At 37.0% G+C, this 72,089-nt stretch overlaps 1 protein-coding gene across 1 annotated transcript; it reads right to left on the minus strand.

Annotated features, from left to right (window-relative positions):
- Positions 1-11,126: 11,126 nt before the first annotated feature.
- On the minus strand, positions 11,127-33,216 carry LOC125360697 (AP-4 complex subunit sigma-1-like). The gene is made up of 4 exons (XM_048358743.1): positions 32,299-33,216; positions 29,159-29,161; positions 16,553-16,559; positions 11,127-11,139 (listed from the first exon to the last, which is right to left on the minus strand). The coding sequence occupies exon 1, from the start codon at positions 33,136-33,138 to the stop codon at positions 32,704-32,706; it is 435 nt and encodes a 144-aa protein (XP_048214700.1). The 5' UTR covers positions 33,139-33,216; the 3' UTR covers positions 11,127-11,139; positions 16,553-16,559; positions 29,159-29,161; positions 32,299-32,703.
- Between the last annotated feature and the right edge of the window lie 38,873 nt (positions 33,217-72,089).

A 72,089-nucleotide genomic window follows, 5' to 3' on the forward strand; every position in this document is an offset into this window, starting at 1 on the left:
GAATTGAGTGGGCCAAAAGGATGATTACCTCTTTGGTCATATAACTGAAGCAATTATTTGGAGGTAGTAGAAACAGTAGAAGATGGGGCCTGGTTAGAAGATGTGGGTGATGGAGTATGTGGTCTTGAGGGGCATATCTTGTCCCCAGACTCTTTTTCAGTGTCTCTGCTTTCTGTCTGCCATCAGGTGATCAGTTTTGCCACAATACACCTTTGCCCTTCTACCAGCCCCACAGCAATGGGGCCAAGAAAACCACAGACTGAAATAAAGTAAATCCTTCCTCCTTGTAAATTGTTTTCTCTAGTGCTAGGTACTTCATCCTGAAATGAGATACAGAGTAACACAGTCCTGTTACATGGATTCTTCTTCACTCTTCAAATATCCAAGGAAGCAACTCCTCCTAGCAGGACTTCTCAATTGCAGGTTTTATTTTCTCTCCAACCAGGTAAATTCATGAAATACTGTGGGAATTTGGCTTTTTATGATCATCCTGTGTGTCAACCCTTGGGCACATCCAGCTAGCTACTCACTTTGGTTGTAGGGAATCATTTCCAGATCTGACAGTTCTCAGCCTGTGAGTGTGAATGACAGAATGAACAAAATTGTCCAGAGTCAAAGGTGAAGCCATTTTGTTTCCACTTTAGGATGGAGACCATGAAGTAATTGATTTCCTTATTTACTAGGGAGTGTAGAAATTCACACTTTTCTCTACATTGCCACAGCCTTTCCCCCATTCACAGGATGACTTAGGAGAAAAAATAAAACTACAATTACCTGATTATGTTTTTATCTTGCCATATGGCGCTGAAGAAGTGTGGAGAAAGAGATTAACTTGGCTTTGGAATGTATTCCCACAAATCAAGGCTAGGGCGTTGAACTAAGCAGAGTCCTAAAATGTTTTCCTTCCTCTGTGATCATTTAAAAATATCAATTGAGAACAAAACAAATGTCAGTTGTGAAATGAATGCCCAATGTGGAGGCCAGGGATTTTACTGTTTGATTCCAATTAGAGGTAATGAAAATCATGAGGATTCTTGCTGGAGTTCTCCTTAGGCAGGTTTTATTTTTGCGATTAAAGTACGACTCACGTCTCTGTAGGGTTTTAGTTAATTGGCAAACATGGTGTGACATATGTCAAATTTCATCAAATTCTTAGTACGCTTTATGAAAAATGGCTTTGAACATTGTGCTGTTTAACCACCATATTCTAAGCTTCCCATTCTAAGTAGGTTCGTGTAGCTTCACTGTCAGTGGTCAGTGGTGGTACAAATGGATTTGTGAGTAGACTCAGGCTGTCAAATGACTTTCTTTGTTTCTTCTTTTCATTTTATGGACAAACTTATCCAAGTACAAGTCTTGTCTGAATGAAAGGTATCAATGTATTTGAATGCATCTGGAAGTAGAATTCAAATCTTATTTTTACTCATTACTAACATTTCTGCCTTCATATTATTCCTGGACATTTATTCAAGATGATATTTAATAAACCTCATTTACCTTGGGAGAAGAAGAGATCCATGGATATAATAGCACCTCCATTGATGTAAAGCTCTGGAATCCAGGGGTTGGGGGTTGCAGGTGTGTAGAGCCCCATTGTGTTTTTTTTTCATTGTGATATTTTTTATTTTACATTATGACTTATGCCTCTGGTATATATGCTAAGTTGAAAATGTTTTCTTGTAGGCAAAGACACCACGATTATAAATGTTTAACTTCTCCACAAACACAATATTATTGCATGTCAGACATCTTGCTTCCTGTTGAATAAAATGAATAGAACACTTTCTTCTGTGTATGGCTTGGTCGTTCTTCAGCACTGCTCGGTACTTGGAGAATGCTTGTGTCTTCTTTAACATTCTGTGGCTGTAACAGAATACTACAGACTTCTAGAGGATATCTAGAACTTTGGACTCAAAATTTAGAGCCCTATTCTTTGAGTCTGAAAGGGAGTGTGAGTTTAACATATCCCTGGTGAGATAAGTGGGGCAAGATTGTGGAAGAGAAATGCAACAGAAGTACCCAAAGAAAATCACTACAAGAAGGAAGAAGTTGTATGTAAATCTTTTGCAGGGTAAGAGTCATCACCACTGGAGAGTAGGAATGAAATGTGTGGGGGTAACTTTGGCCCTTTGCCTCCTTACCATTTAGGTCTCATTATCTTGCTCAGATTTTCCCACTGATTTAAGCGAGAGTCACTTCTCTTGTTAAAAGCTAAATTCGATTTCTTCTCATCTGCACCCTCTACTACTTTCTCCTTTAAGGTACTTTTAGTTGCTCCTGCTCAGTGGATGCATGGCTTTTGTATCCTATATTCAAATACTACATACTATCTTGAATTAGAAGTCCTATCTAGTAATTATCTTATTTTTTTCTTTCCATTACCTGATTGCTTCCAAGAGTTTAGGCCATGAGTTTGACATACAGTTAAGACAGACAGTTGTCCATTTAATCAAGACAGAGAAATCTCTTATCTCCTACAATTTTCTCCTGCTGCCCTTGGTGATTAACCTTTTCTCCCACTGCAGCATGCTGATAATGAGTATATTTGCTATTCTTATAAACTTGCTCATTCCAGAATATCATAGAAAGAGAAACACAGACTTAGCTTTTGAATCTGATTTCTTTTACTGAGCATATTATGTTTGTGTTGTCCACATGGATCCATGTGTTAAGAATGTTTTCATTCTGTTTCTGAGTAGCAATCCATTGAATGGACATACCAGAGTTTATCTATTTATCTTGAAGGTAATTTGAGACCTATCTAATTCTGTGTGTGTGTGATTATGAATGTTGACCTTGTGAACATACATGTATAAGGTTTTGATGTATTTGTACGTTTTTATTTCTCTTGTATACAGTATTGCTAAGTAGTATTAGAAGCATATATTTAACTTTATAAGAAATTTGGAAAATATTTCCCAAGTGATTGCGTAACTTTTATTTCTACCATCACTGAGAGTTCCCTATTCTTCACAGCACATTTAAATTCAGCCATTTAATTTGTTAGTCTAATAGATTTACATTGATACCTCACGATCATTTTGATTGGTATTCCTTTAATGGTATTGGTTATCTTTTCTTCGTAGACTTATATGCTAATCTTTTATCATTTTTTAGAACATGTCAGTTTGAACTTTGTGAAAAAAAACCACCTTGGTTTTATTTTCTTATTGTTGGGTTTTCCAAGTTCTTTATGAGACTGGAGCTATAGACAGCTATAATAATTGTTTTTGTATATGCAGCCCCCCTCCCAAAGATTTTTGTAATGTATACTTACTACCCTAAGTATTTTGTTGAATATATGAATTGTAAATATTTTCTTCTAGTTCATAGCTTTTCTAAAGCATCTCCTAGGGTAATCTTTCTGAAACTTTAATTTCAGTAATTCTGTTTTATTAATATTTTTTCTTGAATACATTAGGCTTTGGGTGTCACATACAAAAAAATTTTGCCCAACTCAGATAAAAAAACTTTTCTCCCAATTTACCTACAAGTTGTATGGTTTAGTATTTCATCCATAGTTTAATCTATGGTTGATTGGGATTAATTTTTTGTAGTGTGAAATTGACATTCCTATTTACATATGGAGATCCAATTATTGCCCAGGCACGTTTTGTAGAAATGGAGATTATTCCTGGTTTTGAATCACCTTTGTCCTTTGACAAAAGCCAGTTTAGTAAAGCTGACCATCTATCTGTATCTGTTTCCAACTCATTTTTCCTTGCTGTTTGTTGATACCATCTCTTGGCTGATGAAGCTTTCCGGAATTGTTTTTTTTTTCTGAATATAAACTTTATTTTTTCTCTCTTCAAACATGTACTAATAGCTGGATTCCAGTGGCTCATGTCTTTAACCCTAGCTACTCAGGAGGCTGAGTTCTGGGATTAGAGATCAAAGCCAACCCTGGCAGGAAAGAACATGAAATTTCTATCTTCAATTAACCACCCAAAAGCTGGAAGTAGGGTTGTGATTGAAGTGGTAGAGTGCTAGCCATGAGCAGATAAATTCAGGGCAGCACCCAGGTTCTGAGTTCAAGCCTCAGGACCATCACACACAAACACACACAATTACTAGTATAAATTAATTGTATAAAGGGCTTTATTATTTATAAAATACATATAATGTAGTTCAATCAAATTCACCCCATCTATATTATTCTCTTTGAGCTTCTCCCCTTGCTTTCCTTTAGATTTAAGTGCATTTCATTATGATATTTTCATACATGTATATAATGTAACTTCAATTACATTCATCTTCATCTCTCTCTCCTTTACTTCTTCCCTCCCCTGATGGCCCATCCTCAAACAGACCCCACTGATTTTTTACAATAGCATTACTTGCTCATTTCTTTTTAGGTCTAGATTTACATCTGAGAAAAAACAGGTTTATCATGTATCACTTATCATGTATGATTATTGAAATTAAGTAGTTTTTCAACTTTATTTTCTTTTTTTGAGATTGTTCTGATTATTCAAGATCTATTTATTTATTAATCATCTATCTATCTGCTTTGCAAAGTAACTCCAAGGAAGATTTGAACATCATTACTAAGTACAGGTAGAAGATAAGAGCCTCATTGATTCTGCATTAAACTATATGCAGGCTTCCTAACTCTATGATAGCCTCTAAGAATGTAGAATGTAGTAGTTTATTATTACTTACAATTTATTGGTGAAAAGACTCACATATAGACTATTTAAATAATCAGTTTAAGGTCACTCAACTCCTAAGTGGCAGAGTTAACACTAGAATCATGATTTTCCTTCATTATGTTTCAGCATTCCAAGACGCTGGAAGGTAATGGGAGATAAAAGGAGTTTTTGGGTCCCCCCCACTTCCGTGTGCATCTGGTAAATCAGGGAGGCATCTTTGCTAGTGAGAATATTTTTATACCCTGGATAGTTGAGAATTTCTGGGAAATTTGGCCATATAAAAGATGTTACCTATTCATCTTGGGATTTCATGCCTGTGGCATTTGTAAACAGCATTGAGAAAGCCATTCAGTCTGTAGGGCTACCTGCATTGAATCTGGCCCAATCGGGGAGACAGGTAAGGCTTAAGCACTGTGGAATTCAGCTTAGGGGACATGAATATTGGCTATATGAGTGTCACACATGTCAGTGACAGACCCTTTCTTGAGCCACAGTTCAGCTATAAATTACTCCTCATCTTGAACATGGTATGTTGGTTACATAAAATGGGCAATCCAACTCAGTACTCAAAAGCTGCAACTGAGACAATGATTTGGTAAACAGAATCATTTTCAGTCACTTTCAGAGAACATAGAGAGCCCAGGAAAGTTTATTTTATTCTGATGGTAAAATATGTATCTCTTCCTAAGAGAAAAAAAAATCCTTTCTCCATCTCATTGAAACATTCTGGGGAACAAATCATATAATTTTCTTTGTATATATTTGACAGCCTTTGTAGTATATAAGATGGTTTCTTGTTAAAAATATTTGATCACTTACTGTGTGTCAAAACAGGGAGGTTATCTACCCATAAAATACAAACTCATTAATTTTTTATTATTGACATAGGAGCTTTCTTTTGGCAGATGATTATATGTTCACATTTTTTTTCTGTAAGAGCACTATCAGTCTGTAAAGGACATTTCTCTGTACTTTATAGTTCCATTAACGACTATGAATTTTCTCAGCAAGCTGTAGCCAGTTGTTTCAATTTGGTAGACAGCCAGTCTACCTGAGGGATGGCCTTCTCCGTGAGGCCATTCTGTCTGATCGGATATCAAATGACTTGTTGATTATTCTGACTTCAAAGGCCACTGGCTCTGAGACCTTCAAGGTGGTCTGTAATGCCCCCAGTGTTGAGGCCACCTGTCAGTGTGCCTTCCAAATTAAAGAGAATCTGTTGGGAACTGAGGGGTAAACTTCCCTTTCTTCAGATGAGCTGATTAACTTTGAGCAATCTGATTTTTTCAATGACAGTATGAGAAAAACATTATGAAGGAAATTCATTTCCCTTTATTGTTGGGATAGATAATCTCTTTTTTTGCTGGTAAAAAAAATACAAATAACTATTTGCAAGGTTACAGAATTAGAAAATAAAGTCAAAGGATTACAGTCTTCTATTTTTAATCCATTTCTGGGAATATTTTGTTGTTATATTCATATTACAGAAAGTAATCTTGAGTCTTAGAAATATATTTTGAGGAGAAAATAGCTATAAGCACTTAAACACTTATCAGTGCTTTTTGCTTCTGGTATTTTTCCCCTTTACTTACCAGCTGATAATATTTCCTAAATAAAAAAGAACAGGTCATTTATTTGTCAGCTAATACTAAAATCCTAAATACAAACCATAGGTGAGAATTATTTGTTAAATTTGAGTATTTGCTCTGATTTGGGTTAAAACAGAAAACTTAAGGTAACCATTATATTTTTAATAAAATGAAAAGATTAAATACAACTACTAGTCAAAATAACAGGAAGGTAATAAGCACAATGAACACAATGTGAACAAAAAATATCCTGTGTTCAAGCAATTCACATAAACTTTCATTTGAATGATCTCTCTGTCTTCTCAATTGCTAATAGAAAGTTATATGTACAAGTTGCTTTCGATACACATGTGACTTAAGATAAGTCTTATGGACAAAATTCATTGTGATTTGTACTCTTAATCTTCAAGCATCTGGAAGTAAAAGAGAAAATAATTCTAACTAGGCTCCCTGAAACTCAGCCACAATGAGGGATGGGGTTCAACAACACTCTTCACTATACATCTGTAGATAAAGCCTCAGTGACAGAAACAATTGTGTCATTTTTTTTTTACATCCTAGCTCAAAGCTGAAACTGAATTGAAATATATTCTTTGAAATATCCAATGTTGATTTTCATCATATACTTTGATGGTTCAGCAACTGAATTTCTGTCTTGCTTTAATTCCTGCCAGAATAAGTGATTATAAAATATGGTCTCATCTTCCAACAAGTAATGACCCTATAATGGCAGTAGCTGTTGCTTTATTACTTTATACCTCTTATTACAGCTATTTGAGTTACTTTTTTGTTGGTGGTACTGGGATTGGAATTCAGTATAAGGTGCTTGCCAGCCAAGAGTACTAGCAGGTTAACTGCAACTCCAGCCCTTTCTGCTTAAGTTATAGGGTCTCAGGTTGGCTTTGTTTTGTTTTGTTTTTAAACCCAGATTATCCTCGAACACCTGTAGCTAGGTAACTAACAGGAGTGCATCACCACGGGCAGGCGTTGAGTGAAATGGATATGCTGACCCCAAACTTCATTCATATTTTCCCAGCTTTTCCAACTAATCTCCTTCTCAGACTCAGGATTCAATCTAGAATCTCATATTGCATTTAGTTGTCATGTGCTCTCCTTGAGCTCTTTTTGCTCAAGGCTCATGCTCTACAACTTTGAGCTAGTACCACCTCTGGTTTTCTGGTGATTAATTGGAGATAAGAGTCTCACAGACTTTCCTACTTGGGCTGGCTTTAAACCATGATCCTCAGATCTCAGCCTCCTGAGTAGCTAGGCCATCAGTGCCTACCTTTTCTCTCATTTTCTTGTGTTTTCACTTTGGTTCATTTTTATCGTCATTTAGAGATTTTTTTTTGGTAGAAGAATATAAAAGTATTTTCTATGTCTTATATCTTCAGCCTTTATCTTGGTTCTCAGCACACAGAACTTGTCCCTGTGCTAGGTATCTGACACCATGAACTTCGTAAAGTTTTGTAGTGAAATGCTCTACAGTGGGGCTGTATACACCTGCTCTCATTACGCAGTCAAACAGAAAAGCTAACAGCCAATCCGAAATGACTTTTGGAAAGGAACTGAATCAGCATTAAAGTTAAATTCCAGGTAGCTTGACATCAGCTTACTACAGAGCTTAAAAGGAGTTTATTTATTTATTTATTTTTTATTTTGCCAGTCCTGGGCCTCGGACTCAGGGCCTGAGCACTGTCCCTGGCTTCTTTTTGCTCAAGGCTAGCACTCTGCCACTTGAGCCACAGCGCCACTTCTGGCCGTTTTCTATATATGTGGTGCTGGGGAACTGAACCCAGGGCTTCATGTATGCGAGGCAAGCACTCTTGCCACTAGGCCATATTCCCAGCCCAAAAGGAGTTTATTTTTGAAATGTTTACTATTTTAAGAATTTCAGAAGCTGAATATGGTGGCACATTGCTATAATCACAGTACTTAGAAGGCAGAGACAGGAGGATTGTGAAGTCAAAACTCACCTGATTAGAGAGAGAGAGAGAGAGAGAGAGAATTTCACAGTAATAATTTTAGAATGCCTTTTGTGTAAATTAATTGAATTTTAACCTGTAATATCTTATAGCTGTTATTTCTGCTACTCTAATACCAGTTTCCTTAATTAAAACATTCTATTTTGAATAAAAATCACTAAATTATTTAATAAGTAAACATGACAGCATAATTGAATATCTAAATTGTTAAATTGACTGATTTAGAATTATACACTGATAATCTGTAGAAAAGTATTTCATTACTTCAGAGTCGTGTATTATAAAGAGAAAATAACTTACCAAATAATTTGTACAGTTAATCTTTTAGAGAAAAATTAGGAAATCTAGATGTGATGGGAAAAGATTAATCTGTATGTACCAAAATATTAACCTTTAGATAATGAGATTTGAAATAGCATTTATTTCTTACTTTTTGTGCTTTTCTGTATTAAGTGCATCTTAACAATAATCTCATATTTATTTTGTTTTGGAGAAAAAGTTTTATTTAAAAATCCCAACTGAGCTGGACACCAGTGGCTCATACTTGTAACCTTAGCTACCCATGAGGCTGAGATCTGAGGATTCCAGCTTGAAGCTCATCAGGGTATGAGAGTCTATGAGACCTGTACCTCCAATTAACCACTAAAATCCTGAAGTGGAGCTATAGCTCAAGGAGTAGAATGCTAAAGTTAAAAAAAAAAAAAAAGCTCACGGACAGAACCCAGACCTGGATTTCAGGTCCAAGGACCAACACAAGAAAGAAAGGAAGGAAGGAAGAAAGGAAGGAAGGAAGGAAGGAAGGAAGGAAGGAAGGAAGGAAGGAAGGAAGGAAGGAAGGAAGAAGATTCAAACTGAAAACATTTATTTCTTTAGTATATATTTACCTCTAACTTATAACCTTAAAATCAAATGATTCTTTTTGGGGGGGGAGCAAAATGAATATAATAATACCTTTGGTTTTTGAAAGATTGAGTTGCTGTTCTGTATCTGGCAAGGGAGGGACATTATTCAAACAATTTCTTTCTTCCTTACAAAAAGGCATTCAATTTTTGTTGGAGGTAGCAATGTGCTCACCTGGAAAGCACCATTTTTCAGCCTCATTTGCAGATGGGGGTGGGAGAGGCCTGGTAAGTAGGAGTAGAGATGAACTGAGTTGGACCTTCAGAAAGGAAGTGAGAACCACATAGGTCAGTGACACTGTTGGCTCTGCCTGTCTTACTGGTAGGTGAAAGCAGGCACAGTCCTGTTAAAAGCATGGACATATCTGAAGGACTGAAACTCATTGTAAGTGAATTCCTTCCTTAAATAGCATCATTTTTGCAATTATGGACAATGAAAGATCAAATAAGAAATTCTGATATATGTCACTGCATGACTCTGATTAAGACCCATCTTGTTTATTGCCTATTTTCTTAAAACTGGAATGGAAGCATCACACATGCCTGCTTAAAGACTTTTGATAGACTCTGATGAAGCTTAAGATGAGATTCAAGTTCTTTAGAATCTGTAAGATATAGTCCTACTCAGTTTTTCAGCCACGTCATATCACTTGCTCCCGTGTTTATTCCTCACCAGGCAAAAATCTTTCCACTATGTCTCAAGTCAGGATTCTTTCCTGGAAGGGCCTGAGTCACAAGGTCAGTGAGAGCTAAGTCTTTCCCAGGTGCTGTGGATTAGACTCCTTTTTGCAAGCTTCTGTAACTGTGAAGTGCATATCTGAGAAGCAGAATGTGGCTTCATAAACCACCTAGAGAAGCCTCCTTGTTCTGTGTCTGTTGCCTCATAGCCTGCTTTTCTGGTTCCAGTGAATAATTAATTTGCTTCTTTTCCTGATGAATAAATTTCTGTTGCAGTTTTTTCCAACTCCAGGAGAACCTGAAGCTAATTTTGCAATTATTCATTCCTCCATCATGTCAACGAGTGTATTTTCCCAATCATGGAATCAGTCCTTTCAGGGTAAAGAGAGAAGTTAAGCTTTCAGTTCCACAGGCTTTCTATCACACACTTCCCCATTGAGAGACCATGAAGGAGCCATTAGAAGCTGTGGAATGCTTTCAATGTGTGGTTTTCCATGTTCAATGATCATCTATCTGGTGACTAAAAGTATCAATTCATTTTCTCTCATTATAGTAGTCTTACATCACAATTTGTCTTTCAAAGTCCTTCTAAATTTTAAACTGTCATGGAAGTGTCCAATAAAAACAGTTGTGTTGCCAAGTAGAGTGGTACGTGCTTGTAATTTCAGCATTTAAGACACTGAAACAGGAAAAGTGCAAGTTTAAGGATAGCCTGAACTACATAATGACATTGTCTAAAAAATAATCAAAGGTCTTATCTCTCAGCCAAGCTCCTGTTTGAGTAACACGTAAAGTACATAAATAAATCTATTCATCTGAAGTGTGCTGTCCAAGATTTTAGTATGTTCAGGATTTAGTTTGCTGGCTTGTATAATAAGTACCTCAAACAGTTTTAGAGCATTTTTATCACCCAAGGGGGAAAAAAACCTTCATAAACTTTAACATTCCCAGTTTCAATTCCTCTTTGTTTCTTTTTAATATCAGCCAGACAGAATATTTCTCTCACATAGGTTCTTCTGATTCAAAAATTTATTATATGGACGACACTAGTCTGAGCAGAAGCAGCAAACAGTACTGGGAATGGCTGGCTGGTACTTGCACTGGTGTGTCTCTCTAAGGATCCAACAAGTAAAACACATTGGGAAACTTTTGAAAGCTTATGTAACCCTCTTCCCAATCTTGTAATTCTTACAAGTAGTAGTACTTATTTACATTTATGTTTTAATATACTGGAGTTTGAATTCACAGCCTTCTACTCACTTCGATTAACTGATACTCTACAAGTTGAGTCAAATCTCCAGCTCAGCTTTTTATCTGGATATTTCGTTGACAGATTCTCATGGATTGTCTGCCTGGGCTGGCTTTGACACTGTGTCCTTTGGGCCTCAGCCCTGTTATTAGCCAAGGTTACCTGTATGAGCCACTGGTACCCATCTTCCCTTCCCTCCCCTCCCCTCCCCTCCCCTCCCCTCCCCTCCCCTCCCCTCCCCTCCCCTCCCCTCCCTCCCCTCCTCCTCCCCTCCCCTCCCCTCCCTCCCCTCCTCCTCCCCTCCCCTCCCCTCCTCCTCCTCTTCCCCTCCTTCCCCTCCCCTCCCCTCTCCTCTCCTCTCCTCTTCTCTCCTCTTCCCTTCCCTTCTCTTCTCTATCTTTTCCATTCCCTCCCTCCCTCCCTCCCTCCCTCCCTCCCTCCCTCCCTCCCTTCCCTTCCTTCCTTCCTTCCTTCCTTCCTTCCTTCCTTCCTTCCTTCCTTCCTTCTCTCTCTCTCTTTTTCCTCTCTCTGTCTCTGTCTCCGTCTCTCTCTCTGTGCCTTTTTCTATCTCTGTCTGTCTCTCCCTTTCTTTTTTATCGCTCTGTGGAATTGAACCCAGGCCTTGAGCATGGTAAACCACTGAGTTACCATTCTAGCCTGCATCATTTTTTTTTTTTTTTGCCAGTCCTGGGTCTTGGACTCAGGGCCTGAGCACTGTCCCTGGCTTCTTTTTGCTCAAGGCTAGCACTCTGCCACTTCTGGCACTTCTCGGCCACTTCTGGCCGTTTTCTATATATGTGGTGCTGGGGAATCGAACCCAGGGCTTCATGTATGTGAGACAAGCACTCTTGCCACTAGGCCATATTCCTAGCCCTCGTTTATGTTTTAAAGTTTATTTATTCTGAGAGGCATGAATGGGAGCTTACCAGAGCATCCTCACTCAGCTTTTAGGTACTGAGCTGAATCTCAAACCACCTGGTCCCTGTCCAGTGAACATCCACTGAGCATTGACCTCATGTCCAGCAGTACTTGGGGTATTTCACTCACATTTACTTCTCTAATCTGCAAACCAATATTTCCTGGGGAAATCAAGATATTAAGTTGTGAAATTGTTCAAATCCCATAGCCATTGAGAAGCAGAGCTAGTATTTGAACCATGCTCCGTGGCTGAAATCTGAGATATTAACTGACTATCCATTGCCTCTTATTAAGTGCAGAAAGAGTCAAGCATGGCTTTATTATCAGCAGATTTTTCAGGTCCAGGTCAGCATTAATAGGATTGTACCTGTGGCCTCCTCCTGCTGTGTATGTAGAACTGCTCAGAAGGGGCCCACTGCCTTAATATGCTTTTCTTTGGATGTTGTTTGAGTGATTATTCAATAAAATGAATCCAGATCTCATTCCTGTGTTCTTTATTTCCAAGTCTTTGTAAGTTTGTCATTTTATAATGGTATACAAGCTAACTTTTCTATGTGTTGAAAAGATAAAAAAAAAGGGGGGGGGCTGGGAATATGGCCTCGTGGCAAGAGTGCTTGCCTCCTACACATGAAGCTCTTGGTTCAATTCCCCAGTACCACATATATGGAAAACGGCCAGAAGGGGCGCTGTGGCTCAGGTGGCAGAGTGCTAGCCTTGAGCGGGAAGAAGCCAGGGACAGTGCTCAGGCCCTGAGTCCAAGGCCCAGGACTGGCCAAAAAAAAAAGAAGAAAGATAAAAAAAAGTCTTGCGTAGTGCATTATGTGGCTACTGTGTCCCTATGGGCCATAGGATCACCTAATGGTGTTGTCTTGTGGACTGGCACCTAGAGTCAGTCTCCAATTCACTCTAATTTTATATACAGTCACACATTCAGTAACAGCATTTCAGTTAACAGTGGACTGCATAAATGAGGTTCCCTAAGATTATAGGGGAGCTGAAAAATTCCTACCAACTAGTGATACGCTAGTCATCCTAACACGACAGCCCACTGTGTTCTTGTCATGCTTGTGATGACTGCATTGTCACTCAAATAAAAGTATAGCACAGGCCAGGCATTGGTGGCTCATACTTGTAATCCTAGCCTCTCAGGACGCTGAGATCTGAGAATCACAGTTCTTAGCCAGCTCAGTCAGAAATGCCTATCAGACTCTTATCTCTAACTACCAATAAGCCAGAAGTGGAGCTCTGACTTAAGTGGTAGAATGCTAGCCTTGAGCAGAAAAGCTTGGCAACAGCACTCAGGCCCTGAGTTCAAGCCCCTGGACAGACAGACAGACAGACAAACACACACACACACACACACACAAATGTAGCACAATCATGTATAGTACATAACATTTGATGATGATAATGAAAGACTAGATTTATGTTTGTGTCATATTATGCTTTTATTATCATTTCAGAATTACTCTTTCTACCTATAAAAATAATGTTTGCCAGCAGTGTTATATATCTCCTATGGACTGTGTGTGTTGATTGTATCAAGATATCATGTCAAATGCTTTAACTACATGTCGGGGTCTTTAGCCTCCCGCATGCACTCTCCTGACCTGCAGGAGAGATGGGGAAACACAAGGGTCGACGGACTGCCCACACCCAGCCCTCCCTCACCTGAGGACAAATAGACGACCTGGGAACTTAAGTCAGTGCAAAGGCTCGTTTATTGAGGTAGATCCCTCTATTAAATAAGGCACAGGAGCCAATCAGGTCAAAGATGGGCAGGAAGGGGAGGGATGTATGTGCACCTATCTAGGGACTGTGAGGAGGCCTGAGCTGTCCGGCAAGGGTGGAGGGCCGAGGGACCAATCCTAAGAGGCGGCCTTATTTTATGTCACAGTCCACAGGACTGCCTCCGGGTTCACCATCAGAGGCCATCTTGGCCACATGTGGTCCCACGGCTGGGAGGCGGGGCCAGTTAGAACCGCCTTTCTGGCATAATAGCCACAGGTAGGGAAACAGGTGGGGCCAGCTAGGACCGCCTCTGAGGCAAGGCATCCAGGCACGATCCACAACTACATACCATGTAGATCTATGTAAACACAGAATTTTCACTATGATGAAATGGTCTGGTGATTCAGAATCACTATGCAATCAACTAATTATCACTAATCCTCACCACTAAGCAATGCGTAACTATATTTCCAGAAAAAGAGCTAAATATAGATAGACACAGGTATATTGAAAATGTGTTAGAACAAAGTTATAAAGAATATATGTTGGAATATAGATGTATAGGGCACACATATATCAGCAGATGAATGAACTAGACTTGGATTTCACAAGTATCAGATCATTTAATCCTCCTGACATCCCTAATGAATTAGGTACTATCTTACATCTATACTGGAGAGAACCTGGAGTCTGGAATTGTGTAACTTACCCATGACAAATGGCTAAGATCAGTGCTGGATTCCACTTTTCTCAACCAACATCATTTGGTAAGGCTGCCTCCATTGCTAGTAGAGATAACAGCGTTACCAAGGTATAAGCAACTTAATATTAAGCTGTGCTTTATAGTTCATCCATTTTAAAAGTATAACATAGCATCTTCAAAATTTTTTTCATAAAACTCGTCCAGGGAAATGATCATTGGCTTCACAGTGTTTTGCTTGTAATTCTGATTAACTGCTTCCCACTTTAAAAAGAGGGAGAATGATATCTGCTTCATGACTGACTATAAGGAAAGTGTAAGACATTGTGATAATCACAACCTTGTGATAATTACCAATGACCTTGTGAAATAATCTTCATGAAAATTCATACACTTTTAAATCTGAAGTGGGTTTAAGTCATAATAATAAGATTTTTTTCATAGTCTTATTTGTTAATTCCACTCCAGTTTAGAGTGGGTTCAACTTGCTTCTTTCTCTCCCTCCTTCCCTCATTTCTGTGCAAACAGACCATTCCCTCAGTGTGTTATATGAATTTAAGAAAGCCATATATAAAGGGGAGGGGAATGTAGTCATAATGTTTAATGACCATCCTATGAAAGTAAGAAAATTGAAAGAGTGTAGAGGGATGGAAGAGATGGAGAAGAATGACGAAAGGGATGATATTGATCAAGATACATTGTACTCATGAACTGACATGTTGATTATTTATGTATTTGTTTGTTTATTTGTTTTGGTTGATCATGGGCTTGAACTCAGGGCCTGAGTGCTGTCCCTAAGCTTTCTTTTGCTCAAGGCTAGCACTTTACCACTTGAGCCATAGCGACACTCTGATATGTAGAATGGTAACACCTTTGTACAACTACTTAAACACCATAAAATATAATACCAAAAGAAAAGCATATATGTCACAGTTCACAACTAAAATCATGAGAACTTGCCTGATGACTTGCACACAGTGTTGATAGTGAATCGGCCTCTGAATGTGGCACTAGACCAGTTGGGCACTTACAGGAGAAGGTCTCTTGGAGAGCCAATTTGTCTGAGGGCCACAAAACAAACAACAACTGGCTAGGGAGGAGGACAGAGCACAGTGAGGAATGATGATGAGATGTGACCCAGAGAGAATAAAACCCAACCCGAAATAAGCCAAACACATAAATTGCTATTAAATCACAGCTTTTATTTGTCCTGCCTTTGCCCTTCTAACGTTTGGTTTCTCAGTAAATGAAAGGAACCATTTGAAGAAAGGGCTTAAAGGCTGCTAGGCCTCTGACCCCTGGCTCGACCACAGAGATCAAAGGCAGGCCCCATATGTGTGAGATATTATCTGTTCCAGTCAAGCAGGCCTGGTGTTCTGTGGTGCAGTAGTGTGGAAACAGACAAATAGCCAAGAGAGTGGGGCTGAGCAGGAATGATGGACGTGGGGTTCAGCCTGGGAAATGGGGAGCAGGAAGGCTCAGGGCCCAGCTCCCTTCTGATACATTCATATTTTGCTTCATATCTTGAAAACCCTTTTGCATTAAAAAATTAACTACCCTTCTCCGAAACTTAGTCTCAAGCATGTTTTTCACATCCTTATTTTTTTTAAGTCTCCCTTGTCTTTAAATGTGATTAGCAAGTTTGAGTAAGAGACTTCCTACATAGATCAATTAAATAGCTAATGATCTGTATTGGTACATATTACATTAAATGCCTTCAATTTCAGTGTGAAAGTAGGCAGGACAGGCTATTGCACATCAACCAAGTCACTCAATACATGGGGGAATTATGCTTTGTTTTTTCTTTCCTTCCGTTGTTCCCTGACCCCACTCACATAATGAATCTCAGGGGTGGTTCTTCCCATTCTTTCTGAGGCTGATACTGTCTTGATGGAGGAAGGCACTGTCAGCTCTCACAAGTGATCGTGCAGCTCAGATGCTTCCAGGGTCTAACATTGTCCTTCGTCAGGCTGATCATTAACGTTCTTCACAACAAAAGCCAAGATGAGATGGATTTCAGCCCATGGGGTTGAACTTGACCTTTAAATAATTTTTTCTCACAAATTGTTTGGTAATGGTTCTCATGGGGCATCCAGAGAGCCATAGGTCCAGGTGATGTTGCCTCTCCTTCGTCTCCATTTCCTTCTTTACTTTTTTTCTCTATTCCTTTCCTCTCTAGGTCCTGCTCTGCTTTCTTTCTCTCTCCTTACTGGAGCTATTCAATGAGGACAAAGCCTTGTTTTTTCAAGATGCATAGGTTTCTTGTTCCTACTTGTTGGCTTATTTTTGTCTTTGTTTTTGCAACATATACATCACCAACATATACACTAACACACAGATCTGCCATAAATAGACACAACTATAACACACGAATTAACATGCATACACCATAAACATCAGCATTTATACTAACAAAATCTCCCACAGCAACAAACATACTAAATACACAGCAACATGTATACTCATATGTATTTGTGTGTGTGTATACACACACATATACCAACTGGCACTAACATGTATTAACATGTATGCACACCAACAAAACCAATACTAACACACATACTAATACCCAAACCAGTACACACACACTACATATATACTAACACCTACACTAATCCTAATACACATACACATCACACTAGTAAAAACACTAATACATACACTGAACCACTCAGACATATACAAACACACACATCAATAAATATGCATACCTATATACAACCCAACACACACTGAAACAACCCATACATCAAACAATCACTTTCAAATTCTCGGTCATAGTTCTTCATTACCTAGTTTACGGTCCCCCAGAGTAGATTTAAATTGCAAGAGAGTTTATGGTCATCTATTACAACCATTAATAGCTGAGCCTAGAGAATTCTTGTTACTCTATTTGTGAATAAAACTTGCTAAATTATTTTTGAAACTGAAATATCTGCCAGAAATATGAAACAAAGCCTTTGTTTCAGTTGAAATGCAACAATAGAAAATGAAGCTTTCATCTTTCTTTTGTTTATTTACTTTATTTTCAGCCTTCTTTGTAGAAAGCTAAAGCGGTCATAACACCACTAAAAGCGTATATCAACTAGGCCAAAGCATAACAGTGAGCTGGGTAACTTTTCAAAGCTTTGGGAAAAATCAGTTAAACACCAAGATATACATCAGGAACAAAACAAATTATTTCTGCTAGCACAAAATTCATGTGTGAATGCAGCTAGGTAACTGACAAGACAGCACTAAAGTTTTAGTAAAATGAAGAGACACACATTAGCAATTTTTTAATTAATACACACTGGTTACAGTCAGGCTCAAATATGATACTAGGGAAACAAAAGCAATCTGGAATTCTCCCTGACCCCTAGTATCTATCCAGAAGCTTTTGTAGGAAAGAAACTCATTTGCTCTTGAAGGTGCTGACTGAAAAGGCACTTGGGGGTGTGGAGGGGTGGGATGTGCAGATGGAAATAGAAGGCTTAACAAAGAAACTGGAGCTTCCCAGGCCTGAGAACTGGAAGATGCTCACATTGGAATCACCTCAGGAACAAACAGGGCATGGATCAACAGCTAAACTCAGGAATCATTCTTCCAAATTTTCTTCATCATTTCACTTCTCCAGTAGAATAGAAAGCTTTATTATTTTAATACTATTTTTTCTTAAAAGAATTACATCAGTACACTTTTCACTTATAAATCATTTGAATAAAATACTTATTTTTAAAAATAATTTCTAAGGCAGAAATCTATATTAACAACATCCTTAGAGCCAAATCATGGGCTCTAGGCTGGATGCTGTATAACAATTCCTGATCATATGAGCTATGTATCCATATCTGAAACTAAATTCTTGCTGACTCCAAGACTGACCTATGCAACAAAAAGCATAGTGCAAAAGAATTAGCTAAGTGTTCCCCAGACACTTTTTAAGTGATTATTACCTTTCCATCCAAGGTGCAGATGCCTTGCTAATAAAAGTAGAAAAATAAGCCAGGTGCAGGTGGCTCACACCTGTAATCCTAGCCACTCAAGAGGCTGACATCTGAGGATAGAGGTTCAAAACCCTCTGTATCATGACTCTCTTTAGTTATGAAGTATGATGATTTATAATGATTTGAAATACTGGCATAGCTTGTATTATTTTATCAATTATTCTGGCATTAAAAAAGTTCCAAGATACCCTAAACTGGAGTAACATTACCCAGGTGGAGCTATACGAAAGACATGCCCCAGGCTGGCATGCTCACTTTGATACACTGAGGTGTGGGGCGATATCATTATATCCACTGTATTTATTTTATTTTATTAGCTTCTCTTTTGGCAAAATGTTGTGGTATGTATATAAATTAATACCATGCTGATATTATAATATATTAATTATAAGATATAATATGTTAACATTATCAATATGATACATAAAATATGTTAACATGTAAGTGTATGTATACATATGCATACAAACATGCATATACATACACTTTTATCTGTGGCATATTAATAAAATTGTATTTTGAAGAACTGGAATAGAGAAGACAGTATGTTAGTATTTCTTGTTTGGTTTTAAATAAGTGAAAGAATATATACATTCACTTAACTAACAAATATAAGAACCTTCTTCATGCTGAACACTATCTTAACCAGCTGGCATAAACATACAAAGATAAATATGAAACGTATGTCTCCCTCAATGAGTTTTCAACCTAATACTGTGGGTAGAGGTGGTCAGATCTGGTTGAGTCAGCTAGAGCAGCAGAAGAAGCACACTTCCTGCTCAGGGAGAGGTAGCCCACAGGCACATCTGCCTGGCTTGCTGTCCACGAGCTGTCCACGCTCCACACACTCCCCCGGGGGACCAATCGGTACCGCCACAAGTGCCTTACATCAACGCCCCGCTAGGTGATTGGCCGGGGAGGACTCAGGAGGTTGCGGTGCTGGGCTATATAATTCCTGATCTGCGCAACAATAAACGAGACCTGCTTCAAGCTTGTCCGCTCGGCCTGTGTTCCGTGTGCGCGTCGTTCACGCTTACCTCCTGCCGGAGATCTAGCCCCACATAATACGAAGGGAGTCTTTAAGTGATATAAAAAAATGCCACTTGTCCTACCTACTCCAAATCTATGTGTTGTAATTTAAGTTCAATATGACAGTATTAAAAGGTAAGACCTTCTGGGGAGGGAAGTGCCATTTGCCATTCAAAAGAAGGCTTCCAAAAGCTCTCAGTCTCTCTTACTCTCTTATGTCTCTTATTGTTTCCTTCCATGACTGTATTGCTTGATGTTTTCTCTGTGATTTAGTACTGTATTGGTTAGAAATGCATTGGCTGCACATAATAACATCAGCACTCAATGGTATTATATTTTACCCCAAACAGGTAGATTGGGAAAGGACAACAAAAGATAATGTCCTATTTTTTTAAATCTCAAAAACAGTCTGTCCCCTTAGCCCATTCTTCCTTGCATCTTCGAGGCCACCTGTGATATCTGGACATTTCTGGGCAAAAAGCTCTAGTGTTCTCAGTCCTTAGACACTTGATCCTAGGTAGATTAAATCAACAGATTACTTCAACTTGAAAACTTTTCTTCCCAATAGCTTGGTACTAGTTTTATACAGCCTGTTTCTGGTTTAATAGTATAAAATTTCCATTAAATTCACAACTTTAATGTTCTACTCAAAGTTTGGGACAATACATGAGATGATAGTGCTGTGTGACTATTCAGATCTGATTAAACATGCTGATTTCTCCTTTAGGGGTACATCCCTGAAGATGCTTCTTAGACGAGGCAGGTCCTATGGGTATACACAAAGCAAACTTACAATGAAGGATCAAAGATTTACATAAAAAACATCTGTATATTAGTCAATACCCCTCCTATTCAGTGTGGAGCTCTCAGTAAACTTTTGTCCTGGACATGACCTTCTAACTCAATCCAACATCGTTTTAACCCATGGCAAAATGTTGTATAGAATCACCTACAGGAGATCTAATATAATACAAATGAATTTCATATTGAGACCTTGATATCATTCCCAAGATAGCTCATTATGTATACATCAATTTAAAACTTTAAAAAATTCTGAAAATAAAAACACTTTTGATCTCCAGTATTATGGATAAGTGATACTCAAGCATGGGAAAAGAGTCTATTTTTTCCCCAATAAAGAAGCATAGCAGGTTAATTTAAAGATAGTACGTGGACTGGGAATGTGGCTTAGTGGTAAAGTGCTTGCCTAGCATGCATGACACCCTGGGTTCAATTTCTCAGTATCACATAAATATAGAAAAAAAATAGTGTTGGTGTTGCAGAACCAATTCTGTCCTGCTAACACTGTGATGTTTGTGAGATTAATGCTTATTAGGTGTTCAGTGGTGACCATGACCATGGTGAGTTATACAGTTGTACTATCCTCTGCTAGTCATGTGCTTAACACTGTTGCTCCTTGCCTGTTTGTGGCCAATGTCTTTGAAAAGATATTAGACAATTATTTTCAGCCTAAATTTGGTCAAACTATTCCTTCCAGGAAGTAGTTCTCCTCTTCCTCCTTCCTTGTCTTCCTCTTCTTCCTTTTCCTGTTCTTTCACTTCCTCCTCCTCCTCCTTCCTCCTTCCTTCCTCCCTCCCCCCTCCTCTTCCTCCTCTTGCTCCTCTTTCTCCTCCTCCTCCTCCTCTTCCTCCTCCTGCTCCTACTCCTCCTGCTCCTCTTCCTCCTTCTTCTCCTCCTCCTCCTCCTCTTTTCTTTGCCAGTCTGGGGCTTGAACTCTGAGTCTGGGTGCTGTCCCTTAGCTTCTTTTACTCAAAGATAGCACTCTGCCACTTGATCCACAACACTTCTGGCTTTTACTTAATAGTTTATTGGAGATAAGAATTTCATGGACTTCCTGCCTGGGCTGACTTTGAACCACAATCCTCAGATAACAGCCTCATGTGTAGCTATGATTATAGGTGTGTTACTGAACCCAGCTAGTTTTCTTCTTACACAAGAAAGTATTGTTTACCTTCTGTTTGCATTTAAGGCAATTATTTTTATTTAAAGATCCACCCCACCCCCCCGTTTAACTAATAAGAAGCAGAATTCATATGTGAACTTTTCTGTTTTCTATGGATCAACACTGCATTCTGTTGGTCTTTACTCTCCACATCTTTGCTAGATTTTCAGATTTACTCGTAATGAGCCAATGCTAATTCCTGGCATACATATTTGAATTGCACTTTTACAGATTATTTGCTTTTAATTTTGGGAGATAGTTTTTTTCATTTTTACTGCTACTTTGTACATATTTTAGCGATTGCTCTTTCGAATGTTTGAAAACACGTTAGTAGTATTTCTGCTATATATTTTTTAATTTGATAAACATAAGTCATCTTTAATATTAAGATATCCCTATTTCACCAAAATTTTTTCCTTGTCGTGGGGAGACCAGTTCTCACATTTATGTATCATTAATCTTAGATTTTACATGCCTCTCTGTTTGGTTACAAAATCACATTGAAAAGTATTTAGTTTGTTTACAATTTATTTTTAGAAATTTTCCAAGAGAAACTAAGGAAAAGAATATTTGTGCCCTCATTCACTCCCACAATAACTTTCTTGCCTATGATGCAAACAGGTAAACATCCAAAGCTTTACTTGCACACACTGTGTTAAACTAAGAATTATGGGCCCAATTCAATGAGCTTTCAGCTTGGTTGTAAGAGTGGAAGGATACAGGGAAAGTGGAGGCCAGTATAAACAGGTTCTTTAGATTAACTAATTTTGGCTACTTAAATTCTTATGTCATTAACATGTTGACCATTGTGAAAACAAAAGCAGTCAAAGACCTTGAAGAATAGAACTGAAGACCCAGAAATGGACCCACAGTCCTAGGGCCACATAATCTTTGATAAGGGAGCCAAAAAACAGGATGGAAGAAAGACAGCCTCTTCAATAAATGGTGCTGTCAGAACTGACTATACGCCTGTAGAAAACTGAAGTTATTTCCTTACATATAACTCTGCACCAGAGTATATAAAAAATGAATCAAAGACCTCAATGTAAGACCAGATACCCTGAAAATATTACAGGAGGGAATAGGGGAAACACTAGGGCTCCTTGGCACAGGTCGAAACATTCTTAAAAACCCAGAAACACAACAAATCAAAGAAAGGCTGGATAAATGTGATTGCATTAAACTGCAGAGCTTCTGCATGATAAATAGAAAGTCCACAGATTGGGACTAGCCATATAATAAACAAGACTTCGAACTTAAAAATTAAGTTCCCCCAAAACAAAGAAAAAACTGCCACATTAAAAAGCAGGCTAAGAACTTCTCTGAAGAGGAACTAAGAATGGCCAATAGACAAATGAAAAAATCTCAGCATCTCTGTACATAAAATAAATGCAAATCAAAACAACATTGAGGTTCCACCTCACCCCAATTAGAATAGCCATTATCAAGAAAACAAATAACAGATGCTGACAGGCATGTAGCCAAAAGGGAATGCTACTACATGGTAAACTTGTGCAACCACTTTGGAAAGAAGTATGGATGTTCCTTAGATGACTGAACATAGAGTTCCTCTATGACTCAGCAATCCCATGCCTGGGCATGTACCCAAATAACCAGAAACAGGCCATACTGAAGCTACCAGCACAACCATGTTCATTGCAGCATTATTTAGCATAGGTAAGATATGGAATAAACCCAGCTGCCCCTCAATGGATGAATGGGTCAAGAAGATGTGGTAAATATATACACAATAGAGTTCTGAGCTTCCATCAGAAACAATGACATTGCCCCATTCATAAGGTATGTAACTGTAACCCCCCCATTCATCACCTTTATAATATTTTTAAAAAAAAGAACTTGAAGAGTTCTAGCAAGTTGCACAATATATGATTTTTCCTATTTGCTGCTTCCACTGTTTTAACCAAAAGTCTTATCTTACTTTATAGCTTCTAAAACAAGTAAAAAACTGTTGGGGGAGAGGGAAAGAGAGATGGCTGGGAGTGGGGAGTGAAGACAAAAGTAGAGTAGAAGACAAAATAGAAAGGAGAAAGAAATTTGTGAGAATAATGAGTTTTATATTGTGGCTGGAGGAGTTAGCTATCCACTAACATTTCCTGCTTGCTCTTTTGTTAGGGAGTTGTTGGGTAGTAGTTGCCCAATCAGCAAGTACATTTCCCAGTATTTTTGCATCATTTTGTATCATTTGCATCTGTATGATTAGTTCCTGGACACTGCCATTGAATAAATTAGATATGCATCTCAAACACTTCCCTTCTCTCCTGTGGACATGATCCTCTGAGTTGACTTCTTTGGGAGTCACAAATTGAGGTGTTATGACTGCTGGACTAGCAAGCTTTTATCCTTGAGTTACTACTTAGGTAAGGTAGCACTGCCCTGACTCTGACTATGGGCACAGTGGTCTGCAGTGTTATAGGGAAATAATTTTGTTTCTACTATGCCACTGAAACATTACAGTGAAACTATTTACAGCAGTTCTTTAACTCTGCAAATACATGATCATGATCACACCATAAATACAAGGCAACAAGAAAAAAGATGACTTGGGACAATGGCAAACAGGAGCCCTCTTGCCACTCATGATGACGAGTGCATGAAATCTATTGTCTCCCTCTGCTGCTTTCCATTATTTGAGTAGGCAAGCATGAATTCTATACTTATAAACCATCAATGCCTATAATTTTGTTCAGAGTGGTGGTAGCCTGGTGTCTCAAATCGGAAGTGGGATCCAGTCTTGTTAATGTTCTGCAGTGTAAACCATAGTCATTATTGCATTTATTTATTTTTATTTTTATTTCTATTTCTTCTTCTTTTTTTTTTGCCAGTCCCGTGGCTTGATCTCAGGGCTCTCCCTGAGCTTCTTTTGCTCAAAGACAGCACCCTACCACTTAAGCCACAGTACCACTTCCAGCTTTTTCTCTTTAGGTGATATTGAGGAATCAAACCCAGGGCTTCATGCATGCAAGGCAAGCAAGCACTCTACCATCAAGCCACATTCCCAGCCATGTTATTGTATTGATAAACTGCTTCGTTAAATGCCAACCCCTTTGTACAAAGACTTAAAGATAACAATAATAAGAAGAAATGATACCTAGATTCCAAAGGATGTCTACAATCAAAATATGCTATTTTGAGTCTCTAATTAAAATTAGCAGTGGAGAATTTCAGTTTGAATTCATTTACCTTAAGTTTATTTTTGAATCAAAGATAGAAGAATGCTTTCAAATAGACCCCTTTTTGACTTATAGGTACTCTTAATTTTCTGACCCTAATACCAATGCATCTGCTTTACCAAATATAAACTTCATATAATAGCTACACGAACAATGTTTCCAGATGCATCATAGCTGGAACAAGTAAGCTTAGCTGAGGCTACTCTCCACCACCCACCCACTCAGTGCAGAGCTGGAAAAGTCATAAACAGTCCTTGAATGCTGCAATGTGATCTTTCAATCTGCCATAGCTGACGACAATTTTCTGCCTGATTGGGAGCATAATGTCTTAAAGGAAATTTCAGAGCCAACCTTGGACAAACTCCACTGTTAGGGACATCTGCCTTATTACCAATAAAAATGATGTATTGTGTAACAGCAAATTACTCAACAAACAATTCCCAGAGATCACCTTTGCTACGGAGTGTGAAACAGAACTACTCCCTTTCCTGAATGTCAAGAGTTTTACAGAGGAGAAATGACCTACCAACAGTTAGTCAATGGGGAATGTCTCTCTTCAAACAGATATATGATGTTTAACTTCACTCACTTGGTGTCCATGGCAAGAATAAGGCAGAGTCATCAAATTAGTTCCTATAGAACACAGAAGAATATAAATATATCCATAGGGAAATATGCCCACTAAAGAATACATTGGAAACTAAACATACTCAACCAACAAAGGCTACTTAAAAGATTACTCCTTCAGCAATTGTTAGTCTTGAAACTTTGCCATTGAAAACTGGCTGGAACTATCCCAAGGAAAAATTTGACTTGACAGAATCCCTAAACAACATGGTATATCTCATTGCTCAAAGATCTTCAGAGAAAAAACAGGCAACACAAAGCTGCATGCCACTTGCATATGCCCATAATTCTAGCTACTCAGGAAGCTGAGATTTGAGGGTCAGGGTTTGAAGCCAGCCTAGGCAGAAAAGTTTGTGAGACTCTTATCTCCACCAAAAAGCCAGTAGTAGAGCTATGGTTCAAATGGTAGAGCATTAGCCTTGAGTGAAATAGATAAGGGACCCAGACAACACACTGAGTACTGTCACACACATGCACACACATGCACACTCGCATGCATACGCGCCACACCAAGACCCACAGAACAGCAAACTAAATAAAAGCTTTTTGTACATCTTATTCTCAGTTGAGTAGAGCGGGGAATCATCATTAACTCTCTTAAACTTGGGCAACTTTTTGATTTGTAATTATGTTTTGTTGACACAATTAAGAGTAGCTATTCAAACATTTAAATGTTAAAAGGCACCTAGTCCTATTACCAAACATGAAATAGAATGACTTTATTCATTGTACACTGTCTCCTGTTTCTTATATAAAAGCCTTGTATCTATCTATCTATCTATCTATCTATCTATCTATCTATCTGTCTATCTATCTATTTATCTATCATCTATCTTACCATATTCTTTCCCAAACCTTGAAGGTCTGGGGGGCAAGAGGAGGCAGCTTCACATAACTAAAAGGACACTGGCCCCTTAACTTTTAACACACTTCCCCAATTAAGTGTTTTAGGCTCCAGACTTTAACAGCTGTCTGCAGCTGTTGAAAAGTGATTTATCATTGTCAGAGTTCGTGACCAAAACCTTAAAAGAATGTTTTTTTTCTCTGTGTTTGGTAGGCTAGCTTTCATCTAAAGTCATTCATCCACTTTAATGCTTTTTAAGTCATAGTAGCAATAAAAATGAAAGAAAAATATTTTACTGAATAATTTTGAATTTTATTTCCCTCATATAGAACACTCTAATGATTTGTTAAAGAAAACAAAACTCTTGTGTAAGAGAATATGACTCTGAAAAATACTTGTTTTGTTTTATGGAGAAAAGTGTGGAGTTCTGCTGAAAAGTCTTTTGATGAAAATCTGATTTTATTCATATATGGGAAATTCATTTAAATTCTAGAATGTTCAAAGAAATCTAAAGCCATTTCCTTTTTTTTTTTTTGAAATAATGGAAGTTTCCTCTCCCCATTCATATTTTCCCTGATGATAAAAAGGCTTCTGTATCAAACATGTAGTGTTTTCACATTGTTATACTTTGTTTTGGAAGAAAGCTTATTTTTAACCTCAAAATTTTAAGTGGAAGGAATGTGGAAGGATGCAGAACCTCAGGGTCATCTTCTGCTTTGGATCCCTTGGCAACTCAACTTGGAAAAATGCAATGGAATGGAATCAAATGGATAGCTTCCTCCTCCTCCTCCTCCTCCTCCTCCTCCTCCTCCTCCTCCTCCTCCTCCTCCTCCTCCTCCTCCTCCTCCTCCTCTTCTTCCTCCTCTTCTTCCTCCTTCTTCCTACTTATCCTTCCTTCCTCCCCTTCTTTTTTTTTCTCCTCCTATTTCTCTTTCTTTTGCTTTTGTAATTCTCATTCCCTATGCCTATTTTCCTAATCATACTTAGAACCCAATATGAACTCAATTTTCTACATCTACTTACTCATGTTCTCTGCGTGCCAGCCACCATGCCCTCCAGAACCTTTGTCTTGGATGTGTTAGTATACACACCCTTGTTGGCCTGAGTGGAGGATGGGAGTCATGCTCATGTTTTATCAGAAGGCTAGCATGGATATTTATTACAAAACCATTTTGCTACTCACTTTCTCATAGATGTCAGTTTTACTCTCGAAAAGATTTTAATGTTCAATTTGAAATTGATTTCCATTCTTCCCAATCTTAGTTTAAAGATTCAGAATGTCTCATTCAGTAGATTCTCCTTTATACCTTATTTTTCTGTAGTGTATAGAAAATAAGAATGCCATAAACCAGTAAAATGTAGAAAAAGACAAGCTATATTTAATCAAGATATTTTAATTCTTCATCTAGCTATGTCCTCCACTTCCTTGTAGAAGTGGGGCATGTATTAGTTGGAGTTCTCAGTAAGAAATGAAGCCAAAAAAGCAAGAAAACAAATTCAAACAGAAAGCCTTCATGAGGCTCACTTCTATGCAATGGGCAAGGTAGAAACATGGAAGCAACAAGAAATGTGTTTATAATAACCATATACTGCTTTACTGAAAAAGATGAGCTGACTCAGCTCATGAATTTCCTTTTGATGACTTGTTTTCAGTTCACTGCATGTTTTCTCTGAGAAGTAAGAGCGATGAGAGAGTGCAGGCTTAGGTTCAGCTGCTTTCCTCCTGACATGGCTCTGTCTGCTTGCCTCCTTAGGAAACAGGCAGCTTGCCTTTGCAATGTTTTGGCCATATATCTGTCCTCCTAGAAATAATAATTTGCTTGAGCAGCTTCCTGTTTTGAAGACCCTCTCTAGAGGGTTAGCCCTGAATAATAGAATTAACAATGTAGTAGTGATCACATTGTTATAGCTGTTGATTCCAGACTAAACACAATCTGCAAACTCCTCAGACCACACAAAGAAACAAATTCTAAATTTTACTATTGGTTTTTTATCTATATTTTAAAGTAGCGCCTGTATCACAGTCATTGGCTTTACAGCTATTGTTAAAGAAGGAAAACAAATCTGGAAAAAACAATGGAAAGGACCTAGAATCAAGATTAATAATATCATCATACACTATCTGGTTATTTTATAAGTCATTTCTACTTTCTCATAAACAGATCAAGACACTGAAGAAATGCTTTCTAGTTTTTATCACCGATATCTTATCCTCTGGCCAACTCTGATCTAAGGATCAATTTGTTATACCAGAAAGAAAAGAAACATCATTCTAAGTTAGCCTTTTTACATATCAATGTTTTAAAATGTTCAAGAAGGCTTCCAGTCAAAAGATTGTAGAAATCTTTACAAGCTCTGCCTGAACACCTGGAAGAATTATATCCAGGAGGAAGCACATTGGGGAACTGGGCTTTAAAAGGGGAAAATGTTTTATTTTTTTCCCTATTAAAAAAACTCACAAGAAATGTAGTAAATTTTATCTGTTGGTTCCTTTAAGGACTAGCTGATATATGTCAAATGATTTCCCCTTTTTGAGAAAAAAGAAGGGATTAGAATGTTAGTAATTTCAGAAAGAACACTTCTGAACAAAAAAGACATCTTTAATTTAAAAAAAAAAGCATCTTAAAATGACTGGGACAGTTACACAAGTAAGGTAATGAGTATATTTCTTTTTTTTACAGTCCTGGGGCTTGGACTCAGGGCCTGAGCACTGTCCCTGGCTTGTTTTTGCTCAAGGCTAGCACTCTGCTACTTGAGCCACAGCTCCACTTCTGGCCGTTTTCTGTATATGTGGTGCTGGGGAATTGAACCCAGGGCTTCTTGTATATGAGGCAAACACTCTTGCCACTAGGCCATATCCCCAGCCCTGAGTATATTTCTTTTTGAACATGGTTACCCCCTCCCTCATTTTCTCCCACTTTCCCTTCCCCACTCCCCTCCTCCCCTGGGCTATATGTTTCTGAAATCCTCAATAAATCACTAGCAAACATGCACAGGCATTTTGCTGATATATGAACAATTGGATCATCTTAGAGGAAGAAAGTATTTTGGAATTCAGTTTCTAAATCAGAGGTTTGTTTTACACATTTATTTTTCTAAAGGATTGCTTCCTTTGACTAACTCTTGAAAGCCAAAATTACCTATGTAATTGAAGAAAAGGTGGGAGTGGGGAAAGAAAAACGTTATGGATAGAAAAGTTGTTTTTTTTTTTTAAGAATATGTCTAAAGGCCATAAAAATAAGATTCTGAAATTCATGATAAGAGTCAGAAAACTAAAAATACAAGATCCTCTAATTACATCCCAGTAAGTTGCCTTTGATGAAAAAGAAGTTTGTTATATATGGCCTCTACACATAGGAAGTATTTTAAAGAAAATGCTGCATGTGAATGGAAGAAGGAAGCAGCGTCAGCTCAGGGAGAGAATGGAAGTTCCAGATTCGCAGTCAAAATGTGGTTGGATGGTGAGCAATGCTGAGCACAGGATATATTGCTGTACCTACCCTAGACAACTGGAAAGTTACTAGAGCAAGTAAAGAAACTTAGAGCAAGTCATGTGGCGAGACTTCATTGCTCAGGAAATTGAAAGCAAGTCTTCTAATGAGGGATCATGATGATGTTATCCTATTTTGTTTAAACAACAACACAGAAATCAACAAATGGAGTAAATGTGTTCAGGGGAAGTAGAACAGATTGGCTAAACCAAGCATAAGATCTTTTAATTCAAGCTAACCCATAAGCCAAGGATAAAAGATATGAAGTTTTCATTGTGTACACCAACCCTTCTTTGTTGATTGCTAAAACACTAGGTTAAGAAAGATTCTGAGGGGGCTGGGGATATAGCCTAGTGGCAAGAGTGCCTGCCTCGGATACACGAGGCCCTAGGTTCGATTCCCCAGCACCACATATACAGAAAACGGCCAGAAGCGGCGCTGTGGCTCAAGTGGCAGAGTGCTAGCCTTGAGCGGGAAGAAGCCAGGGACAGTGCTCAGGCCCTCAGTCCAAGGCCCACGACTGGCCACAAAAAAAAAAAAAAAAAAAAAAGAAAGATTCTGAGGTGACATATTTGGTCCTATAGAAAGACACCCAATTCAATTGGTAATGTTTACAGAGAGAAAGAAAATTGCATAAGGGCTAGGGCTTGAGTAAGGGAATGGATAGGATAAAGAGTTGAGAGGTGAGTAGATCATTTTGTTTACTTTTCTACAGCATATTTGGGTATGTGTGGAATAAGTGGGGAGCTGTGAGGTGGAAAATTTTGATCTAGAACCATAAAACCAGGAAAAACTTGCCTAATTACAGATATGTAGAAGTCAGAGGTTGTGATATAGTATTAAATACAGCACTAGGATCACCTATTAACAGTCTCCAAGTGTCCGGGGGATGTGCCTTCTACTTATCTCCACCCCCTGACTTACATCTACCATGAAATATGGGTCATTATGGGCAACCTCATGGTCCTTGGGGTGCCTTCTAACTTCCATCTGACTTCAAGTCTAGTTCTCCCAATGGGATGTGCTAGCAGGAGTTCAATGGCAAGAATACAAAGGGCCTCAGTTCTTCCTATACTTAGGACATAGGGGTTCAGTGACAAAATTTGTCACTGAAGATCCTGTGTCCTGTTTGACATTTCCTTCTATAGATTCAGCTCTAGCTCACTCTGGGTTTTGGTGAAACGTCTCCTCTTGTGCCAGTGGAATCCTGCTGTTGTTGGCTACATGTGAGGCATTGCTTCACTGTAGCTGCTGGCTTCCAACATCTTAAAAAGTTTCTTTATTAAAACTTTTCAATTACCCCTCAGAATTTGATTCAGGGGCTGAGAACTACTTTGCTTCCATTGTCCAGGGCCAGTAACAAGAATAAAGAAATTAAAGGACTTTTTCCACCCCTATAGCTCCCATTCCCCATAATTCCCATAGGGTTGCCCCTTGTATGACCACTGATATTATCTGGTTAAAATGCAGTGGGTTCTATCCCTCAGCAAAATGACCTCCGCCGCCAGCCCCACCTCTGCATCAACGTAAGATCAACGTAACTTGTATCAAGATAATACTATCCATTTCCAGCTTTAACAGTGTCTGCACAGCCATTATAATCTACCTTCCTTTCCTGTGTTCTTAGTGAAATCAGACTATTATTTCGATCACTTTCTCCTTTGGCAATCAATAGATGACTAGATTGGTAGATAGAAATACCATCTATATAAATACTTATATTAATATACTATATGTAACAAAAATAAGTTATTACCTCAACCATACAATGTTTTTCCTCTTGCTCCATAACAGGGAGGTAGGACCCAAATCTGAGACCAAAGAGATAACAAAGTCTCCAAACTTTAAAGGGAGAAACAAGTCATGACATCCAAATCTAGTACTACTAAGTTCAAACAACATATGTAAGGGAAAAACGAAATACTTTGTTTGAGGATGTCTCATAGCCCTAATAAATTTTATAAACTCATGACTTCATTATATAGGCAATGCAATGAAGCAGCAATTAAACATTTTCACTATATGTCCCTTTTACATTCTAAAGAATATTTTGAAATTTTAGTGTCTGTAGGAAATACAGACTGTGTGATTTAGTCAGATCTTTTATATTTTATGTCTCATAATCATTGTTTAGTTGGCCAAGATATTAAATATTAAATATATTTGTTGGCTAGATGTGAATCGATTTTTCTAAGTATCAAATAGTTTGGGAAACTACAGATTCTCCCAGCCCCATTTGTCATTCCTTGTCATTTTTGTTGATGGAAATAGCCACTTGACCTCTAGAATTTCCCACTGGTGAATTTCAGTGATTATATTGTTACAATGTCATTTAACATGTGCCTCTGTCCTCTCTAAAAATGTACTTAGAGCTTGAAAAGCTTTGATTTGTCGGGGGAGGGAGCAAAAACAATTATGACTGATGCTAGGGGTGTCATTTGGAGTTGTGTCTTATTTAATGACATTGCAGCTATTGATTGCTTTGGCTAAGATCCATTAATTGCTACTTTTAGTAAGTGGTACTATTCTTTTTTTTTTTTTTTTTGGCCAGTCCTGGGCCTTGGACTCAGGGCCTGAGCACTGTCCCTGGCTTCTTCCCGCTCAAGGCTAGCACTCTGCCACTTGAGCCACAGCACCACTTCTAGCCATTTTCTGTATATGTGGTGCTGGGGAATCGAACCTAGGGCCTCGTGTATCCGAGGCAGGCACTCTTGCCACTAGGCTATATCCCCAGCCCGGTACTATTCTTTTTGTTGTTGTTGTTACTTAAAATACCGTGTATATTTTAGTAAACTTAAATTTTTTTATTGTCTGATAACTGCCATACATTCTTCCCATCACTATCATGTTATTCCTGAATTTAATTTAGAAAAAGAAGCAGTGACTAAAAAGATTCCTTAGATTTGCAACAAAACTTAGGTGAGGGCAAAATACGCTTGCATGAGAATATAAAACCTGTCTCTTAGTTGAGGCTATTTCTTTACTCATACTTTAAAATGCACTTTTGTTTTCCATTTAGGAACTGTGGGAAACAGTAGGTATACTGTTTGAAAGGTTAGCCCATTTTGCCATGTGTGGTCTTGTAGATTCTTCAGGCCTATGTATGTTGAAGTGGGGTCCACGGTGGTCACGTTTCCTAGAAATCCAATGCAGTCTGGCACACCCTTCCGTTCAGCTTTCTGACATCTTATCAAGGATTAGTAGAGGGGCAAGAATTCTTGCCCGATTGGTTTCTACAATGCAGCCATTTAACACCATCTCATCCAAAATGATGTGGACTTTATCCAGATTAAACATTATATCGAGTTCATTCACTCGGCTGAAATATTCATCTAAAACTTCTAGAAAATTGTGGATGAATTCGTAAATAGCCATCTCATTCTCAGTGTCATTCACTCCAACCACAATGAAGAGAGCTGCATACTGCCGATAGATCAGCTTAAAATCTTTATATTCAATGAAAGAGCACTGTTCACTGGATCGTGACAGACAGCTCTTGATGACCTCTGTTTCCAGAAGGGTCCGCTTATTAATCTCCACATATTCATAGTACTTAGAAAGTCGGGTCTGCCCTTGTTTATTCACCATTAGAAAAAATTTTATCATTTTTTTTTTTTGCCAGTGTTTTTCCAGATAGGATTGAAAAGTTATGACAAGAGATGGCTGTCACTGGAACCTGAGCTGCCGGAGCCCGGCGGTCCCCTCGCCTTTCCCGCGGGGCCCGGCTCCCCTGCCCTCCCTAGCTGCTCCATGCGGGCTTCCTCGGGGCAGCCATTTTGGCTGCTGGTATTAAGTGGTACTATTCTAATTTTGTCTTTTTTCATTTATTGGTTTAAAATTTCTATAAAAGAAATGTGTCTTCATGAGCTATTTGGTTTTCCAGAGGAACCACTCATACAGAAAAAAAAAATAATAAAACAAAAGACAAAAACAAAAAGTATAAAGTGTTCATTTTTTCCTTTTACTTGTCAGTTTACAGAACAATGTGGGATTTTCTCCCAAGTAGCCTCCAAAGATTACCAATGAAAGATTGTTTTTCCTTGTATTATTGCAAAATTTAAATTTAAATATTTTTCATGGAGTGCACGTATTTTTATTAATGTTCGCCTTATCCCATCCTTGGTCAAGTGGCAAATTACACCCCATTTAAATGTCTTTTAAGCCATTTTGCTGCCATCCACTGGTTTCTATTCTTTTTCTGCTACAGAAGACCTTCTAATATTATCGTATATTTTTCCTATTTCAAATCATTTTTTCTCAATTTATTTCTCTGAGTTTGTTTCTTTCTAGAAGACAGTCCAAAAGGGGTAGGTACTCTTGGTCCTTTCAAAAGTTTCTTGGCTAATTCATTGCTAGATATTCATGACATTGTACAATCTTCAGTAGAATGACCAAGAAAAATACTTAAATTATGGTCAAGAAAAGGTGCCATGAAAAATTAAGAAAGGCAATTTTAGTGTAGTATAATTATGTACCAGCTCATTAGTTAATATTGGCTTATCAAGATATTTTCTTTCCTATACAGTTTTATAATTGCTGAAACTCAGATAAAGAGAATGTTCATCCTAAGCCTTCTTCTGCCTGTATAACAACTTTAATATATTGCCTAGTATAGCAAAATGCTTGCTAGAAGTTATTATTATTAAATAGATTTACATCATTTTTATATCTAAAGGGTGAAGAAAATGAAATAAATTCAAATGAGAGAGGGAAAAGGTTTTTCCTAAAAGCCACACAAGTTGAATTAGTATCAGCCTTTACTGATGGAGATACAGGGAGAGAGAGAGGGAGAGTGCACACAAATGGGACGAGATCTGCAAATTTTCTAGGTTCCCACTTTCCTAATACTTACAATTTAGATTGTGCCATGGAGAAACAGTTATGCCAAATTTGACAATGGAATAGAAAGAAGGTGATTAGACTTAATTCTTTTGCCAACAGTAGTGGGAAGCTTTGAAGTTCAGAGTGAGATTGGCTAAGTGACAGCAAGAATTTCCTGATCTCTTTCTTGTAAGCTTTTGTGAATCTCACTTCCAGGCTGAGATTCTTGCAAATGGCTCTCCCAATATACATGGTTCAACTTTTCATGTTAGAGATGCCTCCAATTCCCTGTGTTAGTTCTTTCAATATGAAATATCTAGAGCTGTGTTTATTTTCCTGGACAGATTCTGGTTTCCTTCTGAGTTACCCAAGTTGATCATCACAGGCAGCAATATTTCAAGTTATCCTTCTTTGAATATGTAATGTGTGCAACACCCCCATCCTTCTTATTTTAACTCAGGAAGTAGAAACAAACACATTTCCATCTTCGAGACAAAAGATTGCTGAATTCACCCCAAAGGTTCTGAGTCCTCTCGTCTCTAGACTCCAGACAAGTGTATCTCCTTCTGTGGAGCCCAAATGTTTAGGCATAGAGCCATTTTTGCCATATTCAGATATTAATATACAGTTCTGGGAAACTCAGACAGCAATAGGAAAGACACAAAGCTATTTTTTTTCTAAAAATTCTTCCTTAAATTTAAGATTTTGAAAGTTAACTAGCTTTCATATTAGACAGTAAAAATAGTTATTTTTTACTCTAGGTAGACAGGTACATTTAAATCTGTAAAGGTAAGAGTTTATTTTGGCATGAAGAACTTATTAAGATAGTAGCAGAAATTTCATGTCAGAAAAGACAGATATGGAACTAGAGCATAGATTTAAATATTCTGAAAAGTGAAATGAAAAAAAAAAGACATACACTTACCAGAAAAAAATGCACAAATATTCCTCCATTTCCCATTTCATGAATGGGAAAGCAATAATACAAGCAACTGATAAATTCAACTACATAAAAATTAAAATTTTTACATGTTCTAAAATCCATAAATGATGTACAAGAGAAAGAAAGCACTGGGAAATTTTATATTCAAGGACAAGTTCTTGATACTTGAGAAATTTCTAAGTAGAAAAAATAAACAACTTTATGGAACAAATAATTACAGGTATAAACAAGTTTAAAAATATGTAACTGACTTAGCTAAATGAAAAGGTGGCCAAATTTTGATATACTGAGGGAAAGGGGAATTAAAATACTACTAAGATAATATTTATCATCTAATAGAGTGGCAAAAATATAAAAGGTTTGTCAACATATTCTGTTGGCAAGGGCATAGTGGAACAAGTATTGTCATGCAATATTTGAAGGAAGATAGATGCTAAGCTGCCTATAGGTGACAATTCAGAAACATCTTTGACAAATTCAAGAACATTTATCACTTGATCCACCTCTCATTCTAAAAGTCCATCCCGAAGATACACAGACAAAAATGTGAGTATCAGATAGGATATCTAATGAAGAGACGGTAGGTTATAAGATAGGAGCAAGAGGGAAGAATCATGAATATAGATTCTTTTCCAAGGCTCTTTCTTTCTCTTATTAGAGCTGTTAAAAAGATATTAACATCATGCATTGCATATGTTGTGTCTCCCTTCTTTTATTTAGTTCAATTCTGAATTGAACAAAACTTGGATTATTCATTTCATCACCCTATGGGTTAAGCAAACATAAATATGAATACCCCAGTATAATAGGAAGCTCTTTTTAGTAACATACTACTTTAGCATAATGACTCTTTTCCTCTGAGAATTGGTTTTGAAACTCACCCAAACTTATGCAGAGGAAACTCATTTTGACTGTAATGGCTACATGTGTAATGAGATTAGGCTGACAGAATCCCGCCATTAAAAAAAATAGGCTGAAATATATTAAATTTAAATGCCTTATTTCCATCGGAGAGCAAAATACAAATAATGTGCAAGCCAGTGGTGGTTTACAAGTGCATACAGCTTCCAGTTTTACTTTGTACACACAAAGACTGCTTTTATTACAAATAGCATGCTCTGGCTTGGGAGTATCAATTTGACTATCTAAATCTCCAGGTAAAGGCATATCCATGCCCAAGAGTCTAATAAGCATGCCAGAAAACCACATGGAGCAGAACGCTATTGTGCCTCATGTCAACCTGGACCAATCGTCATGTTAATTTCCTGGTGCTCATGTGTGTTTTGTTAACTCATCAATTCAGTGGTTTCTGCACATTTTGTTTTAACTTACATTTATGTCAAGGGAATGGCACAAAGTGGTATTTGTAGGCAGGAGGGGAAAGACTTGTCACAAACAAGTCCCTGGGTTTCTGAAAATAGGCCCTGAAAGACTTTGTCTTAAATAACAAACTGGTGGCACTCTGTCATCCTAGGCTGAAATGTGAGTTGCTGCTTTTTTAAAGTCCTGCATAGCCCTATTCAGTGTGTGTTCATGTGTAAGTTCTACACAAAGTAGGATACTTAAAGCACAGATGATGCAAGTCAGGTCTTATTGTTTCTGTAAATCATTTCTTTCCTCCCCATCCCCATGTAGCCCCTATATATCCTTTTCTCTATATCTAAATACTGATAATGAGATCTAGTAATTATTAGCTATAGCATCATCAATTTTGCACTAATAATTATAAATTCTTTTTTTTGTCGGTCGTGGGGCTTGAACTCAGAGCTTAGGCACTGTCCCTGAGTTCTTTTGCTCAAGGCGAGCACTCTACCACTTGAGGCATAGCTCCACTTTTCATTTTTGAGTGATTAATTGGAGGTAAGAGTCTCATGGGGACTTTTCTCCTCAGCCTGGCTTCCAACCATGATCCTCAAATCTCAGCCACATGAGTAGCTAGGATTGCAGGAATGAGCCAGCAACGTCCAGCAAATAATGATCAGTTCCTAAGTTGTGAGATGGATGGTTTGCATTCAGTATTTTCTTGCATTTTACCAACCTTGTGCATGAGAAGGAAGTGTAGTATTACATTCCTGTATGACTCAAGAAGTGGATTTAGAAGGATCATGACTCAAGGCTGAGACAAAGTGCAAGAGTCTATCTAATAAACACACTAACAGCAAAAGTACTGGGCACATAGCTCAAGGAGAGTATGAAACCCTGAGTTCAGTGTCCAGTAACACAAAATGAAACAAAACAGCCCTTGTGTATAATCTAGTCACATATTAAGTGTATAATAAAAATATTTCAAACATTCAGAAAAAAAAGATAAAAGCTCACAAACCATCACTAATACAGCTGAAGTCCTTATTAAGGACATTTTTAACAGATAATGATACTGAGCTTCATATAGGGTGAGCTCATTTGCATATCATATTTAATTAGAAGCCACTTTTACCTAAGTCTATAGAGTGTCAGAATAAGCTGTAGGTTATATAGAAATGGCCAAATTTACCCTGTAGGAAATGGTGGTATGGTTCCGGAGAGAGCTAAATCAATTTCCAAAATTGTCTGACCTATGGCCAGAAAGTTGCTATGAGTTGTGAAAATCTGGCCCAAGGCTTAGAACTTATTCCATCACCATCCCAAAGGACCTCATTGATCACCCACTCCTTCCTTTCCCTTCTTATCTCACGCTTTGGTGGTTTTTATAGCATGTTTTTCTTATTTCCCATGAAACATTTATGAGATTCTGCCACTTTAAAATGTTGTTCTAATTCCAGAAGAGGCAAATATAGGAATTGTTAGAAGTGAAATGCTCATTTTATCTTAGCAATGTTTCAGATACATAAATGTCAAAAGAGTTGGAGTACTAGCTTGGAAAATTGTTGGACATTAGGGGGAAATTATCTTAAGAATTGTAATCTCGCCAGGCTATAAAGTTCAGTTGGAAAATCCTATGAAAAGAGTCTTTCTAGTAAGCTTTCTGAGTTTTAACTATGACTGAAAATACTATATTAGTTTGAATGAAAATGATTTCAACATTTGTAGGCTTCACTGGAAAAATATGGCATGAAAATCCCTCTAATATTTCATAGAATCTCACAAGCATTTTAGACAAGTATATCTGGTTGAAGAAAATATTTGCATTTTTTTATAATTCTTTTAACTTATATTACTAGTACTAAACATTTAAGACCAAGACATTCTCTACTCTTACTCCAAATTGGTCACCTTAAATGAGTGGGCCAAACCTTATTAATGTTTCTGAATGAAAATTTGCTCCATTGATAACTAAAGGCTTGTCAATCCTTCAGTGAAAATGATGTATATTCCTACTAGGCTCTGTTCATTAGTAACCATACTTTTTATTTTGTTTAACTTATCCTTCAACTATTTAATCTTTCAGTTTTAAGTTGTGGCATGTGATAAGAGCAATTTTATAACTAAATAGAATACACAGACATTTAGTCTTCATCCCCAAGTTAAGGAAACTACCATGAAAGATGGAATATATATATTATAGGTATATATATTATATATATATATATATATGCATGCTACATTGGTCACTAGAGAGGTACAGATAAGACTTTTTGTAAAGTTAGAGGAGGAAGAAAGAACTCTATTCTAAAAGAAGAAAAGTTTTTCAGAAAAAAACAGAATTTAAACTAGACCTTAAAATATTAATAGTGTTTGGACTTTTGGATCTAGACAGACCTTGCAAAGAAAGGCAGGGATAAATGTGCAGAGGAGAAAAATTCAGAACATGTATTGTGACTCAATGAGGACCATCTCAGGGCCACTGGCTGGAAGTGAGTTGGGAGCTGATCTTAGCCAGTGCCACCCATCCTAGTCAAAGACATGCAGTACACAAAATGCCTTCCTGAGCAGACCACATATTCTGCCTTTATACATCGAAGCTGAGCTTGTTTCAGGAAAATGACTGAGGGATGGTTGAAGCACTGAGCAAGACTAGACACAGGAGATCCCTTCCACCACTGAAATGCATAGTAAGAACATTGGCCCTTCAAAAGTTCTTGGGGATGGTACAGAAAGATGGGGATAAACCAGAAATACAATAGAAGAAGATCACATAATGTTTGGAGAAATTCCAAAAGAAGGAGTTAAGAAAGAGTAATTACATATCACAATGTCTGGTTTTAAAACCAGGGTAGCTGGACGGGTGAGAGTGTCATATATAGTGTCATATGTACAAACAACATTTTAAGAAAATATGAAAGCTATTCCAGTTTAATGAATTTCAGTGCTCAACACAATGCCTACTTCTGATAAGAGTGATTGGCTACTATTTCTTCCTCACCCAATATGTTCTTCCCTTCTTCCATGGAAATACAGTACAGCAGAATGCTGGGGGCTCCAGTTAGAAACTACATCCCGGCTTCCAACTAAGGGAGCAGTTACTAGATCAATGTGATGGCTTGTGAGCTGAAGTAATTTAACTCATTCTTAGGCTTACTCTTAAAACTTGGGGCATGCACTTTTTCATTTTCTCTCTCCTCTTTTGCAAGCCACCAGAAAAATAATCCAACTCTGTCTACACAGAAGTTGGCATATTTGGGGAGGTCAGAGCCAAAAGTTGTGTGGGTCTTTGGTCACCAAATGATGTTAGAGAAAAAGACACTCTTCTGTTAAGTAGGAGGAAAAATCAACATCTACCTTATTTGGACCATTATATTTTGATACTTGCTTAACCTTCATCTTAGCTCACATGGTCGACATTTGGTAACTATATATTCAATAAATTCGGTAAGCAAATAATAAATGATTTTAAAACCAAGTTAGAAAGTGAAATGTATCCAGGAGCATATGAGACACGTAAATTAGTAGTTGAAAGTGGATGAGATTACCATAAAAATGAGGCAGAGGAACAGGAAGAAAAAAAAAAGGACCCTGCAAACAGGACTGGAAGGCTCAAGATAGAGCCTATGGATCACACTTCTCTAGGGAATAACAAGTAAATAAATAAGTCATGGTAATAACAGAACCAGAACAATGAGCAACTCACCCAAATCAAGGTGAGTTTGGGAGGGAGATATTTCAAGAAATTGGGAGGATCGTATCCGTATGTGGTCTGTGAATTTGGACAATCAACTTTCCAGAAGTCTGGAACTGGACTGAAAGAGAAACTTGGAAAACATGCGGGGTAGTTCAAGGAAATGGTAGGATCAAGACAAAGCTGGGTTTGGATGAGGAAGTGATAGCTTGCTGGCCATAGCTTGTTGGTTGAATAGAAGGGACTTGTGAAGAAAGCTATTGACAAATGTTAGTGGGGTGAGGTGGGAGCCAGTTAATTGATTCACCAACGTTTCCGAATGGGAGCAAGGGACTGAGTAGAAAGATTACAGTGGAATAGGAGAAAAGAAGTGGATGTGGGAGAGAAATTGGATGAGGATGTGGGGAAATTCTGAGAATAGGAAAGCCAGGAAGTAAGGAGGAGAACCAAGGGATTTTGGTCTCTGAAATTCCTTATTTCATCCACCCACAAGAACCAGGCTTACTTCAATATTCCCTATAGTGCTCTCTAATGCTCTTGGCAAACTGACACGAAGCTTATGTGGACTGGAACAAAGCAGTTTGACTACTGTATCAAGGCAACAGAACAATAATACTGATTTGTGTGTGTTGCTATCCTATCATGAAGAAAAAGAAAATCAGTCTCACCAAATTTGCTCCTTTCACCTCCCTCTAACATTAGGTAAAATATTTCCGTTTGTATATTTTTCCAATGACTTTGTTGTCTTAGCTTTAAGTAGTACTGAGAGGTCATGTTGTTTTGGATTCAGTTTCTCCTTACTGCTAGTTGACAGTCATTAGTCTTTTTATTTTAATATGACAAGTTCTTGGGCATTTGTTTTGTGTTGTTTCTCTTCTTCTTTCCCCTCCTCCTCTTTCTCATTCTCCTCTTCCTCTTTTTCCTCCTTCCTCTTCTTCCTCATCTTCCTCTTCCTCCTCGTGCTTATCTTCTTGTTCTTCATCATGTGCCTGTTAATGGTGTACTAATAGCATTTGGAAGAGTACATAAAATAAGCAATGAAAGAGCAAATGTCCTTTATATGTATCCTATTTCCAAATCTCTGAGCCTAAGGCATAGACATTATGTTTATTCATTATAAAGACAGAATGGAGAGATAGCCATTTAGCTTCTAACAGGTTTACAACAGAAATAATGAACACAGGACATTACCTTTGGTAGATCAATGGTTACAAATACAGAATGTATCCTATGGGCATTAGATGCTGATTAATCACGCATTGACAAGTAAATCAGGCCAATGTCTTTGGAAACTAAAAGTTGACAGATATGGAAGAGCTGAGTTAGGAAACTGAGCTCATCAGTCAACAAGATTTGAAGTTTAGATATTTATGCTTCACGTGTGTTACTTTGAGCAAGCTGTTAACTTTGTGCTTTACAGACCTTATCATTCCAAATAAGACTTGTTTGTTGAAATAATCTTAATGATAAGAAATATTATTTAGGTTGTAAAATTTTCATTCAGTTATTCACTTATTGATTCATTATAAAAATTATTTTTGAGGAAGTACTGAATCAGGTCCAAGGAAACAGAACAAGACATGAAGGAACTTAGTGGTCATATTAAAAATATGAGCATTACTCCAAATACTGTGAGTAATAGATGGTAGCTTTGCCTTTAAAAATATTATCCTGGTATAAGGAGAATTGCAGCCATGAGTTACGTATCTTTTCTTTATGACAGTGCCTTCTCATTGTATGAAAAATTTGGAAAATACAAAATAATAAAAAGAAAAAGCTTTCAGTACATTGTTATATTCCTTTAGGGTAGCCATATATCCTGGATTTTTTGAGATAGAACTGATTTCAATGATCATGTCATGTTATTACCTGAAGTATACTTGGATCTGTCAGGCTTGTCCTACCTCAGCCAATTAAATTCCTTCAAATACCAAGGATAAAGCAAAGTCATGTCATCTTTAAGGTAAAAGCTGACACCATGTCTTCTTCCAAGAAGGAAGGTAAGGATTGAAAGAGGTGATCAGTTATTAAAGACAAAGGGCAAAAGAAGAGCTAAGAAGACCTTCTTCAGACATAAAACTGAAAACATCTCTTTGGTAAAATCAGTGGTGAGTTGAAAATAATGTTAGTAGGAATAATGCAAAAAATGTACAAGTTGAAGTAGATTAAATTTACTAAGTGGAGGTCATTCAGTCCAAATACCAATTACATACTCTAGTCAGAAAAGTCATCCATTGTGTGTGTGTTGGCAAAAAGACCTATCAGTGAGATGGCAAAGGACAGAAAGCTTTTTGAAATGGAGAGAGAGGTGGTGAAATTTGCATTTTAGAAAAATCATTATAGATATTGGAAGATGATTTGGTAGGAGGTGAGTGAAATAGTCAGATGAAAAATGAGGGATGATGAAGATCTGAATTGGGTGGTGGTGACTAAGATGTAAAGAGAAGCACAGATAAGGAAAATAGAAAGTATCTCCCAAAGAACCATTTACCAAGAACCTGTGAATGTGGCACTATGTAGCCATGGGACCTGGATAAACTTAATAAAGTTAAAATTAGGTTATTCTGGATTAGGTTGGGCCCCAAATCCAGTTCAGCTGTAGGACTTATAAGAGGGAAAGTTTGACATAGTGACAGAGGCACAGGGGGAAGTGGAATACAACTTTAAGTCAGGAAATCCTAAGAGGATGTCAGTGTTTGTGTGTGTGTATGTGTGTGCTTGTTGTGTATACTACATATATACATATCTACACATACGCACATGTATATCTTCTGTTGATATGTGTGTGTGTGTTTCCAGACTCTAAATATCTCTGTTTTATTTTTCATTAAGTATTTATGACTGCATAACCCCTCACAGCTCTAATGAACTGTAATAAATGCTGGATTAATTTTCCTTGAGGATCCAAGATTGTGATGTAATGTTACCAATACACATTTTAATATTAAAAGAAACCCTAGCCAACCCTCTCTTATAGAAAATAAAATAATAGGCTGATTTAAGATTCAGGAGATGCTGGGGATTGGCCATGACCTTCATTTATATAGATTCATATATAGATAGATAGTATAATGGAAGCAACTGAAAATTACTTAAAAGAGAAGGGGCATAAGAATATAATAGAGGAGGTGAATCTAATCAAGGAACATTGTGCCTACATATTTTTAAAATTACATTAAAACCCTTTTATACAATCTATGCTGATTCATAAAAAGGAAAAATCATTCTGATATTTTGTGCCTTTCATTTTCTATGGAGACCTAGTTTAGTAAAGAAACCACCAGAGAGATGAAGGGTATTCCAAAATAATAAGCATGAATTACTTTGGCCACAATAAGTTCCATTTGCAAATCATCTGCACTGGCTGAAAATGATCATTGTGCTATCTTGGTATCAGGATTTCTTAGTTTCCACAGCAAAGGTGGGAAGCATTGTTGTTTTTCTGTGAGAGTGAGTTAAGAAAGCTTGGCCCAAGCACCATATGAGTTTTCCAGAATCAATTTGGGATTGTGATAAATCAGCTAAAATGGTTCTCAGTGCTTCTTCCTTTCATCAGAGACATAAGATACTGGGAGGAAGTTGGGGGCCATTTAATCATGACATAAGGAATCCAGGTGTGTTGTCATGGACAATTGTAAGTGGGATTCTGGGAACTGAGTATAGAAGCTTGCCAGGTTGTCACCATCAGACTTCATTTTTCTGGAGCAAATAATTGGCCTACTGAGTGCTGCTAACTGAAAAATTCAGTGAGGACAGCTGTTAGAAGAGATTGATGCGATTTCTCTCTACATCTGAATGGGGTGGGGGTGGGGAAGAATCCATTTGGCTGAGAAACAAATCAGTAGGTACCTAGGCTAACTCAATCCAGACTTATGGCTGCTTATGTGTCTAAGACAAAAATATATTTTAGTGGCTGCTTTCTCCACTCAGTTTTCTCATATTACAAGCAAGAGATCTGGATAAGAGATCTGTTCTAAGGGGCTAGAACAAAGATTTCTGCTGCTATAATTAAAATGGAGCCTTTTGATGTAATTTTCCCTTAGGAAAATAACTGTCTAGATGAAAATGCTCAAGAAAGAAGGTCTGTCCTGCCAGGAAAAGACGAAATAGAGTAATTCCCCTGCCAAGAAGTTGTAGAAATTAAGAATGTTCTTAATGATGTAGAAGTCTACTTTAGGATTTCAGTCTGGATTCAAGCTGAAGCAGTGGTCTGACCTCAGGAGCAGTCTAGCCCCAGAAGAATGAAGGGTTAGGACGTGCAGATAAAGGGAGCTTTCAGAAAGCCTCAGAGTAGCCTCTATATGCACGGAATAAATGTTGGATGAATAAATTACTCAATCTAACAGGCCATTTTAGCCGCTCATGGAACATGAAGGAATTTTACTGTGTTTTTGATATTTGTAATATATATTAGGGATATACAGTTGAGCATTGCCCAAAAGCAAAACTGCTCTACCTTGTAACCAGGGTGAGAAAGCACAAAGTACTGCTGTGGCTTATGTTCACCAATGTTCATGTTCTGGAAACTTAATCCCCAATGTGACTCTGTTGAAAGGTGGGACCAAAGAGGTGATTAGATGGTGAGGGCTTTGCCTCATGAATGGTTACCATTATCACGGGAGTGTATGTTAGCTGGTTCTTGATAAAAAGCTTAAAAAGGAAGGGGCATAACTTTCTTGCCCTTTCACTTTCTACCATGAGCTGGCGCAGTTGGAAGGTCCTCATCAGGTGTAGAGATCTTGGATTATCAGTCTCCAGAACAGTATGAAACAAATCCCTGTTCTTTATTATTCACTCTGTCCTAGGAATTCCATGACAGTAGTCCCTCCCTTCCCCCTCCAAAATGAAGACAAGCACAGCTCATCTAATCCCCAAAATAAACAACAGAACAACAAGTAAATTTCAGAGAGCAAAATGAGGCCTTCCCAAAGTTAATTAATTCAAGTTAATGCTTATTAAGAGCTCGGTAACAAAATGTACAAGACATGTACCCTCTGCCTTACGTATGAAACTGTAACCCATCTGTACATCACTTTGACAATACGTAAGTAATTGTTCAGAAAAAAAAAAAAAAGATCTCACAGAGCTGGTGGAAACTACCAGGACACAAATGTATTAAAAAAAAAAGTCAAAGAAGAATGAAGCAAGAAAAGCTAAAGAGGAGAGGAGGGAGGAGAATGAAGACTTCTTTGATATGATGATGGCTGATTAGGCATAAAAAAGGTAAATACTTTCTTCAAAGCAGCAAAAAGCATGCTGACTTAAACTATAAAGTCAGGATTGTCAGATTGCAAAGCTATCATCTTTGGAGTTGGTTGTTGTTAATTAAATACTGTATACATATTTGGACCTTTGAGATCTGATCTTCTCTAGAGGAAGTCAATAGTCCTTCCAGAGTTCAGATGAGCTATATGCCATGGGGCATACGCCATTCTCCTTTGGAGTCCATGTTGTATTACTGCATCATTGAGAATTAGAAAAACAGTAATGGCCTTTGTCATCATAAAGTTTTATTTAGATGATATAAAATACGGGCTTTATCTATCCCTTTCTTTGACAGTTTGTCTAACAGTCTCTCAAATGTTTGAAGAAACACTAAAATTATACTTTCCTCCTATAAAAACAAAACAGGAAAACCACTGACTCATTAATATAATGAAAACTAAATCTTTTCATTTTAGGAGAACCATTATTGCCAATGGTCAACCAGCAAATAGACATTTTGACCCATTATTTTTAGACCAATAATGATTATATGCTAATCAAACTTTCTTTTGGCAATCAGTTACAGTGTCTAAAATAATTTTATTCAATGTGTTAGTGCATTTCTTACTTGAGGATGAATTTGATGGCTAGTTTCTCTCAGTGTATGAAATCCTTGTGAAATTAGATGTTCACTGAACGTTTCTTTGAAGAAGTACAGCCACGCTAGTGCCTGAGCTAGAAATCTCTCTAGTTATTTCCTTCACTCTTTAAAATATAGAAACCCAGGACTTCAATAAAGTACTCAATTTAGCATTGGCTAAACCCAAAGCAAGACTTGGCTGCCGGCATTTATGAGGTAAAAGAATTAACCTTCATGAATGTTTATGTAAATAAACAGAGCTGGAATTAAGCTCAGAAATTATAGATTTAAAATATCAGATTTTGTGGTAAGTAAAATTTTGATTGGTTTTCCCAGCAAATTATATATACAGTTAATGTCCAATTTACAAACTGGTTGCATTTCCAACTCCTACTTGCAATTTTATAGAAAGTCAAAATGCATTTCCAAAACCAACAATGCTAAAAAATGGAAATTAGCTAATGTAATATTTTATTTAATCCATATTGAGACTAGGCTAGTTTGTTTCATCTGTATTAAGACTGAAGTCATCTGGGTGTAGTAATTTATGCCTGCAATCCCAGCTACTTGGGAGGTCAAGTTTGGAAGGATCTGTAGTTCAAGGCTAGAGAAAAAAAAGTTAGTGAGGTCCTTTCTCAATAAACAAGCCAGGAATGAGTCTGTTCCTATAATTCTAGTGATTCAGAAGGCATAGATAGGAGGATTGTGGTCCATTGCCAGCATGGAGAAAAATGAATGTCCTTATCTGAAAAAACTGCCAAAAACAGAAAGGACCAGGGCCTGACTTCAAATGTTCAAACCCCAGTAAACTATCCTCTCTTCTCTCATCTCCCCTGAAAAAGACTGAAATCAGTCCTCCTCCTCCTCCTCCTCCTCCTCCCCCTCCTCCTCCTCCTCCCCCTCCCCCTCCTCCTCCTCCTCCCCCTCCCCCTCCCCCTCTTCCTCCTCCTCTTCACCTGTCCCTAAGCTTCTTTTGCTCAAGGTTGCCACTCTACCTCTTGAGCCAGAGTGGCACTTCTGGCTTTTTCTGTTTATGTGGTATTGAGGCATCGAACCCAGAGCTTCATACATGCCAGGAAAGCACTCTACTTCTAAGCCACATTCCCAGCCCCTGAAACCAGTTGTTGGAATGTTAGTTTGTTTTTAAAGTATATGTGTGCTACTTGGGCCTTAGATTTGATGATGAGCCAGATTTCCTAGAGGTGAATCATCAGTGCTACTTACAAATGAGAATTGCTGATCATACAGATCCTTCAGAGATAATAATAATATATGTTTATAAACTGGACATTTTAAATGACATAAGCCTAGAATATATAGACAGTAAATAAAATGACTACAATTGGCCAAAGGATAAATCAAAGCCAAAACAACTTAGTCTTCATTCTTATTTCATTAACACATTTAGAATCAAGTCCCTTTAAAAGGTTAGTGCCTCGGAAACAGATAAACAATAAAGAGACTAAAGAAGGGCTGGGAATATGGCCTAGTGGCAAGAGAGCCTGCCTTGTATACGTGAAGCCCTGGGTTCAATTCCTCAGTTCCACATATATGGAAAACGGCCAGAAATGGCGCTGTGGCTCAAGTGGCAGAGTGCTAGCCTTGAGCAAAAGGAAGCCAGGGACAGTGCTCAGGCCCTGAGTCCAAGCCCCAGGACTGGCCAAAAAAAGAAAAAAATGTGTATGAAGAGACTGAAGAGGCAATGCTGCTTATTATATCTATACATGCATATCCACAGTTACAAATCCACGCATTTTTTCGAGCAAAACAGAGTGCCCATTGATTGGGGTATATATTGCTTCACTACTGCCCCCTCAACCCTGCAAATGACACAAGTCCTCAGTTATATGCTGTTAAGTGTGTCATAACAATTATTGAAAGAGATAAGGAGAGAGAGTGAGGGAGTAAAGAAGGGATGAAGAGAACCTAGTTAATAAAACAACCATCAATGATACCTTTTAATTTTTGTGGAGGGCGTAGCTTTGGGGTGAGGCACTGGGCACTGGGCAGTATGGAGCAGTGGGCCTGAGCTATGTAGGGATTTCTTCAGCCGCTCCTCTTCTCTGTGTGGCTAAGGAACAACAACCTGCTGTGTTTTTTTTTTTAACTTAAATTCTTATTGTAAAGTTGATATGCGGAGGGTTATAGTTGCATAAGTCACAGAGTGAGTACATTTCTATTTGAGCAGTGTCACCCCTCCCCTCATTTTTTCTCAGTTTGTTCCCTCCTGATTCCCCTCTCCCTCAAGTTGTGTAGTTCTTTTCCAACATAGTGTCTAGTGAGTATCACTGCTGAATTAGTTCACTTGGTAATCCATAAACAAAATCATCTCCCATGTCTGGAAGGAACATCACACATAATCAGGGTTCTGCTTCTTCTAGATGGGGCAACAGAGAGGTGTTCTTTTTTTATTTTTATTGCTAAAGTTAATTTAGGACTCTATCCCTTCACTTCCCTTAACATTCTTGTTTGCACTCTCCTGCGATTATCTGTGCACCATAGACTCTTTCGGAAACCTGCCATTAAACTAATCACTGGGTGGCACCCAAGAGCCAGGAAAAAAAAAAAAAAGCTGGATCAAATTGCAAACCTTCTCTAATACACATATTTTAACAATTTCCTCCGTCTTCGGTGAAATTATGCTAATATTTTAGTTGAGTTTCCTCAAGTCTGGAACTCAAATTAAGTCTGTCTGTTTCATTTTTATGACAGTGCTTGAAATCACTTGCAGACAAGGGGTTGTTGGGCCATGAGATTTATAGTGGCAATGCCACGAAGGTCAAACACATCCTGAGGAAGAGGAAAGCAATCTGTAGAACCAGTGTTTTCGCTGCAATAAAGTTTATAGCAGCATTAAGGGAGTAGTTACAAATCAGTTGGATGGTGTTGATTTCATTGAGAATAAGTATATTTACACTCGTAAGCTCTCTCTTAATAATATTCTGAATGTTTTACACAATGGGGTTAGTGAAGGTTGGATGTGGGCATATTTCACAAGTGACAAAATTTGTTTTTCTTTTTTTTCATCATCTTTCTACTTGTAATTCTTGAAAAATGGGTTTATAATGGCACTATAGGGGCTGAGTAAAGGTTGAGCAATTTTGTGATATTTGCAACAAGGTCAAAGATACTGCAGGAACTAACAGTAAAATGATTATGTGTGTGCTTATGACTAACAGTGAGATAAAACTAAAGAACAAAATGTCCCTAAGAATACAAATTACTTTCTTCTAGCCAGTTAGCATTTGCTAATTTCATTGTATTAGAATTGTATTAGAATTTGTATTATTTGTATTATTATTAGAATTTGTATTAGAATTTATTATTAGAATTTGTATTAGAATTTGTATTATTTGTATTATTTGTGATTTCATTGTATAAGAATTTCTGAATGGATGTTCATTTTTATTATTTCAGTTCTGATTGAGTGTTTCATCTCAGTAGTTTAAAAAAACAAGACATGGATGCATTCTCCTTACAACTGATTTCTTGGATGCTAAGTTCATCCACTTAAATATAATAAAAGTATAATAGTAGTAAAACAAAAAGTAACCTCTCCAAGCAATATTACCTAAACGAATGAATGTTTTTATTCAATACACTCTTCATTGCATATTACCAGAAAAATTGCCTTTTTAAAACTAATTGTAAAAGAATCATGTGATTTTGTTATTTCTGTTGATTGGGCAATTATTTCTCATAATGCTTATTTCCCTTCTTTATTGTCTACATAACCTGCTAAGTTAATTCTAAGCCCTACAAAGTCAGGCAGCCTGACTGATTCTCATTCACAATCCCAGGACATAAAACTGCATCTGTCGTTTCCATCTCAAAATTATTTATTGAACGAATGAATTAATATTTCTACCATTTTTCAGGATTCTTTTACAACCAGGAGAGCAGTTTCTCATCTTATGTCAGGACTATACAGTTTTCTTATTCTATGAGATAGCTTCTAATACCTTCTATCCCTGTCTTCCATTTGTGTTCTCTAAGAGCTGGCTTAGCACTAACAAATGTGGAGGAAGCAGTAGATCTCATCCAAGTGCTACAAATGGGGATACTGAGACTTGTGTGTATAAATCTGGTAAGTATAATGTGGTGACAAGAAATCATAAAGTATGCCCTGAAACAATTCTCTTTGAACCAGAGCACAGTTGCCTTTGTGTAAACCATGAAAATCTGAGAGACTTTGTTGTGGGTATGTTTTTTTTTTTTTCCCCATGATTGCCTTGTGCTTGTATGTTCAGGTTTAAGTATCTTTCACTGTCTATCTCCATAAACTTTAATTCAACCATTTTTAAGGTTGTATCAAGTTTGGCCACTTTAAAAAATAAGTAGACCATGGAATAATATGCTACCGTTCATTTAATTTCACCATTTATGTGTTAAGCAAATCATTTGTATGTTTTCAATTCTCTTTTTTAAACATAATTTCTGGAGCTTTCTTTCTACTGAAAAAAAAACATAAAAGAGGAAAACTAAAACTTCCTAAATTCCTCCTGCAAAAGTTAAGCACTAGTCAGATTTTGGTGTGAATCTGTACCTTTTTTCCAGGCAGGTGTGAGCATATATGCTGCTACATTTGCATATATCTAATGGAGAGATCACATTGGCTGATCATCAATGTAATATCTCATTGGGATTTAAAAACTGATTGTGGTGATAGGTTAACAATCCCTCTTCTTTTTGGATAGTACTGAGGATTGAACTCGGGACATTGTACCTAAAAGGCAGGCACTCTATCACTTGAGCCACAATCCTAGTTCTCTTTCTCCCTTTCGTTATTTTCCTGATAGGGTTTTTGCTTTATGTCCAGCCTTGCCTGAACTGTAATCCTCCAACTTGTGCTTACTTATATCACTGGGGATGACAGACATAAGCCACTGTGGCCAGCCATTGTGCTTTCCCTGTAATGAGGAAAACACAGCAATGTGCTGGTTGCCACAGCAACCAAACATTGAGTGAGATGGGATCTTCAGAAATTTAATACCTGAGCTAGCCTTGACTCTTCATCCCCCAGTCTACAACTCCCAAATAGATTGCAACTTTGCTTCAGCACATCCAGCTAAATGAACATTCTTGTAATTGGTTGTGCATACAATTAGGGGGAGAAATCCAATTAGTTAAACAAAACTTTATTCATAATATTGAAAATGTAGTTAGCTGAGTGCATAAATGTGTTACCATAAAGAGAAGTGGGTTTATATGGATGCAAAATAAATTTTTTTTCTCAATGTAATTTTTATTGTTGTTGTAAAAGTGATGTACAAAGGGGTTACAGTTACTTAAGTCAGGTAAATGAGTAAATTTCTTTTGGAACAATGTCACCCCTTCCCTTACTCTCTTCCAGTTTTGCTCTCCCAATCCCACCCACAAATTGAATAGTTTATTTTCAATAGCTTCCAGTGAGTACCATTGGTGCATTTTTTCACTTTGTCTCTCCATTTCTGTGCTTCCCCCCTTAGAAAAATGTAATTCTTTCCTTTTCTTTTCCTTTCTCTTTCCTTCCTTCCTTCCTTTCATCCTTTCTTTTTCTACCTTCCTTCCTTCCTTCCTTCCTTCCTTCCTTCCTTCCTTCCTTCCTTCCTTCCTTCCTTCCTTCCTTCCTTCCTTCCTTCCTTTTTTGCCAATTCTGGGGCTTGGATTCAGGGCCTGAGCACTGTTCCTGGCTACTTTTACTCAAAGCTAGCATGCTAGCTCTTGAGGTACAGCACCCCTTCTGGCTTTTTCTGTTTTTCTGGTGCTGAGGAATTGAACCCAGGGCTTCATGCATGCTAGGCAAGCACTCTACCACTACGCCACATTCGCAGCCCCTGTAATTCTTAATAAGTAATATACTTTTTTCTAAGAAAGCTGTTTGGATATTTGCTTCCAGAAACTTACAACAATAAAAAATGTTTTCTAACAGATCTCAGTAGAAGGGTTGTCCTAGAACATAGATCCAAAACACAGATGCCCATCGAATCAAGTCAGACAGAATGGTGGGAAAAAAAGAGTACCATGAGGTTAAAAAACAAACAGTAAGTCATATTTCACTCCATGATTCTACAGGCCGTTCTGTGGGTTTCTACCAAACATGGCTGGAAGGAGCTGAACCATTTTCTAGACATTATGCATGTGCCTGGGCTGCAAAGATAAAGGGCACAAATCTCCTTAGCTACTGCCCCAGCTTTCCTCTTAGTCACCACTGACCTGATGATGATAATAAGGAGGAATGAAGGAGAGGATGAATTTGAGAATGAGTCCCCATTTGCCATGGACTGAATTCTGTCCTTAATTCTTCCCTGTGAACAATTCTTTGGTTGAATTTTTGACACTCAGTGCCTAACAATGTGGCTATTTTTGGAGGAAGGATTCTTTAAAGACAAAATTCAGTTAAAATGAACTTATTGGGCTGGGCCCTAATCCAGCATGATTGGTGGCTTTATAGGAGAGATTAAGACTGACAAGTGCAAAGAGAAGACTATGACACATGGAGAAGTCAGACACCTGTAGCTTTGAAGAGAAACCTCAGAAGAAAATCAGTCTTAATGATACCTTGATCTTAGACTTCCAGCCTCCAGAATGGTAAAAAAAAAAAAAAAATGGTGTTTTTTTTTCCTTTATTATTTTTTTGTGGTTTACACACCTAGTCAGTAGTATTTTGTAATAGTAGCTCTGTCTAACTAACTTTATTATATATTGTTTAACTAACAATACTTCATCTACCTTCATTAAAGTTACTTTAGTTGTCTTGTTTTGTGCTGGAACAGGTGCTTGTCCTCCAGGCCTTGACACATGCTCTGATGTTTCCACTCAACTTGAGACATGCCTCCAATTCTAGCTTTTTGCTGGGTAATGGAAGGTATGAGGCTCAAGTACTTGCCTAAAGGAGCTGGCCTCAACTATAATCGTCAGATACTCCTGAGTAGAGATTATGCATGAGCCACTGGCACCCGGCTTAGTGTTTTTGTTTTTGTTGATTTAATGTTTCAAAATACAGCGTAGTGATTCAATGGCTGGATACAGATCGTGGCTCATCTCAGAGAGCTCAAACCTGGCTTTGCCTGAGTGAAAATGTTTCCCAATTCAACTGAGTTACTACTTACTCTAAGATGTAACCAATATGCAACATTTTTAAAGTACAAGTATTTGTGAAGAAAAGTGCCCCCTCCCATGTTGAAGACTTGGTGGGCGGGGACATTGTCAAAATTCATTTCATTGTAGACGTGGAATTCTCAGCAACATGGAGTAAAAGACCTAACTGACAAATGTGTTTCAACAGAAGGCAAAAGGGAATGAACAAAAAAGGGAGAGAAAGACAGAAAAAAGAAAATGAAAAGGTTGTTGAGAGAATGTGTAGATGCTAAGGGAAGAGACTTGTTTTTCTTGAAGAAATAAATACCTCTTAAAAGAACAAAATGGTGAAAAAGAACTAAAATGAAACTCAAAGTACATACACACATGAGTATGTGTGTGCGTAGTTAGCTAATCAAGGTTTCTTTTTATTATTAACATATAATTTATTTATTGTCAAAGTCATATACAGAGGGGTTACAGTTCCATAATAAGGCAGTGTATACAGTTCTTAATATATTTTTAAATTATCTTTAAGTAGTTGTACCAAGATGTTGCCTTAACTGCTCAGGAAACCCATAACTACCAGATACTTCTCACAGGCAGTTTGGAAAACAAGGCATTTAAGCAACTATGGAATGTTACTGCCAGGCCTATATGCTGCAAAATCAAGTTCTTACAATTATTAAATAGCTATATATCACCATGCCTAAGATTTTTGAAGTTGATGACATTGGATAATGTCAAGTGACTTTCAGAGAAGTCTCTACTGCCTGTTACATGTTGACTTATAAAAAATGTAAGAAATGGGCTGGGAATATGGCCTAGTGGAAGATTGCTTGCCTCATATACATGAGGCCCTAGGTTTGATTCCCCAGCACCATGTATGTAGAAAATGGCCAGAAGTAGCACTGTGGCTCAAGTGGCAGAGTGCTATCCCTGAGCAAAACAAAGAAGAAGCCAGGGACAGTACTCAGGCCCTGAGTCCAAGGCCCAGGACTGGCAAAAAAAAAAAAAAAAAAAAAAAAAAAGTAAGAAATATAGCCTTCATTTTGTTCAAGAATGAAATATAATGTGTTGAAAATTGCTTCAGCCAATTTCAAGAACTCACGTAAATTCTTCAATTGTGTCTCTATTATTGGATTGTCAACACTAATAACACTTCATATCAAGCTATATTCCCCTCTAGTAGAAGTTATCAATTTTGGGCTTTTCCCTTTCCAAATTGTAGATGAAGTGTGAATGAAATAGAAGGGAAGATTTCAGAAAAATCAATGTAGAAGAAATGTTTGTTATTTTAGCAATGCTGCTTTGTGAATAGTAACATAAATTTAAATCTGTCTCGAAAATCTAAAACAATTTATATTTTATTGACAATATTTTCCTGTAGCATAAGAGAGAAGTCAATTTATCAGTAACTTCAAATCCTTTACTGGAAATAAAATTTACTTTATAGAAACATTTATTTAGGCCAGTATTCCAGAAAACATAATTGAGAAAGGTACAGACATATCTGTTGTGTCCACAATTGTTTCCTGCATGTACTCTGTATTGGTAAACAGTATATGTAAATAATTTCATAAAACACTGAGTGTAGAACATTTTAACTATGGTTACATTAACTTTTCTAATACAAACCATACTTATGGATTTTTAAAATGCTGAAACCATAATTTTGTATATCTTCTTTTTGTATATCTTCTAAGTAGTTTTACAAAGGGGTTTCATTAATAGAAATTAACAGGCTGGATTGAAACCCTATGATGATTTTTCTTCTTCTGCTCTATGCATTGACCCATATCTATAATAATAAGCCTACATTCCACTGATTTAGTGAGTGAGATACAAAGCCTAAGCCATTAAAGTTTGTGAATTGAAAATTTATAAATGCTCTCCAATAAATAAATTAACTTCCTATACTTATAATGTGCTTTATGAGCTTTTGGAATATTTCTTCTTTAGCTTGCTGTCACTCAAACTCCGAATCTAAGTCTAACTGAAAAAGTAATCCTGAAACAACTCCTGTTACCTCATTTCTGTGGTTTGTCCTTTGCTGCTAAGTTTATTAGTTCTTCCTCTTGGAGTTACCACTTCTGTTTTCATCACTACCACTTTGGTTCTCCATCATAACTGAGAAGTATTGAGTATTGCACTTCCATACACTGCATAGTGTTTGGTTGACCACGTTGCCATATTTATGTTTTTCTCCATTCTCATTTTTAACACATTTCAGTCCAGTTTTCACATTAGATTCAGACTTTCCCCCCAAAATTGCACAGGTTCTACTTCTTTATGAAGCCATCCTAAGTAAAATTTACTCATGTATTCACTTATTTTTAAATGGAATGCAAACTGTAATTATGACTCTCTTGCAGATCCTATTAGAAGTGAGTTCAATGTGATGCTCTTTGTTTGCATTTAGTTATTTAGGCCTTCTTTCTTTTGCTCCAAAAAGAATTTAAAAGCAGCTTTCATAAAAACAAGTGAATAAGGAAAATAGAATTTATGCAATGCATATTATCTCTATACATTTGATAAAATTATAGCACAGATTTGATTCTAAGATTTTCAATTTCCAAATAGAAAGCCTAGAAGCAAGATAGGTTTGTTTATAAGATTCACAATATGTGCACACAAAACTTGGACAATCATTAAAAACAGTTGCTGAGAAGTCCAGTTTTTCTCCTGCTGAGATCAGAATGTTTCTTTTGTGAGTCTTTATCAAGAGAGCATATGTACTATAATAAAGGGCTTCTTAGAAGACCCTCACAATGATGAAGCCATTGTTTTCATAAGGGTGGTTCCAAGAAAGCACATCAGTGTTTGCGAATTGTACAACACTGACAAGCCCTTCTAAGAACATGGATAACAATACAAGGATTTTTCTTGGTTGTTGTTTCCTTGCGTTTCTGGAGATTAGACACAGAGTCTTGGGCATACAAGGCAATACGCTACCACTGAGCTACATCCCAGATCAAATCATATAAGTTTTTAAAGCCTTAGAATACACAGTTTAATATTAATAACAATAGCAATGACAGTCACAGCTATAACAACGTCAATTACACACCAGGTACACTGTTCATGTTAATTTATCCTTGAAGTAGACATAATCCTATTTCATAAGTGAAGTTTCAAGTGTTTAAGGAGCTCAGCCATGACCACTTGGTATTAGTGAAGAAATCAAGCCTTGCTGCCACTTAAAACCCCCCAATACCTGATCAATCAGTCTGCTTGCCCTGAAAGGAACCACTAGGCAGACAGACTTCTGGCATGATTAGTTTGCCTATTTTAAACTTAATTTAAATTAAATCACACAGAATGTATTATTTGGTGCTTTGTTCCTTTCACTCAGTAGTTTATGGCTTCACTCATGTTCTTGCATGTAGTTGTAATTTGTTCATTATCCATGTTGGATGGTTCTCATTATATGAATATACCACATTCATTTGACCATTGTTTTGTGGATGGACATTCCTATTTTTTTCTAATTTTCTTTTAAAAGTATGTGTATTGTTGCTATAGTCTTCTCACACCCAGTTTTTGATGTACATGTTGGTAAATAAGCCACTTCAGAATAGGATTGGACAATAACCCGTTATTCTTGAGGGGAATAAAAGTTGTTGGATCATATAAAAGTCTTCAGCTCTAATCAAGAAACCTACACTGTTTCTCTGGCCACTCTTCTTTTCAAATAATAAATTTATACTTTGTTTTTATTAGAAAAAGAGCACAAAACAAGCAGCCATTTCTTAATGAGAAAAATCATAAAATAAATCTCAGGAAAGCATTCCACTTTCTAATAAAATTGAGGCAAACAACAACTACATTTTTGTGGAAAAAAAATTAGCACTCAAAAGAACTCTGAGTGAAGTTTTACTTTAATTATAGGATGCAGCCGAATGAGCTACTGCATGCCTGTTGCTGTAGGCAGGAAGGCCTCCCAAGGGCTCCTTCACATCACCTATCAGACCAAAGCACTACAACTTCTTTGAACTTGAATTTTAAGTGCCTTGAAACACTATCATCTTAATTAGCTATGACACATAAATTACTTCATTTTACACCCACAACCACTGGCATTCAGAATCCAAGACAAAGTTTCTGAATTCTCAGATTAATGTGTGTGCCAGGAAAGGCCCTTATTGCCCTGGGAAGGAAACATCTTTGCCTTCATGAAAACGGTATGGAACACAATGTGATTTTTTTCCACTTGATAGATCTCATGGAATTTATCAGGAAAATTGCTTAACTATTGTTTTACATGGTTCTCCTTACACTTCAAGAAATATTTATCTAATTAAAAAAAAAGAAATGGGAAAGGTTCATTAACTAAGATCTGAGATTTTCCAGTTTTCTACAAAAGTATTTTAAATCTGTATTTTTCCTCTAATCCAATAATTAACTCAAAAGTTAATGAAGCACTTTGTGGATCACATAGGGACGCATATTTGTGCTCATCTTCTTTGTAAGACCTTGTAACCATTGTATTAGAACTAAACTTCAAGGTGGGAAGAGAAAATTTTCACATTTGTGAGATAGTGAGACATGCTGTTTTTGAATTAATTCATATAGGTTTTAAGTAATGAAAGGATCAAAGTATCACATAACACATGCAGTTAATGCATGTGTCAAATTCAAAAGATGTCATAAAAAATTTTTTTGGACTGTAGCATCCAGTTCTGTTTCCCACAAAATGACATTGAATTAATATTTTCAACTTGGATTATTGGAAGCTTGAATTTGATTAATAAATACATTTATAGATGTTTAATAGTCATAGAAATACAATCCATGCTTGCTTTTTGTTCCCATCCCAAAATACATGCAGACATTGTGTGAGTAATTCCAAAATGAAAAATGCTGCATTAGAAAAATGGCAAAAATACAGAAGGATCCAAAGAAGAAAAAATTATTATATTCATTTACTATTCACTAGGCCACACGTGATTCTTTAAAAAGACTAAGTCAAAGCACAATAAAATAAGTATCAGGAAATGAGTACTTGTGAGAGGGGAGGGTGGGGCCAAGGAGGAAGTGGTAGAAGAATGTCGGAGGAAGGGGAGAAAATTCAGACAAGAATTCATTGCATATACAGCAAAAAAAAAAAAAAAAGAGAAATATAAAGGAAGGGGTAGGTCAAAGCAGGAGGGAAGGGGGTGAAGATATTGAAGTGATGACACAGATCCAGATGCATTGTACACATAAACTGCTTTGTTAAATGGCAAAAAAAAAAAATCTACACATAACCTAAAATTAAGGAAAGTCAGAGAAGGGGTGAGTTGAGTTGGGAGAGGTGAGTGAGAATGTTGAACGGGTTGACATTGATCAAGATGCACTTTATTCATAAACAGGTCCAATGAATGGCAACTCCTCTGTACAACTACTTATAAGGATAATAAGAATATTTCAAAACATTATATTCAAATATATAAAACTATTCATTACATCAAGTTCAGAGAATGTAAATTTCTGTATGAGTACACATAGATGTATATGTTGAATTGGATAACACATCTAGAGAAACAATGTTTTTAAAATAACCTGAATACCAATCTGCATTCCATTTAGAATTATTTTTTCTAAAAATGCATCTTTATATTTATAAGGAGTCAGCTCTAATAGCTTTGCTGTAAAGATAACCATTCTTTGGTAATGGTAAGTGCATTAGAATAAGCCCTCACCAGCACCCTATGCAACAGGTGTTATTGCTGGCCTAGTTTATGTTAAGAAATCAATGTTTAGACAGGTGAGACGCACAACCCAGAAATGACTGGCTCCCCTGAGATTTACACTTACTTATTATGCTACAGGTATGGACAGCATCAAGAAAAGTCAGCTTTTCCTGAATGTGTAGACAAAGGCAGCTCTTTGAGACTCTTTCAAAGTAGTCATTGTCCAGAGAAAGAAACGAACCTCACAAACTCCCATGTGACTTCATGACAACATCACAATGTTTGTATATCATTTAGGCCTGGACCACTGCCTACTTTATGGTTCACTTTCATAACACCTGCTGCTGCTGCCTTTATACACCTGGATTTTAGCTTAGAGAATTGCTCCTTTCATTGTCAAAATAAGCATTTTGACTTTTTTTCAGTAATCGGGTTTGAATTCAGGACCTCACATTTGAGACGCTGGAAGTCTACTACCAGCCCTATTTTTCCACACGTTATATTTTGTTTTAGACAGATTCTCATTTCCCACTCAAATGCTCCCTGCCATTGCTAAAAATAACAATTGTTGGAGGGGATGTGGCCAAAAGGGAACCCTACTTCATTGTTGGTGGGAATGTAAACTGGTTCAGCCACTCTGGCAAGCAGTATGGAGATTCCTCAGAAGGCTAAACATAGAACTCCCCTATGACCCAGCAGCCCCACTTTTGGGTATTTATCCAAAAGACCATAAACAAAATCACAGTAAAGCCACCAGCACAACAATGTTCATCGCAGCGCAATTTGTCATAGCTAGAATCTGGAACCTACCCAGATGCCCCTCAGTAGACGAATGGATCAGGAAAATGTGGTACATATACACAATGGAATTTTATGCCTCTATCAGAAAGAATGACATTGACCCATTTGTAAGGAAATGGAAGGACTTGGAAAAAGTTACACTAAGTGTAGTGAGCCAGACCCAACGAAACATGGACTCTATGGTCTCCCTTATAGGGAACAATTAACACAGGTTTAGGCAAGTCAAAGCAGAGGATCACAAGAGCCCAATAGCTATACCCTTATGAACACATAAGATGATGCTAAGTGAAATGAATTCCATGTTATGGAAATGATTGTTATATCACAGTTATAACTACTTTCATCGTGCCATGTGTATCTGTAGCTTCTATTATTGATGATGTTCTTGTATCACCTTCCTGTGGTTGTATCTACACTATTTCTGTATCTTATCTGAGTATATTGGAAACTGTATATACTGGTATTAGAACTAGGAAATTGAAAGGGAATACCAAAATGAAGAGACACAGGGTAAAAAAAGACAAACAACTACAAAAGCAATACTTGCAAAACTGTTTGGTGTAAAGGAACTGAACAACTCATAGGGGGGGAGGGAAAGGGGGAGGGGGGAATGAGGGACGATAATAAAAACTTAAAAAAAAACACAAATTGCTACTGTTACTGTAGATGCGGTCTGTGCTATGAAATATATATTTAAAACCAATGCCCAGACTTTATAATGATATTATGAACATATTGGATTTTTCAGTTGAAGATATAATACAATCAATGGATATTTTAAATGGGTATTTAAAATAAGTACTGTTAGGTGATCTTCATAATTATATACAGAATACTTATTACAAACTAGAGATTATTCACATTTATACAGTATTTATAACTTGTATAAGCAATATGTACAACAATATATGGAATAGCATATACACATAATACATATAGAATACAGGATTTGACAGGTGCTTTTTATCAGCAAAGTAATAGGGAGACATATGTCTTACATCTGAAAAAAGTATCATTTAGATATTGAAATATCTTTTCCCCGATAAGATTAATGACTTTTATATTAAACTGTGCATAGAAATCAGAATTATAAACACTGCACTTAATAGGTGATCTTAAGTGATGATTCCATTTCACACTGTAACTTCCTAGTTTTCCTTATCCTAGATACAAAGTGTGCCCAGAATGGTAACTATTTGGCTATGAAAAGCAATTTTCCTGCAATCAGACCCAAATCATGCTGTTGGCTCATGGAAATCTTGAATAAGTTAGTTTTTTTTTTAGCTTCTTGTGGCTCCTTTAACCTTTGTTAAATATAAACAGATTTTCATTTGTCCTCACAACCCTCAACAGCCAATTGTAGAGTGAAAACTATCCCTTTCTTTTGGAGGACTGCTATCTGAAAAACTATCCACCTAGCCTCTCCCATAGCTCTACTGTACGAGGGACTAGAAAGGCAAAGAGCACAATTCCTGCTCTTAAGGAGACCTACTAAAGAACAGCAACAACAAAAAGTCCCAAACTTTTGCTCTTTTTTTTTTTTCGAAGTGACATGAACACAAGGATCAAAAGGTAGCATAAAGTTCAGAGACCACACTAAAAAAGTATGTTTTCCCAGTGGTCTGATGAAATTGATGAGCTTTGTCATGAGAGATGAGTGCAGATTGTGGTTACTACCAAGAGGATGAAAGACAAAGGACTTCCAGAGCTAGGCACTGCATACGGAAATACACCGAAGGAGAAAACACCTTGTATTTGCAGAGCACTGTGGATGTGTTAGTGTGGCTAGACACAGGGTAAAAGTAGTGGAGGATGGGTGAAAGATACACTGTAGAGTTAGATCGAATTTAGGTATACTAGTAGAATGAAGTGGCATATTGTACCTCCTTAATTCTAAGACATACACACATTTTCACATTTTAATATCTCTGAAAGTCGGCATGTGTCTTTCCCGTGATAGAATCTTGCAGTCTCCGGATGCGATAGTTTGGATCAGAAATGTCCCCCAATAGACCCACATCTTAATGGCTTGCTCTTGGAGGAAGCACTACTGGGAGATGATGGAACTTTAAGAGGTGAGACCCATCAGAGGATCTTTAGGTCATAGGATCATACCCTCAAAGAAGAATGTGAGATTCCAGCCTCTATCATCTTCGTCTGTTGCTCCCTGACCATACATGAGATGAGCAGTTTCTACATCACCTGCTACTGCCATGATATGCTGCCTGCCACAAGCCCCAAAGTAGCAAGGTCAGCCAGTCATGACAGAAATACACAAAATGTGACCAAACCTTCTCTCATTAGAAGCTGATTATCTCAGGCTTTTGTTACAGTGATGGAAAACTGACACCCTATTATTTAGGATGTTAATATTATTATTGCCAACTTACATACTAACTCAGTCTTAGTTATTTTAGGTACTGGTTGAGGAATGATGTGCAACAGATTGGGTTCGATTAAAATGTTTTCTGAAAGATTACTTATAATTCATCACAGAAGCTAAATATACTCTTCATGCAGAAAGGCACAGAATGGAGCAGTAGGCATTCAATATTAGAGGAGTAAATCTAAAAATATGATTCCAATAAATATAAACTAAGAGTTATAGTGGAAAAAGGCAGTATGCCATAGTTTAGTTATATATATTTTTAAGGGTAGTTTATAAAATAATGGTGCATTTTATAATCAACAGGATCTTAAGTTTGGTGGTGTCTATTATAACTATTGAATATAAGAAATATTAAATTTACTTATTTTATGTGTTTTTAATAGGATATACGCTTCATAAGTATGAATTGATAGTTTATAATCTCTTTAAAAACTGAAAAGTCAGTTTATGGGTTGTTGATTCTGGGGCTCTGCGTTCTGTGAGAATATGTTTAGTTGACTTACACACATACACACACATACATCTTGATCACAAGAGTTCTGGGATCTAGGACTATCTGGAGTCAGTGCAGAGTAGATGGAAGGTGAAGATTGCTAAGAAAATTAGTCTTGTGTCCAGGTCATTCACAAAATTGAGGATAGACAGAACTTCTTATAGGGATAGATGCACTAATCCATGTGTGTGTGGTGGTGGGGGGGGGGTCCAACTTCCAAAGCCTCATTGAGCATTTTGGAGGCCAGGCTAGCTGTAGAGTGACAGTCCTGGAAGAGATCTAAAAACCTCAACCATGAGTATGACTAGAAATACTATTATTCAGAGACTTTTCTGCACATACCTTAAATTATTATATCCTAAAATTCATTATAATGCAAACTGGGAGTCGTGAACTAACAAATTACGGAGATTGATCTTTTTTTTTTTTAACATTGAGTTTCTTAGCAGTCTTGGTTAGTGGGGTCTCCAAGATAGATGTGAATTGCTTTTTAAAAAAAAATATAAGGGATAGAATAGAAATGTATTTCTGTCACATGAGACCCGGTTATAACCCCTGGAATATGAAATATGCAACCTTCCAAGGAGTAAGGCCCTTTCCAGAGGTGGTGAAGTTAAGGACTTTGAAATTGGAGATTACCCTAGGTAGTTTAGGTGGCTAAAGGTAATCTTAAAGTCAAGATGGGGGCAAAAGAAGGAGAGTCAGTAGATGTGACTTCAGAAGCAAGCATGAAGTTTAAGGGTTGGAAGCTTATTTTGAAGACAGAGCAAGGCCACATTGGTGTCTTCTGAAATATGCATAGTTGAGGCAAATCAATTTTCCCCCTAGAGCTCCCAGATAGCCACATGGTTCTATGATTGTAGCCCAGTGGGTCAATGTCAGATTTTTTAAGTAACAGATTACAGAATATACATTTGTGGTTTTAAAAAAAATAAAACCACTAGATTCATTATAACTTGTTATGGCACAAATAGAAAATTTATGCTAAAAATAAAACAAAATGGAAAAGGTAGTTGTATATAGGAAAAGGAAGAAAATAAGTAGAGACAGAGACTAGACTTGTTTATTAGATTTGTTACAGAGCATGAAAAAACATTTCACATAACTATAAAATTAAAATAAAAGGCAAATCCATAAAAATATCAATTAAACAAAGAACTGGTTAGAAGAACCATGCCAAAACTCACAATGACCTTAAAACATGATGATGTAGCTACAATCTGTAATGTGATACATTTTTTAAAGTGAGAAAACTCTTACAAGAAAAAAATTACAAAATTTTCACCAATCACTTTGGTGATGATAAGTATTTTCTTATTTCTAGGCTTTTTTGAGCATACTGTGAAATAAGCAAACAAGAACTATTTGCTGTTCTATTGTTTTCTGTCATTGGAACTCACATTCTTAGCATGAAGAAAAGGAGATTCAGATTTAAGATCAAAGAAATTAAATAAAAACATTGCATTCTTCAATCTTATTTGGAAATATTAGCCTAAATTTATGATTAATTCTATTTTAAGCAAAATGTCTTAATATTTACAGAAAGCACAATTTAATAACAACCAATCCAGTACTTTTAAGTACCCAGATTCAAACATCCAAGTACAACTTCTCAGTAATAAGAACCAGAACTCCTCAGAGATTTCAATGACTTCCAAGTCTTGCAAAGAAATGCACAAGATGAATCTGGACCAATCCAGTGCACTCCACCACAATTAAGCTGTACTAGTCATGCCAAAGATGAGAGAACCCAACCGAAGAATTACCCATTGGCCAAAAACTAGATGTACCATTTTTCAAATGCTTGTCAATTCATGAATTATGGCCATTAATAACTTTAAATTCATTAAAAAGAAATGTCCCTGTTGTTGGAATAATGTCACATTACTCTCGTAGTACTTTTGCCAAAACTGAAATTTGAATCTGAACTTAGCAAGAATCTATTGGATAAAGGGTCATGCTAAACGATGCCACAGTTGGCACTAAGGAAAATAATGGGGGAAACAGACCAATTCCAAGACACCTATGATATTTTTAGCACTCATAATATATGTATCTATCTACTCATCAGCCAAAATTTATTTAACTATGGGATTATTTCAAACTTGAATATTTGTTACATATTAATTTGTCAGATAGGACAGCATGGTGACTTTTTTTTTTAATAAAAGCCAGTTCACTCTTTTAAAGATGTACACTTAAATATTTATTGATGACTTTGCCAGATATTTGAAGGATTATTTCTAAATAATACAAAGAAGAAAATGGATGGAAATTAAAATGAAACAAGACTGGTTGTACTGAAGAATAGCTAGAAGTGCATGAATATTTGAAGCATAATTGTATTATTGATCATACAATTTAAATGTTTACATTATAGACATATATATTCATATGTGTCCAAATCCTCATAGTTGGTAAAGAAAGGAAGTGAAATTCAAATACTGTATTTTTCCCCATTGGCTACATTATGCTGTATTGAAAAGCAGAAGAGAAAATGTTCCCTCAGGAATAATTAATACATGTTTAGGTTAGTCATAGCAGAAGATCATAATAGCCCAAGAGCTATGCCCATATGAATACATAAGATGATGCTAAGTGAAATGAACTCCACATTATGGAAAAAAGTGGTATATCATTGTTGTAATTATTTTCAATATGCCATGTGAAACAGTACCCTTTCTTTTTCTTTTACTTTTTCTCTCGTATTCCCTTCCCATGGTTATACCCCTGCTATCACTGTATCTAATCTTAGTACTCTGGATACTGCATATGTGTGTATTAGATCTAGGGAAAGGAATGGGATTATCAAAACGGAGAGACAAAGGATAAAAAGACAAACGATGACAAAAGCAATACTTACAGAACCATTTGGTGTAAACCAACTGTACAACTCATGGGGGAGAGGGAAAAGGGGTGGTGGGGGAAAAATGAGGGAGGAGGTAACAAGTTGAACAAGAAATGTACTTACTGCCTGACATATAAAACTGTAACCCCTCTGTACTTCACTTTGACAATAAAGAAAAAAAATGTTCCCTTAGTACCTAATGATTCATTATATAACACACTATTCTATAACATCAGACCAAAATGAAAGAATTTCTTCCCAGATGGAACTTACAAGTTGGCAAAGGGACAGAGAGGAATCTGTGATTCTTTAGTGACCAAAAAAATAAAAATAAAATAAAAATCGGATGATATCACTATAGAGACCTTCAAACACTAGCTCATTCTCAACAGCTGAAGTACTGTGACCTAGACCTTCCAGTAATAGAAGGCAGTCAGATATGACTATCAGAGTGAGCAGGATAGGTGTCTGTAGCTGGTGTCAGTATGAGGAAGCTTGAGAAGGCTCAACATCTGCAGTGATAAATAGTACATTATACGTGATCACAGTCAAGCTGGACAGCAGCACAAGTTGGGGATTGAAGACAAGTCCACATCAGATGGAAATCAGGAAGTGGATGATCAATAGGAGACATTTTCCCTTGTCTATTGTCTTTCCTATTTTCCTTTTCTACTTTAGGGATAGTTGGGCACTGAAGGAGACAGCCAAAAAGACTTGATGTACTGGATGGGGCAGCACTTGCGTAAAACTGGCCTTGGGACTGTTTTCAATTTCAGAAGCTTTTATGACATTCTAGCTCATGATGTGGATACAGAAGAGACAAATGGCTGCCTGCAAATCTGTGAACAAGTACAATAGTCATTAATAGGCCAGATCCACAGGAAGAAAATATCTTGACATTCATTCTGTCTTTGCATAGGACCAAAGATAAACTTTGGCCCAAAAATTTTCCTCATGATATCCAAATGGGTGGTATAGACCAAGCTCTGCATTGATCCTGTCTTTGGGAGGATTCAAACACACTGAATTATATGATTAGTAATTGGAAGACATACTATCATATAATGGACAAGTTATCAAACCAACCAGGTTGACCATGGGGAAGGAAAGAAGTCTTTGCAATTTCCAAGTGTGATCATGGAACAGCAGCACTGAACACTTGGGAGACATTACAGCCTCTCCAACCCATTCCCACACCTAACCCTGGTTTCTGGACTCACCAGCAATTAACATGTAAAAGTTCTGTTATATCATCCATTATTACTATCCCATTCTAGCTACCATTTAATAACTTTCAAGTGCTGACACTGTGCACAACATGAATTACCTCATGACAATCATATAAGTTGCTCTAATTATCTCCATGTTGGAGATGAAATAACAATAGGCAAATAAAAAAATTTAAAGCCTAGAGAAATCACATGGCTTATAAATGGTAGACATAGGATTGGAGGTCTAGTTGTTAGAATCTTACAGCATGAACTCCTAGTCATAAATACTCATACCCATGAGTGGGAACACCACCAGTTGTACATGTGTGATTATGAAGAACCAGAAGTGTGATAGGGAAAAGAGTTGAAGGGTTAAGGGAAAGATTTACTACCAGGTAGGAATTCCCAAAGAAAGTCAAAACCAGACTTGGAAGAACGAAGTATAGAAGGAAAGAGTAGGCTAGAGACAGGCATTCCTGTTTGTAGTCTTTCTTCATGGATGACATTAAAGGATTCCACGTTCCTCAGAAATACTAATCTCAGAAAGAAAACAAAATTAACATTTTATGTTTCATCTGTTTTGACAAATACATAATTGCCCTGAGCCTGGCAAACATTTTCCTTGTTGTCCCAAATGAAAACTGACTAAATGTGACATGAATTTAGAATTAATCCCTAGTGGAGGTGGGATCTGCTACAGAGCAGCTGTTTCTTATTCTCATTTCTTGAGGATCATGTACTGATTATTACAGACTTATTAAATATCTTCAGGAGCCTATCTGTGAAGTTTTTTCGAGGCTGTTTGTGAATAGTTCCTGAGTTTTATCACAAAAATTCTGCCTGATTTTCTTGATCTGGGGTGGTTTATATTAAATAATAGATAATAATCAGTAAGAGTTGACATGCCTAAAAATCTGAAACAGGGATATTTTAATCTGTGTATTTTAATTTAAATGACTTTTAGCTCATTTTTCAAAGGGAGATCCCAGATTTCTAGCGTTTATAATTCTTCCCATTTTAAATATTACTTTGAAGTGTGCACAACACACAGACGGTGGCTGTATCTGTATGATTTAATCACAGATATTTTTAAGGCATAGTCTGTCAAATGACTTCCTTCCACTGCCCAAGACAACCCAAGTATCCTGAGCAGCAATGAGTAGACTGGTCCCTATTCACAAGCTCCTCTACAAGGGTCTTTGAATACCCGTCCACAATGAGCCCAGAAATTTCTTCCTCTCTATCCCAAACCTGTCATCTCTATTAGTTTCAATTCCTTTTCACTTCAAGTCTTTTCTTGTCCTCTAATGAGGATCAGTTTGGTCCACTCTTTGTTCAGTGTACAGATGCTAGCGTTTCTAGAGATTGCTGGTGTTTATTTCTCATTTTGTTAGCTCTGTTGATCATTTTTTTCTTAAAAGAGGTGAAAAGGTGATTGTGCTTCCTGGAGGCCCTTACTGGCAATAAATAGCTTTAGCCTAGTTAGGCTGACCACATCTCTGTCAGCCTCACTCAGTGCTTGTGCACATGAAGACCTAGTCTTTCTAGTAGGGGTCTTCATAGGATTAACTAGCCCAATGAAAAATGGAAATTCATTGTTCTGAAGTGAACCTGACAGGTTTGGAAACTTCTATATTCCCATAAATCAAGGGTCAAAAGTCTTGAACACTATAGTCTGTTGAGTTAGAACAGATCTGGAAAGTCAGACAAGATGGTATATTTGTCTTTTCTAATTATTAGCTTTCATTTTATTGAGATGTAGTTTGTAGTAATTCAATGCATATGTCTTCAGTTTGCATTATGATGGGTTTTGACAAGTTATATACAGATGTAAGCATCATCTAAATCAAAACATGAAATAATACCATCATTCTATAAATTTCTCCTATGTTTCTTTCCCCATGGACCCACTGACCTAAGACTCAGGGACTTCTTACTTTCCATCAGGCTACTTGAGCTCTGTTGAGCCACACTACTGAAAAATGTAGACATATATCCATGTGCAGAGATACTAAATTAGGAACACAGTCTCAGTCAGGTCAACTTGGGTTGTGTCCACCCAACAAGAAAGTAATCATTATAATTGTTGCTATGTAAATAGAGTCACATAGAATGAATTCATTTTTATTTTTCTTGCTCAATATACTGTCTCTAAGATGCATTCATGTATGTATATCAGTAACTTTTGTTTTTGTTTGCTGTTCATAGTCTACTGTATGAATATACTGTATTTTGTGATTAGGTCAATTACTGTGGTTACTTGGGCTATTTTTAAGTTTTTAACCATTACTAATTATTAATATAGTATTAGTCATTGGTTCATCTCACCAAACTAGCAAATCAATGAAGCTTCTATGAACATTCGTATATAATGACATTTGATGGGGTTTCTGCTTTCATTTATCACAAATAAATGCCTGTGAGTGGATTTGTTGGGTTATACAATAAATATTTGGTTGTCTTTACTTAAAACTGTCAAACTACTTTGACAGTGTATCTTTAGCTTATTTCCACCAGCAAAGTTTAATGGTTATAGTTGCTTGTTTTGTGCTAACACTTGGTACTGTCAGTCTTTTAAATTTTCACACATTCTAGGAGGTATATTATGGTATTATCTATAGTGTTGAAATTTGAATTTCTCTATTAAATAATGGTGTTGAATTTTTTCATGGGCTTGTTGGTGTTCATACTCTTATGAAGTATATGTTTGGGTCATTATCATAGATTTCTTCAAATTGAACATTTTATATCACCAAGATAGCAGATACATATTTCCTAGTAGAAGCTAAGAAACCAGATGTAAATTTGTAGTTCAGCTAGAGAGCTTTGGCTTGAATACTGCCAGCTCAGTACTGAGATATGTCTTTAAATGGTGATACATATAACTCTGTGTTTCAAGGGTATCAGGATTTACTTCATCATAGCCATCTGTTCAGTAGCAATTATTTTGTTTGTGCTTTTGTTGCTGTTTTCAAACAGGCTCTCATTGTGTAGCCCAGGCTGGTTTCAAACTTGTGATTCTCCTCTCTCCACCTCCCAAGCAATAGGATTATAGGCAAATGCTATCACAGCCCATTTACATATGCACATGTTTTTACATTTTCTCAGTGTAGAATCAAAATGTCTGATTTTTACCAAATGCTTTTGTTGATCTTTGTCTGGCTGTAATCTTTGGTTTTCATGGCTGCAATGTAAAGCACAGTCCCTTAAACAAGGGCCTCTGGTTTGCCAACTTAGATAAAGCAAATTCTTTGCAGATTTTGTGCTTTGGTTGGAAATTTACTTTTAGAAATGAGAGGGATTATGATACAGGACTGCTAGGGATTTTGGTCTTTGGTCAAAATTCTATCTGACTGCTTTGATTGTTGGTCATTTTGCAATAAGGATGCATGTGTTCCTTATGCATTTATCAGTAAAAACCCTCTGTTCTTTGTTTAAATTCTCACAGATGTTTTAAATATTCAGAATTTCTTCAAAAAATAAGACAATCCACCAATAAAGAAAGTTATCACTTTTCTATGACAGATATGGAAAGGGAGGAAGTGTGTGAAGTAAAATAAAAATCTGACTGAAAAAAAAGCAAATGCAACTGCAAATAGATCATTCTAAATTTAAACCATAAATTCATAAAGTTAGAAGTGTATCAATTCAGTAGTAAAACATAAAACACTTATAAAAGAGCTTTCATAGAGTTCATATGTGGACTGCCTTGCTTCATGCTCTCAAATTGGTCCTGTCCATTTCAGGAAGATCTCCTTTAGGGAAAGAATGAGTACTAGACATAACAAACAGCAGAAAATCAGCAATGACACTGCATTCACATGATCAAAACTCAATAGGAAGCCTGATTATTATTTTTATACGTATATATTTTTTATTATCAAACTGAATTACAGCGAGATTACAGTCTCATACATTAGGCATTGGATACATTTCTTGTACTGTTTGTTACCTCGTCCCTCATGGCCTGATTATTTTTAATAGGGTCTTATAATTATGCTAGGGGCCATCCTGGACTGCAATCCTCCTGTTTATACCTACAAAGTAGATAAAAAAGCAAACTATTGATTGAGATGAGGTCTCGTTAACTTTACCCCAGACATTCTAGAACCATGATCTTCTGATATCTACCTACAAAACAGCTGGGATCATAGGCTACCTTGCCTGGTTGGAGGCTTGTTGTAAATGTACTCTTTGAGGTTGAGTGTCAAGATTTATGTAAAGCCATCAGTAAAGGTGTGAACTGAGAAATACATTGACTGCAATTAAGAGCCAATTCTCTATTACAGAGGAAAAGATTACGGCTGTGAATCCTTCATTGGACTACAAAATGAAATGGAGAGAGAAGAAAATTTTAATTGAAGATGGATCAGTGAGTCAACTTCAAGCAACAAGGCAATTGGATTAAATATCCTTACCTGTGAAAAGGAGAAAGCAGGAGGGAGCAGAGGCAGATGTCTGACAGAGGAATAGACGTGTCATTGTCATGGCCCACCTAGCAGAGTACAAGCATTTCTGGGTCATTGTTGCAGAGAAGAGCCTTAAGCATAATATGTATATAAATTAATCTGTCTTTTGCCATGTCTACATTCTTTTTTAGCTTTCAACTCAAAATAAAACTTACTGATTTTTTAAAAAATATGGTTTATTTGTAATAATTAGGATAAGGGCTAAAGGTGTTCCTCTAAGACTATCATGGCTAGAAAGTGGTTTAAAAAACAGATATAATATATATATATATAAGTGGGAGATTTTATAAACAACACATGACATACTAAGTTCTTGGGTGAGGTTAATGAATAATTTTCACCTAAGCATTTGAGCAAGCTGATGAACTGGCCCAACTGTAGTGTTAGAAAATAAAGTTTAGAGTGAGAATTGGTGGCATACCGCTGCGATCTTAGCATCCCAGGAAGCAAAATTTGGTCTATGTGACTCATTAACCTCACTACACAATTTTGATTAATAAGTTCATCATGGGTTCCTGATCATCTTCTGTGAAAAATTAGACCAGGATTTCCTTTCCTAATTGACTTTTTGATCAATCTTAACTTTTTAAGAAGCAATTGAAATTTCTGGGGAAAAAAAGTTTCAAAACAATTAGCCTCATTGAGTGCTATGGTTTTTGCCTTTACTGTTCTGATGATAGCTCCATGACTTTACTCTTGACAGCAATCATCTACTTCTTTGTTTATGTGGTTTTTAATGAAGCTGTGGCCTTGGATTAGTATGTGGCTTAGACAAGATGCAAATAAATTATTGTGTACTCTTGGCTCAGTGAGCTGTTTGGAGGTCAACATATGGATGATTTGGAACCAACTGGACTTAATAGGAGGACTGTTACTGGTTCTGTTGAGATAATGTCTTCTCATTTTGTGAGTGGACAGACTGAAAGGTAGTTATCAACAGTAGCCATTTGGTGAAATCATAATATGAAGTATATGAGGAACATTCATGCATAAGCGAGAGATAAAAG

The sequence above is a fragment of the Perognathus longimembris genome, chromosome 12, assembly GCF_023159225.1.
Source record: "Perognathus longimembris pacificus isolate PPM17 chromosome 12, ASM2315922v1, whole genome shotgun sequence".
NCBI classification, from domain to species: Eukaryota; Metazoa; Chordata; class Mammalia; order Rodentia; family Heteromyidae; genus Perognathus; species Perognathus longimembris.

Excerpts from the sequence above, each read along its gene's own strand:
- LOC125360697 (XM_048358743.1), bottom strand. The coding sequence starts at position 33,138 with ATGATAAAATTTTTTCTAATGGTGAATAAACAAGGGCAGACCCGACTT.